General features: G+C 38.0%; 2 protein-coding genes across 4 annotated transcripts; both read right to left on the bottom strand.

Moving 5' to 3' along the window:
• Window positions 1–19,917: 19,917 nt before the first annotated feature.
• Window positions 19,918–21,134, bottom strand: LOC127535120 (proline-rich protein 2-like). The gene is made up of 2 exons (XM_051952176.1): window positions 20,830–21,134; window positions 19,918–20,371 (listed from the first exon to the last, which is right to left on the bottom strand). The coding sequence occupies exons 1-2, from the start codon at window positions 21,132–21,134 to the stop codon at window positions 19,918–19,920; spliced, it is 759 nt and encodes a 252-aa protein (XP_051808136.1).
• Window positions 21,135–26,397: 5,263 nt separating this feature from the next.
• kiaa0513 (KIAA0513 ortholog) lies at window positions 26,398–68,641 on the bottom strand. Of its 3 annotated transcripts, none has more exons than XM_022211440.2 (12): window positions 68,457–68,641; window positions 53,445–54,014; window positions 49,460–49,559; window positions 48,561–48,634; window positions 47,770–47,840; window positions 45,571–45,804; window positions 45,418–45,490; window positions 43,290–43,367; window positions 43,125–43,151; window positions 38,780–38,860; window positions 31,061–31,155; window positions 26,398–30,156 (listed from the first exon to the last, which is right to left on the bottom strand). In XM_022211440.2, exons 2-12 carry the CDS (start codon window positions 53,834–53,836, stop codon window positions 30,107–30,109), a joined length of 1,275 nt encoding a protein of 424 aa, XP_022067132.1. In that variant the 5' UTR covers window positions 53,837–54,014; window positions 68,457–68,641; the 3' UTR covers window positions 26,398–30,106. The 3 variants fall into 3 exon arrangements, with proteins under 3 accessions (XP_022067132.1, XP_022067131.1, XP_022067133.1); XM_022211439.2 differs by having other exon boundaries at window positions 43,125–43,154; window positions 68,457–68,616; XM_022211441.2 differs by lacking the exon at window positions 43,125–43,151.
• Between the last annotated feature and the right edge of the window lie 3,448 nt (window positions 68,642–72,089).

Raw genomic sequence — 72,089 nt, 5'->3', positions numbered from 1 at the left:
GGGAGAACCCGGAGAGAACCCGGGGAGAACCAAAGAGAACCAAAGAGAACCCAAAGAGAACCAAAGAGAACCCAAAGAGAACCAAAGAGAACCCAGAGAGAACCCAGAGAGAACCCAGAGAGAACCCAAAGAGAACCCAGAGAGAACCCAGAGAGAACCAAAGAGAACCCAAAGAGAACCAAAGAGAACCCAGAGAGAACCCAGAGAGAACCCAAAGAGAACCCAAAGAGAACCAAAGAGAACCCAGAGAGAACCAAAGAGAACCCGGAGAGAACCCAGGGAGAACCCAGGGAGAACCCGGAGAGAACCAAAGAGAACCCAAAGAGAACCAAAGAGAACCCGGAGAGAACCCAGAGAGAACCCAAAGAGAACCAAAGAGAACCCAAAGAGAACCAAAGAGAACCCGGAGAGAACCCAGGGAGAACCCAGGGAGAACCCGGAGAGAACCCGGAGAGAACCCAGGGAGAACCAAAGAGAACCAAAGAGAACCCAAAGAGAACCAAAGAGAACCCAGAGAGAACCCAGAGAGAACCCAGAGAGAACCCAAGAGAACCCAGAGAGAACCCAGAGAGAACCAAAGAGAACCCAAAGAGAACCAAAGAGAACCCAGAGAGAACCCAGAGAGAACCCAAAGAGAACCCAGAGAGAACCCAGAGAGAACCAAAGAGAACCCAAAGAGAACCAAAGAGAACCCAGAGAGAACCCAGAGAGAACCCAAAGAGAACCCAAAGAGAACCAAAGAGAACCCAGAGAGAACCAAAGAGAACCCGGAGAGAACCCAGGGAGAACCCAGGGAGAACCCGGAGAGAACCAAAGAGAACCCAAAGAGAACCAAAGAGAACCCGGAGAGAACCCAGAGAGAACCCAAAGAGAACCCAAAGAGAACCAAAGAGAACCCAAAGAGAACCAAAGAGAACCCGGAGAGAACCCAGGGAGAACCCAGGGAGAACCCGGAGAGAACCCGGAGAGAACCCAGGGAGAACCAAAGAGAACCAAAGAGAACCCAAAGAGAACCAAAGAGAACCCAGAGAGAACCCAGAGAGAACCCAAAGAGAACCCAGAGAGAACCCAGAGAGAACCAAAGAGAACCCAAAGAGAACCAAAGAGAACCCAGAGAGAACCCAGAGAGAACCCAAAGAGAACCCAGAGAGAACCCAGAGAGAACCAAAGAGAACCCAAAGAGAACCAAAGAGAACCCAGAGAGAACCCAGAGAGAACCCAAAGAGAACCCAAAGAGAACCAAAGAGAACCCAGAGAGAACCAAAGAGAACCCGGAGAGAACCCAGGGAGAACCCAGGGAGAACCCGGAGAGAACCAAAGAGAACCCAAAGAGAACCAAAGAGAACCCGGAGAGAACCCAGAGAGAACCCAAAGAGAACCAAGAGAACCCAAAGAGAACCAAAGAGAACCCGGAGAGAACCCAGGGAGAACCCAGGGAGAACCCGGAGAGAACCCGGAGAGAACCCAGGGAGAACCAAAGAGAACCAAAGAGAACCAAAGAGAACCCAGAGAGAACCCAGAGAGAACCCAGAGAGAACCCAAAGAGAACCCAGAGAGAACCCAGAGAGAACCAAAGAGAACCCAAAGAGAACCAAAGAGAACCCAGAGAGAACCCAGAGAGAACCCAAAGAGAACCCAAAGAGAACCAAAGAGAACCCAGAGAGAACCCAGAGAGAACCCAAAGAGAACCCAAAGAGAACCAAAGAGAACCCAGAGAGAACCCAAAGAGAACCCAGAGAGAACCCAGAGAGAACCCAGAGAGAACCAAAGAGAACCCAGAGAGAACCCAGAGAGAACCCAAAGAGAACCAAAGAGAACCCAGAGAGAACCAAAGAGAACCTAGGAAGAACTCAGAGACCTTCAACAACCACATTTACACAAACTGACTAAAATCTAAACGTCTTGCTGTGTTTGTTTTTGGATTTTAATTACATAAAACTTGTAGAAAATGCGTCCGAGTGAATGTTTTCCATTCAGAGGAAAATAAAATTTGGGCTGCACAGTGTGTAGTGGTTAGCACTTTCGCCTTGCAGCAAGAAGATCACCGGTTCAAATCCTGGTCTGGGATCTTTCTGCATGGAGTTTGCATGTTCTCCCTGTGCATGCGTGGGTTTTCTCCGGGTACTCCGGATTCCTCCCACAGTCCAAAAACATGCTGAGGTGAATTGATTACTCTAAATTGTCCGTAGGTGTAAATGTGAGTGTGATTGTGTGTCTGTATATGTAGCCCTGTGACAGACTGGTGACCTGTCCAGGGTGTCTCCTGCCTTCACCGAGTCAGCTGAGATAGACTCCAGCACCCCCCATGACCCTAGTGAGGATAAAGCGGTGTATGGAGAATGGATGGATGGATGGATAATAAAATCCCATTTATTGTAACAATGGATGATCCATGAGGTCTATATGTTTGATAACTGCTTCAATCCACAGCATAAAACGTGCTATTTTCATTTTAAAAGTTGCATTTTTTAAAACTTTTTGTCCCTTTGTGAATGTATTACATCATTTTTTTTGTCATTTAATGTCTTTGCAGCTGTTTTACACACGTGGACAAAATTGTTGGTACCCCTCAGTTAAAGAAGGAAAAACCCACAATTCTCACTGAAATCACTTGAAACTCACAAAAGTAACAATAAATAAAAATTTATTGAAAATTAAATAATCAAAATCAGCCATCACTTTTGAATTGTTGATTAACATAATTATTTAAAAAAACAAACTAATGAAATAGGGCTGGACAAAAATGATGGTACCCATAACTTAATATTTTGTTGCACAACCTTTTGAGGCAATCACTGCAATTAAACGATTTCTGTATTTGTCAATGAGCGTTCTGCAGCTGTCAACAGGTATTTTGGCCCACTCCTCATGAGCAAACAGCTCCAGTTGTCTCAGGTTTGATGGGTGTCTTCTCCAAATGGCATGTTTCAGCTCCTTCCACATATGTTCAATGGGATTCAGATCTGGGCTCATAGAAGGCCACTTTAGAATAGTCCAACGCTTTTCTCTCAGCCATTCTTGGGTGTTTTTGGCTGTGTGTTTTGGATCGTTGTCCTGTTGGAAGACCCATGACCTGCGACTGAGACCAAGCTTTCTGACACTAGGCAGCACATTTCTCTCCAGAATGCCTTGATAGTCTTCAGATTTCATGGTACCTTGCACACTTTCAAGACACCCTGTGCCAGATGCAGCAAAGCAGCCCCAAAACATTACTGAGCCTCCTCCATGTTTCACCGTAGGGACAGTGTTCTTTTCTTCGTATGCTTGGTTTTTGAGTCTATGAACATAGAGTTGATGTGCCTTACCAAAAAGCTCCAGTTTGGTCTCATCTGTCCAAAGGACATTCTCCCAGAAGCTTTGTGGCTTGTCAACATGCATTTTTGCAAATTCCAGTCTGGCTTTTTTATGAGTTTTTTTCAGCAGTGGTGTCCTCCTTGGTCGTCTCCCATGAAGTCCACTTTGGCTCAAACAACGACGAATGGTGCGATCTGACACTGATGTACCTTGGCCTTGCAGTTCACCTTTAATTTCTTTGGAGGTTGCTCTGGGCTCTTTGGATACAATTCCAACGATCCGTCTCTTCAATTTGTCATCAATTTTCCTCTTGCGGCCACGTCCAGGGAGGTTGGCTACTGTCCCGTGGGTCTTGAACTTCTGAATAATATGAGCCACTGTTGTCACAGGAACTTCAAGCTGTTTAGAGATGGTCTTAAAGCCTTTACCTTTAAGATGTTTGTCTATAACTTTTTTTCGGATGTCCTGGGACAATTCTCTCCTTCGCTTTCTGTTGTCCATGTTCAGTGTGGTACACCTTTTCACCAAACAGCAGGGTGACTACTTGTCTCCCTTTAAATAGGCAGACTGACTGATTATGAGTTTGGAAACACCTGTGATGTCAATTAAATGACACACCTGAGTTAATCATGTCACTCTGGTCAAATAGTTTTCAATCTTTTATAGAGGTACCATCATTTTTGTCCAGGCCTGTTTCATTAGTTTGTTTTTTTAAATAATTATGTTAATCAACAATTCAAAAGTAATGGCTGTTTTTGATTATTTAATTTTCAATAAATTTTTATTTATTGTTACTTTTGTGAGTTTCAAGTGATTTCAGTGAGAATTGTGGGTTTTTCCTTCTTTAACTGAGGGGTACCAACAATTTTGTCCACGTGTGTATATCGTATATCTCTTATTTGTTGTCTCTGTGTGTATTTCGTATTTCTGTTATTTTATATCTTTCTAGCTGTTTTGTCTTTTATTTTAATCATTTTATGTCTGTTTTTGACAGTTTTGTATCTTATTTTAGTTATTTTTTGTCTCTTTGTGGCTGTTTTTCTTTAAATGTGTCTTTTTTGCCTCTCTGTGGTTGTTTTGCGTCTGGTTTTAGTCAGCTTTGAGTCTTTGTGGTTGTTTTGGATCCAGTTTTTGGATTTTGTCCCTTTGTAGCTGTTTTCCGTTAAATTTCTATAATTTTCTGTCGCTTTGTGGGTGTTTTCCATCCAATTTAGATCTTTTTTTGTCTCTTTGGAGCTGCTTTGCAACTAATTTCAGTTATTTTTCTGTCTATTTTGGGGCTGTTTTGTGTCTTACTTTAATCCTTTCATGTGTCTGGGTGTTTTGCGTGCAGTTTAGGTCTTTTTTTTTGGTCTGTTTTTGTACGTTTTGTATTTTATATTAGTCATATTTGTCTCTTCGGCTGTTTTGCATCCAATTTAGGTCATTTTTTGTCTCTTTGTGGCTGTTTTGACCCTTTTTTTTTAGTCATTTTGCATCTCATTGAAGTGATTTTGTGTCTCTTTGCAGCCGTTTTACATCCAATTTCAGTTATTTTTGTCTGTTTTGGGGTATTTCTGCATCCTATTTTACTAATTTCACTCCTCTGTGGGTGCTTTGCATCCCTTTTCTTGTCTGTTTTTGTGCATTTCGTATCTTTTCTTAGTCATTTTTGTCTCTCTGGGATCACGTTTGTGTGTCTTTGGGTCATTTTAGTTTTACTTTGCTGTCATATTCCACCTATTTATGGCTGTTCTACCTGACAGTTTAGTCGTTTTGCACTTCTATCGGGCAAGTTTTTGTCATTCTGTGACTCTTCTTGTCTCATTACACACCTCTGTTTTATGGACTCTTATTCTGAAAATCCACATCTTTTATACTCTGGTTGATTTTTGTTTTTATTCCAGGTTTATTCCTTTATTTTCCAGCTTTATCTCATGTTTGCTAATAATTAAACTTTCCTAAAACACGACGGTGATAAATCCTGGTTTACTCAGCAGATTAAACATGAAGCTGAAGCGTTTTAATAACTTCCTTTACAGCTCGGTCCGTTTTATTGGGTTTTCTGTTGACATGCTGTTAGATAATCACGACTCCACGGCTCTTACATAAAGTCATATTTTCCTGCTGGTTGGATGATTAGCTCTGACCTTTATCTGACTTTAGAACCGCTGTTTGGTTTAAATGAGACATTCTGGTAAAAAAAAACAACCAGAGCTTTGAACTTAGAGCCTGAATGGATTTTAACACAGAACAGGATCTTTTCCTGAATCTAATGAAGCAGAAAGATTTTTTGTAGCTTAAGAAAAAGAAGACAGAGACTGAAAACAACACAACATGTAAAAATAATATAAACTAAATGAGTCATTTTGGTAATTTTGCATCACTTTGTAGTAGTTTTATGTCATTTTGTTGTTTTGTGTCATTTTCTTAATCTCTGTTGTAGTTTTTTATTGTTTTATTTCATCTTTTGTGACCATTTTGTGTTTATTTTTGGTCATTTTGTTGTTCTTTCTTGTCCATTTGTGATCATTTTGACTCATTCTGTTGTTGTTTTGCTCAATTTTTGGGTCATTGTGCTAATTCTCCATCGCTTTGTGGTTGTTTTGTGTAATTTTCTTAGTCTTTTTAACCTCTTTTGTAGTTTATTATTGTTTTGTTGTTGTCCTGCATCTTCTGTGATCATTTTGTGTTTATTTTTGGTCATTTTGTTGTTGTTTATTGTCTATTTGCGATCATTTTGACCCATTTTGTTGTTGTTTTGCTCTACTTTTTGGTCCTTTTAGTACTTTTGTGTGACTTTGCATTAGTTTTGTGTTATTTTGGTGCCATTTAACATCTCTTTGGGTTAGTTTTACATCATTTTGTCGTTGATTTATGTTGCTTTTTAGGTCATTTTTAGTCCCGTAGGAGTTTTGTGTCATTTGTGGTGGTATATTTCCCATTTTACATCTTTTTATGGTTATTATGTGGAGTTTTTTGATTTTTTTTCCCCTCACAATAGTTGTTCTGTGTTGTTTTGTTGTCATCTTACATCCTTTGTGGTCATTTTGTTGTAGTTTCTTGTCTATTTTTGATCATTTTTTTGTTCTTTCTTGTCTATTTGTGATCATTTTGTTGTCGTTTTGCTTTACCTTTTGGTCCTTGTGGTATTTTTGTGTGATTTTGCATTAGTCTGGTGTTATTTTGGTATCATTTTGCATGTCTTTGGAGCATTTTTGTGTCATTTTTTTCATTGTTTTACATCACTTTTTGGTAATTTCTAGTCTCTAATAGTTTTGTGTTGTGTTGCATGACTTTGTGGTAGTTTTATGCAACTTTGCACCACTTTTTGGTGTTTTTTAAGTCTCTGTAGAAGTTTAGCGTTACTTTGTGTAAGTTTATTTCCCACTTTGCATCTTTTTATGTTAGTTTTCTGTCATTTTATGTCACTTTGTGGTTATTTTTTTAGTCTCTGTAGTAGTTTTGCATCTTTTTGTAGTAGTTTTGTGTCACTTTTGGTCTCTGTTGTAGTTTTGTGTCGTTCTATGTGACTGTGTGGTAGTTTTGTGCCACTTTGCACCACTTTTTGGTCTTTTTTTGGTCTCTGTAGAAGTTTTGTGTTACGTTGTGTAAGTTTATTTCCTGTATTGCATCTTTTTAAGGAAGTTTTCTGTCTTTTTGTTATGGTTTTTTATTACTTTGTGACTGTATTGAGTCTGCAGTAAATTTTGCATCTTTTTATGGTAGTTTTGTGTCATTCTTTTGTTGCTTTGTGTCACTTTTTTTCTTTTTTGGTCTCTGTTGTAGTTTTGGTGGTGTGTTGCATCTTTTGTGGGTTTTTTTGGTCATTATATGTCAGAAAAACAGAAACCTTGCCCGCAATAACATGACGAGAACTTTCTCAGAACTCCTTCAGAACCAAACCCTTCTCTTTGGGTGTTCGGAGCGTGGAGCCTCTGTGTGGGCTTCTTCGGAGGATAAATGTGGATTAACTCTGAGCGTTTGGAGCCGACTTTAAATATTGTGACTCAGACGGCGCTGACAGTCCGTGGAGTCGCACACGGAGAAAGATGGCCGCCGCTCTTGGTCTCCGTTTCATGTGCAATCAGGTCGCTGCTCGGCGCTAAATCACGGCGTTGGGTTCAAAAGGCTCCTAATCCGAGTGTTTATTATATTTTTTCACTCTCTACATAAACCGGCTACACTTGTCCAAATACACACTCAGCACGGCGGCGAGGGCGGAGCCTGATGAAGATGGATGGGCTCGCTTCAGGACGCATTAGCTGCTAATCAAGTTAGGTTTCCTGGCACTGAGCGCCATACATCATTATGTCGAGGAGAAACACCCTGGCGCTGTTTACAGCATGTGGACGAATAAAAGGTACAGAAACGCTGAAGTTAAATACAGTAAGAGGACTGGAATAAATCTGAGCTGTTTGGTCAGACTAGAGAGACACAAAAGGACCACAAAGTCTCACAAAATGTCAACAAACAGAGACAAAACAAACACAAAAAGACCAAACAGAAAGAGAATTACTGTGAAGAAACGCAAAAGAACGAGAAAAAGGCACCGACTGACCACAAACAGACACAAAACAACCACAAAAAGACAAAAACAGAAACAAAATTACTGCAAAAATCCACAAGACAACTAGAAATAGACAGGGACAGACCACAAACAGACACAAAATGACAACAGAGACACAAAAGGCAAAGACCCACAAAAAGAAAACTGACACAAAACAACCACAAAAAGACAAAAAAAATCCATAAAAAGGCACAAAATCACAACAAAGATCCATAAATTCTCCAGAAATATACAGAAATAACCAGAGAGACACAAAATGAAATACAAAACGACAACACAGACCCACAAAATGGCAATAAACAGACACAAAACAACTACAAAAAGACAAAACAGTCCAAAAAGGCAACACAAAACGACCTAAAAGTGACCAACTAGAAGGAGACACAAAAAACACAACTAGACACAAAACATCAACAAACAGACACAAGATGACCAAAAAGAGACACAAATTGACAGTAAAAATACAAGTAGACAACTAGAAAGAGAGACAAAATGATGACAAAGATGCAAACTAACCCAAAACCAACACAAAATGATAACAGACACACAAAACAAGCACAAAGAGATGCAAAATGGGTAGTTACAGGCACAAAAGGACAACAAAAAACAGACACAAAACAACCACAAGAAGAAACAAAACAGCTACAAAGATATAAAAAAGACCAGAGACACAAATTAACACAAAATGACAAAAAAGATACGACCACAAGAAACACAAAACAAGCACAATGAAACAAATTGACTAGATCCCAAAAATGACAACAAAGAGATGCAAAATGATCAAAAAGAGTTAGAAAATGACAATAAAGGGACACACAATAGACACAAAATGACAAGAAACACTAGATGACAAAGGCGCACAAAACATCTAAAAAATAGAAACAAAACTACCACAAAGAGACATGAATTGATGACAAAAAGTGACAAAACAACCACAAAGAGATGCAAAAATGACCACAAAGAGACACAAAACTGTGACAAAAAGTTTCAAAACAGCCTCAAACAGGTACAAAAAATGACCGGCGAGACACAAAATGACAACAAACACATACAAAATGACCACACAAAGACACAAAATGATGATAAACAGACATAAAAGGACGAGTCGCAGAAACAACTACAAAGAGATACACAATGCAAAATGACAAAAAAAATAGACACAAAATGACAAATGTGCACAAAACAACTAAAACTAGAAACAAAATATCCACAAAGAGACACAAAACAACCACAATGAGAACAGAAGTGGCCACAAAGACATAAAATGACCAAAGAGGGACACATTTTGATGGCAAAAAGTGACTAAACAGCGAAAACAGATACAAAACAAGGACACCAGAGAGACACAAAATGACAACCAACACATACAAAATGTTGACACAAAAAACCCATAAACAGACACGAAATGACATCAAAGAGACACAAAACAACCACAAAGATGTAAAACCTCAACAAATGATTCACCAACACTCCCAATAAGGACGGTGATTTAATTCTCAGACCTCCAGCTCTGAAACTTCTAAAACCACCAACGTGTTTAAGATGTTTTATTTTTCTAACTCTCTGGTGGTTCTTCTCTCTCCTCCTGCTGGACGTCCTGCCCAAACACTGAGATTATTTCTGGGTTTATTTAGCGGCGCTGAACACACAGAAACAAATATTTATTTTATGTCCAACATGAGTGTGCTGCTGTCAGATCCTGGAGACCAAACGCTTCCCATCCGGCTCACGCTGGCGTCACCAGACTCCTCAACATCTCTGCAGCTTTGCTTTCAACGACTGTAAATAAACACCCACAGTGTGTGTGTGTGTGTGTGTGTGTGTGTGTGTGTGTGTGTGTGTGTGTGTGTGTGTGTGTGTGTGTGTGTGTGTGAACGCTGGCAGCAGGATTGTACACAGCAGCAGGATTACCACCCTCAGACTGGGACCACCCTGACTTCAACACTTAATCCTGAAGAAGGAAGTGGAGCTGCATTATCGTCACACACACACACACACACACACACACACACACACACACACACACACACACACACACACACACTACAGATATATATATATATACATATATATATATATATATTCAAACACATATCCAAGTATTTACACCAAAACACAGCAGCTCAGATTTATGCTGCACAGCTGCACTGCTGACTGTTTTTTTTCCAGGATGTCAGTGAATGCATCACAGTTGTGCATGCAGATGTGCAAAATATATGAGTGGACCCTCAGCTATGATTGGTTATTGATGATGGATGCATTAAAAATGACAACAAAGACACACAAAATGACTACAAAGAGACATAAAAAAAACTAGAAATACACAAAATAAACACAAGGAGACACAAAACATCTGGATAGAAGCATAAAATGAGTACAAATATACAAAATAAACACAAAGACACACAAAATGACGACAAAGAGACATAAAATGACTAGGAATACAAAAAATAAACACAAAGAGACACAAAACATCTGGATATAAACTTAAAATGTCGACAAATACACAAAATAAACACAGAGACACAAAACATCTGGATAGAAACAGAAAATGACTACAAATACACAAAATGAACACAAAGACACACAAAATAACTACATTGAAAAAGAAAACAAATACAAAGAGAGACAAAGTAACGATAAAGAAACACAAAATGACGACAAAGAGGCACAAAACATCTGGATAGAAACACAAAATAAACACAAAGCGACACAAAATGATGACAGTGAGAAAAAAGCAACAAATACAAAAAATGACTGTAGACACACAAAATGATAACAAACACATACAAAATGTTTACATAAAGAGACACAGAAAGACCACAAAGTCACAGAAACAACTAGAAAGAGATACACAATGTAATGACATAAAATAGACATAAAATGACCACAAATAGACACAAAATAACAAGGACACAACCAGACAAGTGGAAAGAGATAGAAACACAAAAGGACCACAAATACACAAAATAAACACAAAGAGACACAAAATGATGACAACAAGAAGGAAAATAAGCACAAAGAGAGACAAAACAACTACAAGCACACAAAACATCTGGATAGAAACATGAAATGACTACAAATACACAAAATAAACACAAAGAGACACAAAATGACATCATAAAATGACAAAACAGCCACAAACAAATAAAAAAATGACCAGACACACAAAATGACAACAAACACAAATTGTTTACATAAAGAGCAGCAACAGACACAAAAGCAACAAGAACAGACAACTAGAAAAATACACAAAACATCTGGATAGCAACACAAAATGATGACAAAGATGCAAAATAAACACAAAGAGACACAAAATGAATGGATAGACACACAAACTGACGACAAAAAACTAAACAATTACAAAGAGACACAAAATGGTCCTAAAAATACACAATGATCAAAACCAGACACACAACAACTTCAAAGAGACGCAAACTCTTCTGAAGAAAGTGAAGTTGCAGCATCAAGACACACACACACAGAGAGGGAAGGAATTGTGTTGTAATGTTGCCGTGTTTTCAAACAGATGTGTTTCTCTTGAGTTTTAACACCAGAACAGAGCAGCTCAGATTTATGCTAAGCAGCATGTTTGCTGAGTAGTGATATTTCCACAGTGTCAGTGAATGCATCACAGTCGTGTCCAAATACATGAGTGGTTACTATTGGTTACTGATGATGGATGCATTGGAAAACTACACCAAAGACACATGAAATGACAACAAACAGTGGGAGCACGAGGGGGCACTGGTCCCCCCATGATCTGATTGGTCACTCCGTGTGCCCTCCCCCACCCCACCCCATTTTCGTTGGAAATGTACATTACTGATACTCCGATTTCCGATGCTCCCAAACGCAACTTCATTGTCCAACTGTACCTGAACGCACCAATGACGTTAGTTTGATTTTTTGATTGTATTTGGTTTGGATTTGAAGAATCTTTGAAGACGTTTCCTGATGCTGGAGGAGAAGACGAGCAGCTTTGGACCTTTGAGGTAAGAAGACTGTGACCCTTTCTCGTTACGTAACTGTCCATACCTGGTTCTCACGTACTCGTGAAACTTAGATGTAGAAGATTTATTTTCAAAGCTACCTGTGACGGTAATAATCCGTGCCAGAGCAAACCTCATTAGCATTAGGTCGGTTAACTTCCGGTCAGTCCATGGATGCTGTTCTCGGTAATGTAGCCAGAATATGGATTAATTTTTCGTTTAGGCTTGACAAAGACGAGAACAAAAATATTCAGAGCAAGTGGAGCAGCTAGCTAACGCTTATTACAGTTTGTTTACATTTTCAAATCATGTAATTACATTTTTGAAATCATGTAATTTTTCCGTGAAACAAATCAGGCTTTTATTTTGTAGAGAAACCTGGAAATGTTGTTTATCCGTAATTCCGCTAACCTGACTGAACGTGGGCTACAGTTCCCGTTATTTAAATTTAAAGGTAGTGCCTACAGATACGGACCCCTACCCGTAGCCTGTGGCCTACGGATACGGCACTTTCCATTTGCCGACAGATACGGACCCGTATGCGAGTCTCGCGAGTCAAGAAGCTGCTAACCACTGCAAACTGTTGAAAGGTAAGCAAAGGTTAAGGTTCGGGTTAGTGTTAGGGTCAGGTTTAGGATCCATACCTGTAGTACCGAGAGTCACGTGACCAGATCTCACGTATCTGATTTGCAAATGGCAAGTGCCGTATCCGTAGTCCACAGGCTACGGGTCCAGGTCCGTACCTCTAGCAACAACCTTATTTAAATGTATAAATGCAGATGGACTTCATTTACACACGTGGACAAAATTGTTGGTACCCCTCAGTTAAAGAAGGAAAAACCCACAATTCTCACTGAAATCACTTGAAACTCACAAAAGTAACAATAAATAAAAAATTATTGAAAATTAAATAATCAAAAACAGCCATCACTTTTGAATTGTTGATTAACATAATTATTTAAAAAAACAAACTAATGAAACAGGCCTGGACAAAAATGATGGTACCTCTATAAAAGATTGAAAACTATTTGACCAGAGTGACATGATTAACTCAGGTGTGTCATTTAATTGACATCACAGGTGTTTCCAAACTCATAATCAGTCAGTCTGCCTATTTAAAGGGAGACAAGTAGTCACCCTGCTGTTTGGTGAAAAGGTGTGTACCACACTGAACATGGACAACAGAAAGCGAAGGAGAGAATTGTCCCAGGACATCCGAAAAAAAATGATAGACAAACATCTTAAAGGTAAAGGCTATAAGACCATCTCTAAACAGCTTGAAGTTCCTGTGACAACAGTGGCTCATATTATTCAGAAGTTCAAGACCCACGGGACAGTAGCCAACCTCCCTGGACGTGGCCGCAAGAGGAAAATTGATGACAAATTGAAGAGACGGATCGTTGGAATTGTATCCAAAGAGCCCAGAGCAACCTCCAAAGAAATTAAAGGTGAACTCCAAGGCCAAGGTACATCAGTGTCAGATCGCACCATTCGTCGTTGTTTGAGCCAAAGTGGACTTCATGGGAGACGACCAAGGAGGACACCACTGCTGAAAAAAACTCATAAAAAAGCCAGACTGGAATTTGCTAAAATGCATGTTGACAAGCCACAAAGCTTCTGGGAGAATGTCCTTTGGACAGATGAGACCAAACTGGAGCTTTTTGGTAAGGCACATCAACTCTATGTTCATAGACTCAAAAACCAAGCATACGAAGAAAAGAACACTGTCCCTACGGTGAAACATGGAGGAGGCTCAGTAATGTTTTGGGGCTGCTTTGCTGCATCTGGCACAGGGTGTCTTGAAAGTGTGCAAGGTACGATGAAATCTGAAGACTATCAAGGCATTCTGGAGAGAAATGTGCTGCCTAGTGTCAGAAAGCTTGGTCTCAGTCGCAGGTCATGGGTCTTCCAACAGGACAACGATCCAAAACACACAGCCAAAAACGCCCAAGAATGGCTGAGAGAAAAGCGTTGGACTATTCTAAAGTGGCCTTCTATGAGCCCAGATCTGAATCCCATTGAACATATGTGGAAGGAGCTGAAACATGCCATTTGGAGAAGACACCCATCAAACCTGAGACAACTGGAGCTGTTTGCTCATGAGGAGTGGGCCAAAATACCTGTTGACAGCTGCAGAACGCTCATTGACAAATACAGAAATCGTTTAATTGCAGTGATTGCCTCAAAAGGTTGTGCAACAAAATATTAAGTTGTGGGTACCATCATTTTTGTCCAGGCCTGTTTCATTAGTTGTTTTTTTTTAAAATAATTATGTTAATCAACAATTCAAAAGTGATGGCTGATTTTGATTATTTAATTTTCAATAAATTTTTATTTATTGTTACTTTTGTGAGTTTCAAGTGATTTCAGTGAGAATTGTGGGTTTTTCCTTCTTTAACTGAGGGGTACCAACAATTTTGTCCACGTGTGTATTTCACTATGCAGACATTTTTATTGATGTCCAGTATATTTTATAGACATAAACATATTTGATAGAAAAATTAGAAATGGATTTCTGTTTCCTCATAATAACTGAGTTAATGCCATTAAATGTTCATCAGTGATTCATCTTTAGTGTGAAACTTTTACTTTGCAGCTATATTTTTAAAATGTGGCTCATTTTAAGGTAAGACGTTAAAGGATGGTTTTCTCAGGTAAATTAATTTAGGGTTTAATTGACTGAAATATTTCAATCAATGTTGTGTTTCTTTTAATTTGAAATATCTGGATTTAATTAATACAGCTCAGTCAGTTACATTTTATATTATTAAGAATTTTTATTCAGTTTAACACCAGATGACGCATCAGTTCATTATTTCGAAGCCAGTATTTTCTTTTTAATTATCTGTATCTAAAGTGATATTAATAAAATATAATTGCAATGAAACAGCAGCAGCATAAGAAACGACCAAATATACAAAGGAAGTGCAGCTTTTTTGATATAAAAAAAGATCTATCAGTTAGAACATGGTGAAAGTGCAGCGAAAGTTAAGTTAGCGAAACTATGGATAAGCAACGTTTCCTTTTACTTCCAGAAAAATAAAAGCCTCATATTTGTTCTTTATTAAAAAATCACTAAAAGCAACACTTCCAGTTTGTTTTAGTTTGTTGGTGTTTATTGGTGGAGCAGCAGCACATTTTCCACAGACAGTTTTACTGTCCGTTGTCTTGTTTTTATCAGTTTTCAGTAATTCAGTCCTTCGGCTGATTGGACCAACAGACACTGAAGGACTAATAAAATAATAAATGATCATTTACTGATCGGTGCCGGTTTTAATGAACTTTATGTTCAGCTTCAGAGTCAGATATAATGTGAACAGTGAACCCCAGGAGTTGGTGGAGTTTATTTGTGTGTGTTGACCAGAAAAGAGAGTTAGCATCCAGTGAATATTAGCTTTAATGTGAATTAGCGATGCTAACCGAGCTAGCTGAGCAGTCCTGATTAGCAGCTAAATGTAGCATCAAGCTAACGATGTTTGTGTTGTTTCCTGTCAGCAGCTGAAGTGTGTTGTGTTCCTGTAATGTGGTTCATTAAGTTCATAAAACTGTGGCTGGTTGACGTTAATGTAACGTTCAGGAAACTTAAATGTGATTAAAACAGTAACGTTAATGTTCTAGTTGTCAGTAATCAGCTTTGATTTGACAGTAAAACAGACTCTGATAGTTTTAAATGACATCAGTTTCATTAGTTTGTTGAAAATGGTCTCATTTGTTGTTGTAATGTCGCTGCTGATTCATTAAAACCAGATGATCCGTGTTGAAGACACGTTTAGTTCTAGTATCAGAAGTACAAGAAGGAAAATGGAAGTTTAGTTCTGCTACGTCAAAGATTTCAGGAATAAAACAACTAAATGAGTCTTTATGCCTCCAACTTATTTTAAAAGAATGAAATAATCACAGATAATAAAAATATAAATAGCAGAGAAAACCTGAGAGAACAATTTCCTGAAAAGTCTGTGAAGGAAAAGCAGTTTTTTCTCCTGAAAGATCAGAATCAGCTCCAACATCTGCATCTGACAGCATCAAGTCAAGCAGAAAGAAAAGAAAAAAGAAAATGACTTCTTTCTGATCACATCTGTTCCTGTTTACAGCAAATGAATATCTCCTCCAAATGTCTCACTAATAATCATTATCAGCCTTAAAAACCCACAAACACCCCCCCTCTATACTGGACCACACTTAGTACAGTCCGGTTCCCCCTTCTACAAATCTGCTTGGAATCTTCCACTTCCTGTTTGTCAAAGTGGCCTTCTACCTGGACAGGTTTTGTTGGAGCTCATCAGCAAACATTTTGGGTAACTGCACTTTAATATGGATGGATGACACTGAATTAGAGTCTGTTTTAATGAGACTGAGTTCACATGTGTAGCTCTGTCATTAAATAGGAAATTATTTCTCAGAATTCACAGAGAAAAGTCTGAAATGTTTGCTAGGTTAGCGTCCCACATGTTCTTTGGATCAGCTAAAGCTAACTCTCTCCAACTTCTGGATCTCTGGAGTTGCTTGTTGTTCAAATATCTTGCTAGAGGTGCTGAAGCTCAGAAAGTCTGAGATGTTTGTTCAAAATCAGCTCATTCTTAAGTCTTCTCTGAACTGTCCTCTTTAGTTTGAACTTTCCCTAAACTTAGGAGTTAATGACAGAGCAGCACATCCAGACTCAGTCTCATTTATGTAGAGATTAAACTTCAGTGTCATTCATTGATGTTAAAGTGCAGTTTTTCACGTTTGTTGCTCATGCTCCTGACCAAACCAGTCCAGGTGGAAGACGATGTGAAGAGAAGCTCCAGAGGATGAACATCACACATTTACGTGGAAATAAATGTCTTTTAATTAGACATTGTCATGCAAAAGTTGGATTTTATTTAACATTTTCTGCAACTTGATGGCAACACCTTTGACCAATCGCACTTGAAGCACATTTTGCACTTACTGCAGGTTTTTCCTTATGTCTGAATTCTTGCTTGTGTTGTACGTCGCTTTGGACAAAAGCGTCGGCTAAATGAAATTGTAGAATTGTAGTTTCAGGAAGTATTCCACCTACAAGGTCCTCACACATCCACCTTAAAGGAACATTCCACCTTAAATCCCTGGACATGCACCTAAAATGTTGGTTTAACCGAGTATTCCATCCAAAATCCTCAAAGAGACCTGAGGGACTGGTTAAAAGGAATATTCCACCTAAAACCTCCACTAGGGCAGTATGTGTAGCAGCGACAGCAGAAAGAGGTCCTCTCTGGGTGGAAGAACGGCGTCTGAGTGGCAGCTCCCTTTCTGCTCTTACCTTACTAAACTCAAGGTCCATGGAGGACTCCAGTAGTTGATGTTTCCTGCTGCAACCTTCTCTTTTTCAGCTTTCTTCCACGTCCGATCGCTCCCGACCCGGTGTTTGTTGACATTTTTTCCAAACTTTGACCGATGCGAGAACATGAAGTACATCATCGGCATCAGCGGCGTAACCGATGGAGGGAAAACCAGCCTCACCAACCACCTGATCAAGAACCTGCCCAACTGCTGCATGGCCCATCAGGATGACTTCTTCAAGCCCCAAGATCAGACTGAAGTTGGTGAAGATGGCTTTAAGCAGTATGATGTCATCACTGCTCTGGACATGGACGCCATGATGAGTAGGATCTACGCGTGGATGGAGAACCCGGTGAAGTTTGAGAAGTCTCATGGCGTTAATAACACCCTGGACTCAGAGATGGTCCTGAAGGAGGAGGAGACTCACATCCTCACTGTGGAAAGCTTCCTGCTTCACACCTACAGGCCTTTGATGGACGTGCTAAACCAACGTTACTTTATTTCCATCCCATATGAAGAATGCAAAAAGAGGAGGTGCTCTAGGAAGTCCACGGTGCCAGACCCCCCCGGCCTGTTCAATGTTCACGTCTGGACCATGGACCTGCAACACAAGAACATCTGCTCACTGTGGAAGATTATTGAAAGCAGCTTTTTGTGATTTCTATGCAGAACACTATGATGTTTGCTGAGCTGTGCACTATTGAATGACTTAAGAATATGGAGTATTGTTACTGTTTATTATTGTTCTCAGGTTTACTGTTAAATGTACAGAGTGCTACTTACTGTATTTTATTGTATTTAAAAATTTACATTAATACACACAACATTTCAGATTATTTTACCACAGACAAATTGACTAAAAAGAGACACAAAACTACTTCCAGTGACTACAAAGAAACACAAAATGATCACAAAGAGCCTACAAAGAGACAAAAGTGACATAAAATGGCACAAAATTGCTCCAAAAAGAAACAGAGCAACTGCAGATACACACAACATAATCACAATGAGACACAAAACTACTTACAAGGGACACAAAGTGACTACAATGAGACACAATACAACCACAAGGAGACAAAAATGGCTACAAAGAGACACAGAACAACCATATTGATACACAATATAATCACAAAGTAACCAGTCACAGATAAGAAACAACCACAAAGAGAAACAAAATGACTAGAAAGAAAAACAAAGTGATCACAAATGGCCACAAAGAGACACAAAACAAACACAGACACAAAAAACTACTTCCAAGGGACACAAAATGATTACAAAACAACTACAAAGAGACACAAAACGACTACAAAGAGACACAAAATGACTACAAAGAGACACAAAATGACTGCAAAGAGACACAAAACGACTACAAAGAGACACAAAACGACGGCAAAGAGACACAAAATGACTGCAAAGTGACACAAAATGACCACAAAGAGACACAAAATTACCACAAAGAGACAAAAAATGACCACAAACAGACATAAAATGACTACGAAGAGACACAAAATGATTACAAAGAGACACAAAACAACCACAAAGAGACACAAAACAACAACTAAACAACAAAAAGCGACCACAAAGAGACGTGTAAGAGACAGAAACAACTGTCTGTTTTCCACTGCCGTACCTTTTCTTCTGTTTCAGGGCAGTAAAGGAGAGAATTCAGGGTAAACGTTTGTGACAGGCTCCATGTTGATGAGTTAAACTGTGACAACAAACTTTATTCTCCGCCGCTCCATTTAGCTGTTTGGGAGCAGAATGGAATCACACATCTCCACCACCTCTTCTCAGATAATACGTTCATGTCCTATACAAACTTGCTTCAAAAATACAAAATAAAAAACGGGAATTTTTTACATTATCTACAAGTTAAAAATATTATTAAGAAAAGAATCTCAACATTTCAAAGCACGCTCCGGCCGCCGGCATTAGCTGAAGCAATCATAAAGCTTTCTCCAACAACAACTAAAACCCTCTCTAAAATATATAAGTTACTCCTAAGCACTGATACAATACATTTACCTATTTCTAAATGGGAGTTAGATCTATCTATATCTCCGGAACCAGACTTCTGGACTCAAATTTGCGATAATGCATTTAAAATGACAAAACACACAAACTTACAACTCATCCAATACAAAATCCTCCATAGAACACATATTACTCAATATATGATGAACAAAATGGGATTCTCCAGTGCTCCCAGAACACTGCTGATACTTATTTTCATGCTCTATGGCTGTGCACCCCCGTAAAAAATTTCTGGACCAACGTCTCAGAAAAGCTTTCCGCAATCTTAAACTGCAGGATTCCTTTATCTCCAAGTCTGTCTTTACTCGGCGACTTAACAACAACGGACCTACCACGCAAACAATCTCAATCCTTACTTGTAGCCCTCGCCATCGCCAAAAAAACAATCCTTGTTAACTGGAAAAATAAGCAATCTCTGAACATTAATCTCTGGTTGAACCTCCTAATAAATCACATTTCAATGAAGAAAATCTCTGCTTCAAATAAAAATCAGTTGTTAAATTTTATACAAACATGGTCACCGTATGTTAACTCCCTTAACTTAAACCTGGTAACCTGACTCTGCCTGTTAGCGAGAACCACCACATCACCCCAATATATGTTGCTGCTTATGTATGTTGGCATTGTGTAACTAATGATTGTCTTCAGTTAGGAACCCAGTCGCTGTCAGCAGGATCGAGTGGGCTGTATCGACGACAACTTACAGTCAACAACTCCTCAGGATCCTCTGTCTATATGCATGAATGGCTAACTTGGTGTCACTGCATGCTTGGCTAATCCTCCAGGTGCTGTCCCCTGTTGCTCGACGTGGTTGGCCTTGTTCCCCGGGTCGCCACGTGGGCCGGGGGTCGTGGGGGGCTGGTGGCGTCCTGCGGGGTGGCTGCTTCCGTGGGGGGGCATGGTGGGCGGTTCGGCTCGGTCGGGCGCCTGGTTTGGGCGTCCGCTGGGTCGCCATCTGCGACTAAAAATGTCGTGGGTGGCGGCCCGGCAGTCGTCTGGGTCTGGCGCCCGGTCGGGCCGGGTCGCCTGTCGTGTTTTCTTCGTGGGGGTGGCCGCTTTGTGTGGTGTCGTTGGCCTCCTGTGGTTCCTGGCGCTCGCGGCGCCCTGGCGGCCGTCTGGATTGTTTGGGGGGGCGCTGGGCGCGCACGCACCTCCCTCCGCCTGGCTGGGTGGGGCCCCGTTGATCGCTCCTCTTAAATCACTTCACAAACTTTGCACAATACACCTTGTAAATATACACATAGGGCACACAACACATCCCTTGGGGGGGGGGGGGGGGGGGTACTATTCCTACTCCACAATTCCCCTCCAATTTTAATGCACCACACTACCTGGGGGGTGGGTGGTTATGGGGTGGGACGTCATTAGATGGGATAGGCCCCAGTGCAGTGTTGTGCTGTGGCCCCCCTGTCTATGCCCCCACCCCGACACTTCTTCCCCCAATTTTAACGCACCACATACACATTCACATTTTGGGCTTGCGGGGAGACTGAGGGGGGGGTTCGTTACCCTGTGCTCTGCCTCACCGACCCCCCAATCTTAAGGCACCACACATACTTGTATATACACTTGGGTGGGTCACATTCACGGTGCAGAGCTAGTGTTCACCAGTCGGGGAACCGGTGAACTCAGTAACCGGGTAAATCACAATAGGTTTACTGGCGTGATCTCCGGGGCTTCTCCCTGCCGGGCCCGAGGGCCTGGGTTGTTGCGCCTCCCCTGGTGTTCCTTCCTCTCCCTCCCTCAGGGTCGCGTCTCTCTGGGCGGCCGGAGGTGGGCTGGGCTCGTTTGCCCTTGCAGTGCTGTTGCCCGGTCCCTTGGTGCTGTTTTCCGGTGAGCGGGTGGCCTCCCGGATTTGGGTGTGGGAGGGGTGGCGTGGGTGGTGTGGCTGGGCGAGGGGTGGGGGGGTGGCCTGGTGGGGGGGCGTAGGGGGGGTGTTGGGGGTGGGTTGTGGGGGGCGGCATGGTGGGGGAGGGGGGTGGTGTGGGTCGGTGGCGGGGGCGGTGGGGGGGCGGGGGGGGCGGGTCGTGGGGGAAGTGGGGCTGTGGGCCGGTGGGGCGCCGTGGGGGTCCGCTACGGCCCATTCTGCTGCGCGGGCCTTGGGGCTCTGGCTGTGTCGGGGGGGGATCGCTCTGGGCTCCTGGGCTGGGTCTCCGCTTGGTGGCTCCTGCGGGGGGGCTGGGTGGACCTCCTTGGGCTGGAGGGGACAGCTCCCTCCTTTTCTTGGAGGTTTTCATGCATGCCAGACTCACCACACCGGCACCTACCAAAACTCAATAGAGTGTGTTCCTCCGGTTGCTGAGTCAGTGGAGGTTGCTGGGTTAGTGTCTGTGGATCTCACTCTGCTTTATCTATCCTTCTTGTGGTCTCCTGACATCTTCATGATTGATCCAGTTGGGATTTTGTCGTATTTGGTGTTTGTGAAGGGTTTTAGATTTGTAACTGGTTTTAAGGTGTGAATTAAAGAGTACAAACAAATAAAACGCACCTTTTCTCTTAGAACACTGTCTATGCCTCACCTTTCTGTCTGTCCTGTGTTTGTTTTATGTTCCACTTGGGTGTGCACAGCCCTCAATGGCATAATGCAGGACACAGCTTGAAATAAACATGATAGGTTAATTTGCCATGAGGACAGGTGATGGTCACAGTCACAAAGAAGAAAAAAATTTGCATGAAGCTTAAGCAATGACACCATGGGTGGTTGGTGTCATTTTTGAGCGGACTTGCAGACAAAAAAAAAAAACTTTATTCTTCCTTTCCAACAACTTTAAATTCTCCACATAAACACAACAAACCTGCATCGTCCTGTTTCCTTCACTTCATCCAGGAGCTACTGTTGTTCTTTAAACTGTGGAACTTCTACAACCAGCTGTGGAGGTTTTTCCTCCTTAAGTTCCCTTAAAGTTTGTTTCTGGTTTTATAGAAGGTCCTGCAGTGGAAAAACTGATTCAGTTCACTTCTGAGCACCTGTACATCTGTGCAGAAAACAGGAAAACCAGGAATCCATCTGTAAGCTCCTCTAAACTAGCAGCATGTTTGTTGATTTATTTACTCACCACAGATTTTAATCTTCAGTTCAGAGACCAGAAATGATGAAATGCTGTTCAAATCAATGTAAGGCGTCAAACCCTGTGTCTCAACATCACTCTTCTCTCATTTCTACTCTGGAATCCTCCTGTTCAGCACCTGATCTACTTCCTGTCTGACCGGCAGGTGATGTAGTTTCCATTGAGGCCTCCAGGGGGCGCTGCTCTCTGCTAAATACAGCAGCCGAGACCCAGACTGCACACACCTGATAAATCGGATTTAATGAACACATCAGATTAAAATATAACATTTTGGTGTTTAAACTGTTTTTCATCATTATGTGTCTCTTCTTATGATCTTATTACTCTGTTGTGTCTTTCTGGTATGTTTTTGTGTGTTTATAGTCGTTTCTGGACGTTTTTATTTTATTTTTAGTCATTTTGTTTCTCTTTTGTTGGACATTTTGTCTCTTTGTGGGGTTTTTTTGTCTATTTTAGTAACTTTTTGTCTCTTTCTACTTGTGTCATGTCTTTTTTTAGCCATTTTTGCATCTTTGTTGTCATTTTATTTCATCTTTGCACTCATTTTATGCCCTGTTGTTGTTTATTTGTAATTATTTTTGTCCTTTTGTAGTCACTTTTGTCACTTTTCAGTAACTTTCTATCTGCCTCTACTTGTGTTGCATTTCTTTTAAGCCATTTGTGTGTCTTTGTTGCCATTTTTTTTTGGTTTTTCTGATCATTTTGCAATTATTTTCTCTCTTTGTAGTCTTTTTTGTTTATTTTAAGTATTTATTCGGTCTCTTTCACGTCATTTTTTTCTCTTTATGATCTTTTTGTATTTCTGTGAAGGATATGTTATCTCTTTCTACATGTTTCGTGTCCCTTTTTGGTCTTTTGTGATCATTTTGTGTCCCATGTTTTGTTTCTTTGCAGTTATTTTGTCTCTGTAGTCTTCATATTGTCTATTCTAAGTATTTTATGGGGTCATTTTGTGTCTCATTGTGGATTTTTTGTGTTTCTCTGAAGTCATTCCTTGTACTTTAGTTGTTGCTTGCTATCTCTCTTCGGGTGTTTTCTGTCTTTGTAAGTGTTTTGTGTCTCTTTTAAATGTTTTCTGTGCCTCCTTCATGTCTTCCTTTTTTGCTTTATGTTTATTTTTGTGTTTCTGTGACGGATAGTTTGTCTATTTCTACATATTTAGTGTCTCTTTGTAGTCTTTTTGTGTCCATTTTTAGTCATGTTTTTCTGTCTGAGGTCATTTTTTGTCTCATTTTGAATATTTCATATTTCTTTGTCATCATTTTTCTCCATTAGTTGTTGTCTTTATCTCTTTTTGACTGTTTTGTGTTTTTTTTATCCTCGTTGCAGTCGTTTTGTGTCTCTTATAGATGTTTTGTCTCTCTGTACTTGTGTTGTTTCTCTTTTTAGCCATTTTTACGTGTCTTTGTTGTCATTTTTTCTCTTTGCACTCAATTTGTGTTCCATGTTTTGCAATTATTTTGTCTTTTTATAGTCAGTTTTGTCTATTTTTAGTCTCTGTGATCACTTTGTGTTTGTTTTTAGTCATTTTGAGTTTCTGTGCAGGTGTTTTTGTAGCTCTTCTTAGAAACCTTTTGTCTCTTTCTACTTTAGTTGTGTCTCATTTTGTTGTTTTGGGTCACTTTTTTCTCTTTGTACTCATTTTGTGTTCCACGTTTTGTTTCTTTGCCATTATTTTGTCTTTTTGTAGTCGGTTTTGTCTATTTTTAGTCTCTTTGTGATCATTTTGTGTTTGTTTTTAGTCATTTTGAGTTTCTGTGCAGGTGTTTTTGTAGCTCTTTTTCGTCGCTTTTTGTCTCGTTGTAGTTACAAATGTTACTGAAGCTCAGCAGCTCCACACTTGTTGTGAGGATTTATTCTGTCTCATTGTGTCTCCAGGAGCCCCAGACTGACTCCATGCTGCACAGATGAGGACTGTTCATGGATCAGACTATCTCCTGGTTCCTCTCCCTGTGACTCTGACTGCAGCAGGATGAATCCGTGTGATCGGACCTGAACCCTCCTGGCTGCTGCCTGGTCTGTCGGTCTGGTTTTAATTAGAGAGCAGGGTGTTGCTGGTGTGACGCTGCTGACTGGCCTTTCACAGCTCGTTACACGGTGACGGCTGTTTGTTTATGTTTAAAAGGCAGAATGTGGGCAAAACTCAGACCCTGGAACAGTCCGACACTTTGTCCTGCTGCACACGGTCCGTCAGCACTCGTGTAGAGTCCACAGTAACACTCAGACACACACTAGAAACATGTAGAGTCCACATTATCATCATCACATTACATTTATCCTCATGTTTTTAGAGGCACAAACATGAAACAACACTTTCTAAATACCAGAAATACCACCTTAAGCTGTTTGTCTCCAAAAAAACAGCCAAGCTGCGGTTTTATCCACGTGTTCCAATCAGGTTATGTCTGTTTTTTGATGAGTTTTTACACTTTTTGTGTCTCTTTGTAGACAGTTTTTTTGTGTCATTGTGGTCATTTTGGATCTTTTTGGATGTTTTCTGTCTGTTGTTGGCAGTTTATGTCTTTTTGTGGTTGATTTGTGAGTCTTTGTAGTCAGTTTTTGTGTAGTTGTAGTCACTCATTTTGTGTCTTGCTATAGGCAGATTTTGTCTTTTGGTTGATGTTTTGTGGTAATTTTGTGCACCTTTGTAGGCATTTGTGTTGCAGTCAGTTTTCGTCTCATTGTGGTAATTTTGTGTCTTGTTGTACACAGTTTCTTTTGTCCATTTGTGGTAATTTTTGTGACTTTTTAGATATTTTGTGTCTGTCATTTTGTGTCTTGTCGTCAGTTTTTGTCTTTTTGTAGATGTTTTGTAGTAATTTTGTGTCTCTTTGTTGTCATTTTGTGTCTCTGTAGACATTCTGTCACCGTGTGGTCATTTTGTCTGTCTAGATGTTTTGTGTGTTTTTGTGATCATTTCTGAGCTTGTTGGAGACAGTTTTGTGTCACTGTGATCCTTTTGTGTCTCTTTTTGGATAGTTGTTGTCATTTTTTATCTCGTCGTCAGTCATTGTCTTTTTGTGGATGTTTTGTGTTTTTGTCATTATTTTGTGTGTCTTGGTAGTTATTTGTGTCTTGTTTTATTCATTTTTTTAATCCTATTATGGTAATTTTGGGTCTTTTTTAACATGTTTTGTGTCTCTTTGTGGTCAGATTTTGTCTTTTGCTTATGTCTTGATCCATTGCATTTATTCTTTTTTTTAGTAGTTTTGTCTCTTCGTAGAATTTCGTGTGTATTTTTAGATGTTTTGTATCTTTGTGTATCCATTGTCTGTCCCTTTGTAGTAGTTTGGTGTGTCTTGTAGTCAAATCGTGTATGTTTGTGGTAATTTTGTGTCTTTTTGTCTCCACATTTTCATCACAAAAACCTTGAAGTTTTCCTTTAATCCTAAATTTTAGTTCATATAAACTAAATCTGGTTCAAGTAGCAGACAAACCACCCTTTAATCACAGATAAACTGGATGTAATGTCAACGCCTTTTAAAAACCTGTCATTTTTTTTGTATGCATGTTTTCTTACATCATTTTACTTTTCATTTTTTTCCACCTTCAGATTCAGATTCAGAAAAAATTGTCACTAGTGGGCAAATTAAAAGGCATGCAGAGCAGGCAGTGCAACAATGATGTAATAAACAAATAGGGATAAATATATATATATAATTCATGCCATCCTGTTTTATTTTGTCATTATTTTTTACTTCTTGTCATTTTGTAATAATTTTAATGTGTATTTCAAGTCACCTTTGATATCAAGGTGTCAGTTTTTTAAGTTTCATGTCATTTTCTAAGTAAATTTGTCATTTTTCACTTAATTAGGTCATTTTCCAACTGATATCGTCACATTTTATTTCACACTTCATTCATTCTTTTCATGTTGCTTTTATTACATCTATTTATTTCCATTTATTTATTTATTTTCATGGCACCTGACAGCAAAAGTTTGACAATAATAATAATTTAAAAAATAACATTATTGAATACCATTTCATGACAATCGCTTTCTTTGGTTTTCATTTTTTCCACACCCATTTATTTCCATTTCTTGTTATTCTTGATTTCATGTCTAATTTTGAACGTTTCGAGGCCCAGATTCATGTGAAGACGAAGGTGTTGGGACTGAATGTGGTGCAAAATGAGCCACAAGAACAACATTCAGATCTACAGTTTGAGTCAGAGGAGTGTTTAAAGATCGTCGGGAAAAACACAGAATAATTGTGCACAGATTCAGAACATGTTTCAGAGGCGTGAAGTGGAACCAGAGCTCATGCAAACAGATCAATTAAAACACTGCATGTAGCTCCAGACAGCAGAAGGAATGATTTACATTTACACAAACACGGCACACAGGTGACGAAACTACAGTCAGACATTTAGGTCACGATGCACCGACACATCTACTGGTTCTACGTTTACAATAAAAGACCCACAATTAACATACAGCAGCACGTTATCGATTCTCACAACACACACAGAAAATGTACAGTATTTACACAATAACTTCAGTCTGATTCAACCTGCCAAGTTTGATAAAGTCTCACTGAGAAAGGCTTGGATTGGAAACACAACGCTGCCCCACAGTGGCAGCATTAAATAACACAACGACTACACAAGTCAGTCACTCACTTTTACAGGAGTTTGATGCTGTTTGCACATGCGAGATAAGAGACACATGCAGCAGGATTCATGCTTGGCTACGCTGTTAGCATCAAGAACGACTAAACCCGTCACTAAAACCACAAACAGCCACACGGCGAAGCTAACCAGCAGGGGGCAGAGTTACAGAGTGCAGTAGTGTTTGTTCGGGCATCGGAGACGAGGAGGTTCACTTCCATGGAAGGCACTTTGGATGGAGAAGGAGTCGCTAATGTTCCCCAGGATCACAATAAAGTTTCTAATTTAAAAAAACTTAAAATCAGAATCAGTAAATTGCAAAAATGTGGCAGAAATATGTGAAGCAACAGCCAGAAGATACTTAGCTTAGCATAAATGAATTTGTACATAAGTCCCTTGTCACTTTCAGATTTTGCTTTTTGTATAAATAAAAAAAAGGGCTAAGCTAGTCATTTAGTCTCTGTGCTAGGCTATGCTGAGCTAACCATCCCCTTACTGTTGCTTAATCGTAGAATAAGTAAACTGTAAATATGTGGCTGGCTTAAAGTGGCAAAATTGTAATAGAAATAGCTTGCTAAGAACTGATGTTTCATATAAATCCACAGCCAGAGGATAGTTACCTTAGCACAACATAAATTTACTTCCACTGAAATTACTTTTCAGCTACATAAATTGCTTTTAGTACAAATTTTGTGTCAATCACTGAGTTTCTGGTAGGTGGATTTTTCACCTGTGAAAAAGCTAGGCTAGTTATGTACCCCTGTTTTAGTCTTTGTACTATGCTAAGCTAACCATCCAGTCACTGTGGTGTCATATTTACTTTACAGACATGAGAATTATCCAAAGGTGTTTTTCTCTCATAAAACAAAACAAAATTTGTAAATTTTAAATTCCTGAAAGGTTAAAAGTGGTGAAAATGGGATGGGAATATGTGAAGCTACAGCTAGCATAGCTTAGCATAAACTCTTTTGTACAAAAGTGCCTTGTCACCTTCATATTTTGCTTTCTGCATAAAATAATAAACTGGAATTGTGTCAATCAGTGAAGTGGTTTATCACCTGCGACAGAGCTAAGCTAGTCATTTACCCCTGTCTTAGTCTCTGTGTTATGCTAAGCTAACCATCATTTTGATGTTCCTTCTTTATAAAATGAATAAATTGTAAATATATGGCTGGTGTAAACTTGAAAAATATAATGGACATAGGTAGCTAACAACTGATGTTTCATATAAAGCTACAGCCAGAGGATGGTTAGCTTAGCTAGCATAAATTTACTTTCACTTGGCACTTAGATAAATTGCTATTAGTCTAAATTTTGTGTCAACCAGCGAGCTACTGATAGGTTGAGTTATCACCCGTGGACAAAGCTAGGCTATTAATTTAGCCGTTTCGGTCTCTGTGCTATGCTAAGCTAACCATCCAGTAGCTTCATGTTCAGTTTACAGACATACGAATGATTCAAAAAATATATTTTCCTCCCAAGAAACAACATAAAATCAGTAAATTTGAAATGTGAGCCAGGTTTAAAATATCAAAAATGGGACAAAACAATTTAGCTATAAACTTAAATAACTGACAGTTAGCTTAGCTTAGCATAAAGTCACTTCTTATTTTGATATTTATATGCATGTATAATATGTGTTAATTAGTTTGGTGCTGGTCGCAAGGCATTGTAACACATTTGGGGAAAAAGCTAGGATGGATTTGTTGTCCTTTTTTAGACTTTATGCTAAATTAAGCTAACTATCACTTAGCTTTCATTTCATATTCATTTTACAGCCATGGTTCAAAGAATCATTATTCCCACATAACATCAACTCACTAAAACATAAACATGTCGCAAAACAAGAGAGATTGACTGTCTCTCTGCCTCATATGAAGCTAAAGTCTGAGGATACTTAGCTTAGCATAGTAAGCATAGCAAGTCAACTGCATTGAAGTCATTTGTCAGTTTTATATTCTGCTTTTTGGATGGTTTAAACAAGCAACATTTGTGTTGGTAAAGGACCTGTAGAAGTGTTTGTAGATGAATTTTGTCAATTGTGTACAAAGCTAGGCTGGCTGTTAACCCCGTTTCCAATTCTATGCCAGCTAAGCTAACCATGCTGTTACTGTAAACTCCAAATGTGAGAGGCCAAAATGGTGAAATGAGATTCAAACATGTAAACAATGAACAGCTTGATATCACCTTGTTTGATATGAAACTACAGCCAGAAGATAGCTAGCTTAGCTTAGCATAAAGTTCCTTACACCCTGAAGTCTTAATATGTTTTGTCACTACCTTGCTTACCCTCTGTTTCCATCTTTATGCTAAGCTAACTGCCCACTTCCTGTCACTTTATATTTGGTTTATAGGCATAAAGATGGTTCATACAAGAATTTCTACTCCAAACAATTTTGTGTGTCAAGTTTAAAACAGCAAAAATGGGATAGAAATCATAAAACTACAGCTAGAAGAGAGTTTAGCCTAGTTTAGCATAAAGTAACTAAAGACTCTAAGGAAATATAACACATTATAACTTGTATGTTTGATCCCTGAAAATTCCAGTGATTATTATAATTAGCTTGTTAGTTGTTTACCCTGTTTCTGTTGTTGCTAAGCTAACTGTCCCCTTGTTTTTGATTCATATTTATTGACAGGAGAACGGTATAAATCTTTTAAAGAGAAAGCATGCATGGATGTCGTTTCTGACATTTTAGGTGCTGAAGCAAGCACCTAAAGTTAATAAAGTTCTATGTTAGATTATGTCAGAACTGTGTGTTTTTGTATTTAATATGAAGCTACAGCGACAGAAAAACAAGCATAAGGGAATTTTTAGGCGTTAAAACTGACCTGACACCACCTGAACAGCAAGTAAAAGCACAATAAATTCTTATTGCCATGTGGCATAATCACACCACACGTGTAATAAATATGTTCACCAAGGAAACACGGCTTAAACAGCATATAGGACGTGTAACATCATGGGTATAATGTGTAAATCCACACTGAAGCTGCTCGGGGTGTATTTAAACTTCACTTTAAGCTGCTAGTTACTGTGGTGGTAAAGCAGGTCGACACAGATGCTGGACTGATGGTGGTTTTGTGTTACTATTATTATTGCTGATGTTTGCTACAGCTGTGGCACAGTTCAGTCCAGCAGGTTGGTTTTCAGCGGTGAACCACACAAACGCAGCAGTCGGAGGGTTGATGTTGATCCGGAGGGAAACCGCTGATGTGTTGTCAGATTGTCATGTGTTGAAACGCAGCCTGTCAAGTCACTCTGCCGCCATTTTGTCTATGTGGTCGGTCAGCAGCTTGTACTGTTCTGGAAATGGATGAAACACACATATTCAATATAAAGCCACGTTGCTATGTAACAAGAACCATAATCACATAATTAACATAATCTGGAACATGAGCTAACAGCAGATATTGAGCCAACCAGAGTAAAATAGCGCTAACAGAAGCTAACGAGAGCAAACTGACACTAACAAAAGTAAATAGCAGCAAATAGGAGCTAACATGAAGGGAACAGATGATAATAGACGCTAACAGAGAAAACGATGTGCCAGCTGGAGCCAAAAGGCAGTAACAGGCTCGAATAAGAGAGCTCAATGGAGCAAACAAAAGCTAATATGTGCTTAACAGGAGCTAACTAGAGCCAACTAGAGCTAACTGGGTCTAAAATAAGCCAACACAAGCTAACAGGAGATATCTGGAGCTATGAGGAGCTATATGTACTGCACAACGCTAAGAGAAAGTAACTTAGGAGCTAACAGGAGGTACCTGGAGGGAACAGATGCTAACAGAGGAAAAAGATGAGCCAATTGCAGCTTAAAGGCTCTAACAAGAACTAAACAGAGTAAAAGTTAACAGGAGAAACCTGGAACTAACAGAAACAGTTAGGAACTAATATGAGATGTTTGGAGCTTAAAGGCAAAAAGAAATGTATTGAAACAAAGCTTTGGATTAAATATGAACAAGGGAAGTAGAAATTAAGGCCAGTTTTTCTTCCTACCTAAGTCCACATGTGTTGTTTCATAGTTTTAAATGGTATAAACAATGAATGTATGTCCAAACTTTTGACTTGTCTTTGTCCTGTAAAGAACCTGCAGCCTGTAAAACCTGAGTCAGTCTGTTTGTTAGCTTGTCTGTTGTTTTAAAATTGAACTCCATTAGGCAATTTACCTCTAAAATATAGACTTAATAAATGAACAGAGCAGTGTTACCTTCATTCAGGTTCCCAATAACCGCCTGCTTCTTCAGGAAGTCATTGCAGAGTTTCTTACTGAGGCCAAACGCCAACATGTTGTGAGTGAACGTCCTGAAAACACAACGGAAAATATATCAAACGCACTATAAATATTCAGCTTTTACCACCTTGAGTCCTCACTAAACACAGACATATGCTTTGGGTTCCATTCAGTTTTTCTCCTAATTCAACTCACCCATTTAATCTATTTGTTCATAGTGTCACTGAAGTGTGGACACATCGGCAAAAACACATTTTTAAGAAAATCTGTTTTTAACAACATTTTATTATATATATCATTTTTGTCAGGTATTGAATTTAATATATATATATATATATATTTGATAATCAAATATATATTTAATATGATAGCCACATTTAATTTGTGGAGAATGTCACGGTTCGATTCTGCAGTAAGTAGTGATGGTTCAGACGACCATGCTTCAGTGTCTTTTAGTTTATTCAGCACCCATTGTTCCAATACAGCAGTGAAAAAGCCGACGAGGGAAAAAAAAACAAATAAATCACTGCAGCAAAAATGTACGCAAACAAAGTATTTACATTTGGAAAGGTGAGGGGAAAAAGAAAAAAAAAATCCACAATTTTTCCAGCTAATCACCCACAATGTGACTAGCTGATCCAAGCCCATCCACACACAATGAACCACAGCTCCTTTTATACCCCTTGCCCCTCCCCTGGGCAACCACCAATATGCCAACAGAGGGTTCCATGCAAAAACAATACCTCACATAAAGAATTTCACATCATTTCTACACAATCCATTTCAGATATACACATAAGTAAACAAATAAATGATTATTGGCTTCCCCAAACAGCATTTCCAACCAGCTAAACAAACATTCAAAAATCTACTCCCCAATAATGGAAGGTTCCATGTCACCTGATTCAAAAATGCGCGCCACCCAGCATTTTTAAGACGTGCCATGCAAGCAGTTCGGCTTAGGAAAGTGGAAGGTGTGTGAGACCGGATCGTCTCTGAAGACAGCAGCAGCGCTGGTTATTCTTGAGACGCGCGGGTGGAAGATAGGAGATTTTGGAAAATCGGTAGTTGGCATAATCTGGTTTGTGACTGGGGCGGGATGGCGTCCCAAGTGGACGGTGACAGTGACATGGATGAATTGAGTGACTTTGTTGACTTTTCAGGATCAGGGCTGAGGGGATCTGGGTTTAGGGGTCCGAGTCAGAGTAGCAAGCGTGGTTTGGAAAGTGTGAATTCAGAGGAAGGGAGTTCAGGAAATCGGAAAAGAGTAGTCAGAGAGCAGGTTAATCCTAAAGTGATCCTTAAGTTTAAAGATGAGAGCAATGTGGCAAGTTGTGGAATATTGACTTTATCGAGGGAATTAAAAAAGAAACTAGGTGAGGTTGTTTTTGCAAAAGTACTGAGGGATGGATGTCTTATTATAGTGTGCAAGTCTGAAGAACAGAAAAATGCAGCGATGCAGCTTGGAAGCATTGGAAAGTTGGTTGTGAGTGAGCGTAAAGTTGTTGGTGAGAAGAAAGGGTCCCGTGGAGTTATTACAGGTATTCCATTCGATGAGGACCTTGAGAAACTTAAAAGCAGTTTTGGGCCAGGAGTTGTATCTGTTAAAAGGTTGATGAGAACTGTTGATGGCCAGAGAGTGCAGAGTAGGTCGATTTTGATTCAGTTTCAAGATAATGTGATTCCTGAGAGAGTGAAAGTTGGCTGTTTGAGTTTCCCGGTTAGGGAATATGTACCACCTCCGCTTCGATGTTATAAGTGTCAGGTTTATGGCCACATAGCAGCGGTGTGCAGGGGCAAGCAGAAGTGTTCCAAATGTGGAGGAGATCACAGGATTGAGGACTGTATTGAAAATGCTCCAGTGAAGTGTTGCAATTGTGGAGGGCAACACACTGTGACGTTTGGTGGGTGTGAGGTAAGAAAGAAGGCTGTTGAGGTTGAAAAGGTTAAAGTGGCAAATAACATTTCGTACGCAGAAGCTGTGAAGAAGGTTCACACGCAAAGAAATGTTGGTATGGATGAGTCCAGAATTGGTTCCAATAGGGGTGAGAGAGGTATTGTTTTGTCTGTAAAGGATGTAGTGATGTTTTTGTCCTACGTGATTAATTGTAATGAGCAGGCAAAGCATAAAGTGGATAAGACCAAGATGGTGGTAAAGGGTGCAGAGATGTATCTGGGTGCTAGAGGGGTGTCATGGGAGCAGGTGTACAGGAGGCTGGAAGAGGACAGTAAGATGAGTGGAGCAATTAGTGAAAAGACCTGAATATTCTTCAATGGAATGCCAGGAGCCTTGTTGCGAACGGACAGGAATTTAAAGGATATGTGCAATATAGTGAGGTGAAGCCAGATTTAATTTGTATTCAGGAAACTCGACTCAAACCCTCATTAGATTTCGTTATTAGAGGATACCAGTGTGTACGAAGGGATAGGGAAGGAGGAAATGGTGGAGGATGTGCTATTTTTATTAAAGATGGTGTTCAGTATAGGGTGTTAAATAAAGGGAAAGATTTGGAGTTTATTGTTATCGAAGTGTGGGGTAAGGAGGGTAGGGTTGTTGTGGTCAATTTTTATAATCCATGTAAAAAGTTATCACTGGAAGGAATGGAAGTTATTATGAATTATCTTGAGGGTAAATGTATTTGTTGTGGTGACTTTAATGCTCACAGCACGCTGTGGGGGGGTCGTAATGATGAGAATGGTGAAGTGGTTGAGGAGATGATAGATTTAAAGAGTCTTGTTTGCCTGAATGATGGAAGTGGAACAAGGTGTGATTTTAAAAGAGGAACAGAGTCAGCTATTGACTTGACTTTAGTGTCTGAAAATATTGCTGGGATTTGTAGTTGGAAAGTGGATAGAGAGACAACTATAGGGAGTGACCATCGCCCAATTAGTATAGAGGTGGGTGTAAATATTGAGAATGTGGATATAGGGGGAGTGAGGAGGTGGTGCTATAAAGACATAGATTGGAATAGGTTTAGAATTTTGTGTGACAAGGAAATGGAATGTATTGATGTGCAATCTAATGTTAATGATTATAATTTGTCCTTTTGCAGGGCAATTGTAAGAGCAGCAGAAAAGACGATTAAAAGGAAGGAAGGAAGGCGCAAGGGGAAGATTGTGCCTTGGTGGTCTGAAGATTGTAGTACTGTTATTCGAGAAAGGAATAAAGCTTATAAGAGTCTTAAAAGAAATCTGTCTTATCAAAATTATATTGAATTCAAAAGGAAGGAAGCAGAGGCAAGGAAAGTAATTAAAGGGACTAAAAGAGCTTATTGGAGAGAGTATTGTGGGAAGTTGGGTAGGCAGACACCTATAAGCCAAGTATGGGGAACAATTAAAAGAATGTCAGGAATTTATAAAAGTTATAACTACCCAGTAATGAAAAATGGTGAGCAGACGGTTGTTAGAAATTCAGATAAAGCAGAGCTGTTAGCTAAACATTTTGTAAAAGTTCATAGCAGTAGTAATCTAAGTTTAGAGGAGAAGAGAGCAAGAGAGGAGACTGTGGGGAGTCATATTAATATGTTTGAGAATGTAGGGGGCGCTGATAGTGTGATTAATACAGAATTCACAATGAAGGAGCTAAATGACGCGTTAAGCAAGTGTGGTAAAACAACTCCTGGGAAAGATGAAGTTAGCTATAGTATGCTAAAGAATCTTAGTGGTAAATGTAAAAATTTTTTGCTTGTTCTGTATAATAAAGTGTGGGCAGAGGGCTATTTGCCTGAACAATGGAAGGAAGCTGTAATTATACCAATCTGTAAGCCAGGTAAGGATCCTTGTTTAGCTGAGAGTTATAGGCCTATTGCACTGACCTCCCATGTGGGTAAATTGATGGAGAAAATGGTCAATGACAGGCTTTGTTACTTTTTAGAAAAGTATGAGTTACTTAAAAACCATCAGTATGGGTTTAGGAAGGGGAGGAGTACTTTGGATCCTGTGGTTATTTTGGAATATGAAATTAGGAAGGCCCAAGTGAATAAGGAGAGTGTGATTGCTGTTTTCTTTGATGTGGAGAAAGCGTATGATATGATGTGGAGGGAGGGGCTAATCATAAGGTTACATCAGATGGGAATCCGTGGGAAGATGTTGGGATGGGTGAAAAGTTTTTTAAGTGAAAGAAAAATTCTAGTGCGAGTGGGGAAAGATTTTAGTGCTAAGTATGATGTAGAAAACGGCACACCTCAAGGTAGTGTAGTAAGCCCTGTGTTATTTAGTGTTATGATAAATGAAATATTTTGTGATGTTGAAGGTTTTGTAGGATGTTCTCTTTTTGCAGATGATGGAGTAATGTGGAAAAGGGGTAAAAATATTAATTTTATTGTGAGTAAAATGCAACAAGCTATACACAAAGTGGAGGAATGGACTATAAGGTGGGGTTTTAGATTTTCTGTCAGTAAGACAAAAACAATGTTTTTTACACGAAAAAAGGTTGATCAAGTAAATGTTAAACTGTATGGGGTGAATTTAGAAAAAGTAAGTGAGTTTAAGTATTTGGGTATATGGTTTGATCCAAGGCTAACATGGGTGTTGCACATTAGTAAGGTGGTGGAAAAATGTAAGAAGGTGATAAATATTATGAGATGTTTGAGGGGTCGGGACTGGGGAGCTAGCCGGAATTGTCTTAAAGCAATTTATATTGCTATGGTCAGATCAGTGATAGATTATGGTTGTGTAGTTTACAGTTCAGCTGCCAAGACCAACCTGAAAAAATTGGAAGTTGTTCAGAGTCTTGCATTGAGGTTATGCTGTGGAGCAATGAAAACAACCCCAGTAGATGCCATTCAAGTGGAGATGGGAGAGATGCCATTAGAGTTTAGAAGGATGCAATTAGCTCTGACTTATTGGGCTAACTTGCAGGGACATAGACAAAGTCATCCGGTGTTGAACGTGTTGCAGCCAAGTCAGGAAAAAGGAAAGATGCAGATTAATAGCTTTGGATGGGTAATAGAAAGCATGACACAAGAGTCCGGAATAGATCAACTTGAAATAAGTCCAACGGTTTCAATTTCTCTTACTCCTCCATGGTTACTGACAGAGATAAAGGTGGATCTAAGCTTATTGGAAAAGAAGTGTAGTAGTGGTTCTGTTAATGGGTATATTTCTTATGTTTATTCAAATGATTTGGTTATTTATACTGATGCGTCAAGGTCACTTTCAGGTCAGGTTGGAGTGTCCTTTGTTATTCCTGATTTAGGCATTGCTATTAATAAAAGAACAAGCGATAAGTTATCAGTGTACACTGGGGAATTGGCAGCAATATTGCTGGCTTTAAACTGGACAGAGGACAATGGAAAAGAGAGAACTGTGATTGCAACTGACTCCAGCAGTGCAGCAATAAGTGTTAAAAATTTGAAATCTGAGGCTAGACAAGATATTATATGTGAAATTGGTCAAGTTAGTTATAGGCTAGGGAGACAAGGCAAGCAAGTTATTATTTTGTGGGTTCCGGCACACATAGGAGTGGATGGAAATGAGTTTGCAGACAAATATGCAAAAAGAGGGGCTGCTAAAAGTGTAATTGACTTTCCCATGAAATATAGTAGATCTGAAGTTAAAACAATAGTTAAAGAACAAATGAAGAAGAAGTGGCAAAGACAATGGGATACCTGCTTGAAAGGTCGCTTTTATTACTCCATTCAAAGAAGTGTAGAGAGGAATTTAGTAGAACAGGGCTGTTTAGGCCGGAAAGAGGAGGATGTCTTGTCACGATTAAGACTCGGGCACACAGGGCTGAATAGTACTCTGAGAATTATTGGTAAGCATAATACAGGGGAATGTGAATGCTGTAGAGTGGAGGAGAATGTTGAACATGTATTGATTTATTGCCCCAAGTTTCAGCAGCAGAGAAGAGCATTCAAGAGGAAAGTCTGTGATAGTAAAATTAAATTCGAGGTCAGGGAAATTTTGAGTAATTTATCTTTGAAACATGTTGCTAGAGCATTGCTTTTATTTATGGAAAGAACAGGTTTAAGAGAGAGGGTTTAAGGGCTGCTGGGGCCTTCCTGCCCCACACTCCATTCCAGAAGGTGGCGGTAATGCACCTAAAGTTGCGTGCCAACTGCCATTAAACAAAAAGAAGAAGAAGAAGAAGTTCGGCTTAGTCTCTGGAGGAGTGAACAGGATGGAGCAACAGCAGGTGTGTGTGTGTGTGTGTGTGTGTGTGTGTGTGTGTGCCGCATCGGCGCCGAGTGTGCACCCTCGGACGCCGACCGCAGCCAGCACAAAAGTCCGGTGGAGGCGAATAGTGCATTAAAATGATAATGTATGTTTTGCACGGTGAAATGGCGGCGCACTCTCTGCCCCGGCGCTCACCGGCACGGAGCGAGAGAGAGACACGCGTTGCCAGGGAATGACGGGCGTTCACCGGCGCTCCGTCACAGAGACAAAAAAAAAGATAGTGAATAATATTTCCTGTGTTCAGACTTTAGAGACACCCTGTACATATAATATTAGATTCTGAATCAACGATATGATGAGAACGATGAGCAGTGAAAATTTTTCATTTTTAGCTTTAATAGTTTTTGTAATATTGTTGTTCAAACAGTCTCAGAAAGTCCCAGAAAGTACTCGATATATAAATATAAAATTTCACGTAAAAAATAAAGTTAATAAATGGTAAACGTGTGGCAGCATAAAGCTAAAGACTGACTATCTCTCTGCTTCATGTGAAGCTAAAGCCAAAGGATACTTAGCATAGCTTAGCATAAAGTCAACTGCATTGAAATAATTTGTCACTTTTATATTTTGCTTTTTGTATGATTTAAACAAGCTAAATTTCTGTTGGTGAAGGATTTTTAGAAGTGTTTATATATGAATTTTGTCAAATGTGGACAAAGTTAGCCTAGCTAATTCTACAATTATATGTAAGCTAAGCTAACCATTGTGTTACCTTTATTGCTGTTCTTTTCACAAAACATAAAACTGTAAATGTGATCGGCCAAAATGGCAAAATGGGATGCAAACATGTAAACAATAAACACTAAAGATTGATATGAAGCTTCAGCCAGAAGACAGTTAGCTTAGCACAAAGTTCCTTACTCTGAAGTCTTAATATGTTTTGTCACTAGCTTGTTTACTCACTGTTTCTATCTTTATGCTAAGCTAACTGCCCACTTCCTCTTACTTTATATTTGGCTTACTGGCATGAAGACGGCTCATACAAGAATTTTTACTCCTAAAAAAATGTGTGTGATAACTTTAAAATGGCAAAAATGGGATAGAAATAATAAAATTACAGCTAGAAGACAGTTTAGCTCAGCTTAGCATAAAGTCTCTAAGGAAATCCTTAGATAAGATTTAAATGCCCATAGTTTATGAAAAAGAAAATCCAACATAGTGGTTTTGGTGTAATGAGGATGCTTCTCTTAGTGCACAATAAGACACAAAAAATAAAATATGTGTTAGTGTGGAGTTAGTTTTAGCCACTAGATGTTTGTTTGCTAGTTTCAGTGGAGTCACCTGGTAATAAGAAGAGTAAAACTAAAAATGACATTAATGAGACTATCAGATATCAGAGGTAGCAGTAACAGATGGACTCACAGCATGAGTAGATGATGCATTAATCATAAATGAATCCATTAATTACAATTTATAAAGGATGCCCTATGAGTGTTTTACCACTAGGAGGCCTCCTACAACCTGTTCATCCTCTACAGGCCTCGTTTCTCTGTATAACAGACATCTTTTTCCTACCCCAGTTGGCCGAAGGCAATGTTCTCATCGATTTTGGAGCTGTCGTCTCTCTCCTCCTGGGTCATATGACACCACTTCTCCCTGCAGCACAGAGACAGCCAGAGTCAGCCTTTAATTCCTCCTGACCTTCAGCTCCTCCACACAAACACACCAGGGCTGGATGTCAACAAATATCAGTCGTCAGCGCCGCTGGGCCGACTGCAGGCAGCACCACGGCGGCACAAAGAGCCGGAGAACGCTGCAGCGTTTCAACCGATCGGTGAGGCTGGAAAACAGCTCGATAATTTATTTATTTTTTTTTTAAATCAGTGACATCCGTCCCCGAGGCTGTTTGTGTGACAGAGAGAGATTCCATCACACATAAAACACGAGATGATATAACAGCACATTAACCAGCCATCAGCAACCAAATATAACAAATGATTCGTTCACAAGGAATCATCCCATTTAACAAGCGCATGGAAAGCACCAACTTACTGGAAAACAACCTGGAAATGCTTTCATGCCATCAACAACATGAAGACATTATTATTAGTAATAGTAGTAATACTATTAGTATTGAAATGTTGGCTGTTGTGGATCATTTCCTGTCTGATTTAAAAACAGGCTGATTAAATTAACTTTCTATCAGTTTGTGAAGGCTAATAGGATTTTTGTTATTAATGGAGCACCACAGGGCTCCATATTGGGTCCTCTGTTATTCTCTCTTTAAATAAAAATAATAATAAAGATGTTTATACTTGTTGATGATATCACTGTATAGCTTTTATCACAGAGAGACTTCATAAACTACACTTTAATATTTTAGAATCTCAAGCAAAACTTGTTTTGAATGCAAACAAAAATTAATCCTATAAACTCCAATTACATCTATAATTTGACTCATTGAAAAAGCAGGCCACGCCTCAAAGGTTTAATTACTATAATTATCATTACAACTATTATTATCATTATTAATGATAATGATGAAAATAATAGATTCAAAATAATAATGATTATGATGATTAATGATGATAATAATGATAATAGATTTTCCTTTCAACTCAATGTTTGTGTACAAAATTGTCAAAATATTTTGTGAAGAATTTTTTATATATACAAAACTTCAAGTCATTTTCATTCAACGTTATTTCAAGATAGCATTTTATGTTTAAAATTATATTTAAACAAACATGTTGAAATAAAAATGTCACAGTAAAATAAAAACATTATAAAAGTAAAACAACTTCAACAAACTAAATAAGAAATAAAAAAGCCAATAAGAAATAAGACCAATCTGTATTATTAAAATTATGACATTATCAAATGTCAAACATGTCAACTGTTGAAAAATAATGCAATGAATTAAAAGCCAACTTTTAAAAAATGCATTATGATATAAATAATAATAAAAATGTGAAATTAAACTGAAATAACATTTGCATTTTAAAATTTCTTGAAAAAGAATTAATGTGTTTATTTATCTCATAATTATGTAGTCATCTTTTTAATAATGATATTTTTTTTACTTTTTACTGCTGCTTATATTTTGTTCTTTTTGGTTTGTAATAATAGTTTTTGTGTCATCAATGCATATTTAGCGTTTTATCTATTTAAGCAGCTCAGGACTGCATGTATAGATGTAAATGTGCAAACTTAAATTTTCTTTGTTTAATTTGGATTTAAATATTTACCAAAAAAGCAAATTATTGCAGAAAATGTGTGGATGATAAAATGTTGAATTAAGTATTTTACATATGTAATGTTTTACTTAAACAACTAATATAAAAATGTAACAAAAAAATAAACTGAGGTGAATTTTGGTATTTTGTCTGCTGTAATTGAGAGTAAACTCTTTTCTAACATTATATCAGTTTGAATAGTGATGTATGGTTTAAATATACACCTTTAATTTATGATATAAAACGGTATTTGTCAGGGCAGAAAAGAAAAAGCGAAGCAGCTCATGAGTTCGGTTGTTAATGTCTCAGCATCCAGTCTGCAGCTGAAACACAGTGAAGACGGTAAAGCATGCAGATGGATTAAAAACATGCTGTGAACGTGCAGTGAGCTGTGAAGAGTCACCTCCAGACAGAAACAAAACCTCTGCACGTTACACAAACCATGGCTGCAAAAGAACCACGAGAATCACACGACGACATGCCGACAGAAGCCAAACACAGAAAGCAGCGAGTGTAAAACTCAATCCGATTACAACTACAAGCAACGCCACATCCGGCTCCCTCTCCTGCTGCGATTGAGCAGATTCTGTCTTTTAATTTATACACAACAGCAGCAGCAGCAGCAGCTTCATGACTACAGCTTCCTCCTCTCGGTGTTCACCGGAGCAGATCTGATGAATCAGACCTCGACCCTCCACCTCAGGGCCGAACACCAAGCTGCTGCCTCTTTAACCCTCATCAGCAGCCTTTCTCTGCCTCCTCTGAGCTTTATTTCTTCTCTACACTCCTCAGATTCTCCTCCAGTCTGTGATTCGGCCCTGTTATACCAGAATAATCAGCCTGAACCAAAACACTGATCCATGTTCCAAACCTACAAACAGATTAAATCTGATTATTTGTTTATGTGACGGGATAAATTTGAAACATGTGACGGACGAAACATCAAAAGCGTGACACAAGGAGGAGCCGGAGTTTGTAAAACCACTGACATATTCAGTGGTAAATCAAGTAAATCCAACAGAAAACTTCACTGAAATGTCTGTTTATTTATGTTTTAATGGACTTTTTTCAGACACACAGAATTTTAGAAGGAAAAACACATCTGAGTTGAATTCTGAGTCATTTTTGCATAAATTTCAGTAACTTTTATGCCATTTCGACAACTTTTGAAATCAATTTTGGACATTTTTGAAAGATTTCTGTGTTTCTGGACAAATTATGGACTGATTTTCATTTAATTTGGACGACTTTCAGGTCATTTTGAATTTTTTTCAACAATTTTCAAGTCTTTTTTGTGTGAATTTTGAAGTCGCTTTTGTAAGATTTTTGTCATTCTGGACTGATTTTGAGAAATTATGGGCCGATTTTCATTTAATTTGGATGACAGCCATGCAGTTTTGATGGATAAAATATACATTTGAGTTCTCGTAAAAGCTGCAGGTGAATTAATTTTACATCCAATCTAGATGTCACATCTAGATTTCAAGTCGTTGTTTTAACAGAACTGAGTAATTTTTCACAACTTTCATGTCATTTTTAACCACTTTTTTGAGTCATTTGCAACTTTTTAAACTATTTTCAAGTTGTTTTGGATAAAATTTCAGGCTCTTTTGAACTTTTCTTTTGAATAATTTTGTGAAATATGGAGTCATTTTGGAAGGTTTCTGTCATTTTTGTCCAATTAATTTTGGACATCTTCGGATCGTTTGATGTGTTTTCTGCTTCAGTTTGGTCAAAATTACTCCAAATTTACTCCAGTTTCTCTAAAATTGGTCAAAGAAAACTAAAAAATTGTCCAAAGTACCTTAAAATGCCTCGAAACCTTTTCAAAATAACAAAAAAGTTGCCTAAAATCAAATGCTGTAAAGCCTGTGCAAAATGATTTTTGAAAAAAATTCTCCAAAACAATTCAAAATTTGACCAAACTGATACAAAATCATCCAGATTTCTTTTAAAATCTGTCCTGAATGAGATAAAAGTGACTCTAAACTCTTGCAATAAGTTCTTTAATCAGCTCTGATCATTGATATTATGGGATGTGTCATAGTTTTAACAGCAAACGTAACGAAATTGCAACCAATGCAACTAAGAAACTGCAATGGCTTCGATTTCAGTCTGTTTTTTTTTTGCAAGTAGTGAACATATAAGGAATCTGACGTGGTGATTTGGTGTCATTTTAAAATTAGGATACAAAAATGTAGCAGAAATCAAGAGTTAGGAGTCAAATCCAAGGAATTTTAAGTATTTCAAGTGACAAAAAAAGCAAAAAAAATAATCAAAATGTGCAAATTTATGTTGTAGACGGTGTAAAGAAGTTGAGTTGTGCAAAGAAATTTAGGATAAGCGTTGATGAATCACGTCTGACTCAGGGTGTAAACTGTCATGTCAGTAGTTTTACTAAATCCTGTCTTCCTCCTTGTGTAAAATCACACGTAGTAACGCTCCATCACATGTTTTATAAAGTGAAAAATGGACAGATGGCAACATCTGTCAGGAAAATCTACTATATTCAACATTTTACAACCAGGTAAAGGCTCTTTTTCTACATAAATCCAGATATTCTGATGCTCTCTGCCTCCTTCAGAGTGAGTCATTCTGTCTGAAAACAGCTGTTAAACATCTGTCCTCCACCTCCACCTCCGTCCATCTTTACTTTTCTCTTTCGGGGACACAGAGCGACAGACCTCTCGTCTTTCTCTTCGTCCTGCGTCCTTCTGCCCGGCAGCGAGGCACAAGGAGGAGACAAAGGGTTAACATGCAGAAAGAGGAGAACAGCAACAAGAGAAGAAGAAGAAGAACCGGCAGGACATCACTGCAGCCTTTATTCAGGTTTCTCTGCCGCTCATCACCTGGTGGTCGGAGATCTCTTCTTCCTCTCGCAGTGGACGGCGTCGAAGAACGCAGCGTTCCAGAACCTCAGCGTGTGCCTGCAGAGAAACGACACGTCAGAGAACCTGAGACTGCTGCAGGCCAAACCACACCGAGGCTGTGACGCATGGTTAATGTGGACGGTCAGCTCCAACATCTGAGGCTCCAAAAAAAAAAAAAAGGGAAAGTGGAGCAACGACACGAACTAAACTGAACCGATGGAAAGATTTTAGGTCTCCAACTAGTCTGTACTTTAGAAAACAACCGAGTTTACGGCTTTTTATCCGACATGTGCACCCAAAACACAGAAAAACACTTCTCTTTAGGCAGAAAAGAATGAAATTTACCGTATAAAAGCACAAAAAAATGCATTTAACGCTCTAAAACAGCTAGCTTTCACACTTTATTTACATTAATATTCATCTGCAAATCTAGACCAGCTGTGTTTCTATAAAATGTGAAAAATTAACCGGAATTCACCAAAAAATTTACTGTTACTGTACAGGTTTTCCTGTTTTCTTAAAAATCTGTAAAATCAAAAGTAAAAATTCACATGCTGACTAACTATTTTACAGATATTTGTTATTAGTATAAAGAAAAAATATGTATATTCAAGCTCAATAACAAATATTTTTGGACTATTAGTTCACTTATTTCAGATTTTATATCAAGTAAAATGACAGAAAAAAAAAGAGTTAATTTACTTATGGTAAAAACTGCACTTTAAAAACCAAACAAAACCCAAATGTTAACTGTTTTTCTAAACAATGTAGTTATTTTACAGATGTTTCCTTCCTGTTTTATTAAATTACACACATAAATAACCTGTTAATTATCAATTTTAGTTAAAACATGTAAAATAAAGGGTAAAAAGTAATAATTCACAAGTTGATTGTAAAAAGAAAACAAAACCACCCATAATATCCAAACTCTATTTTTATGAATGTCCGACCATTTCACATGATTTTACTTTTTTTAAATCATCAAATCACCTCATTATTTTACAGATATTTGTTATTAGTATAAAGAAAATTAAGTATATTCATGTTGGATCAAGCATAAATTATTTTTTGGTCTATTATCTCACTGTTTATCAAGTTACGGCACGTCAAACATGGATCCATGGCATGATACCGTCACCACCATGCTCTGCAAAAACAACTTCTAACTCTAAAACCAGCGTCGCCTGTGAGTCCAGATTTAACATGTTTTACTTAAGCTAGTGGTCTACCTATAACTAAGAGTTAAAACTTGAAACTTTTGAAACATTTTTTTTTCCTTTTTTTGACTTTGCTACATTATTGTACTTTTACTATTGCTTTTTTTTTTGTCAGCATATAAAGGAATGTCTTCAAAAAACAAGTTTTTGTCGGAGTATGCCATTTAATTTGGCATAGCAACCACCATAGCAACCAAAATGAACAGCTGATCTGTAAACCAAATTTTATTTGCGACAATCTCTTTGAATCTTGTTATTTTGGCATTTTTTAAAACAATGTTTTATTAAAAACTGGTGAGAGAAGACAGTAGAAAGAGGAGATCGATTAGGAATTTTTCAAAGTGCGAGATTGTGGAAAGCCTAGAGAGAAGGGAATTTGATGTATTGCCTTTATTTTTGGACTGCTTATATGTTTCATAGTGCTTTATGTTTTGACAATTTTTCCTATTTTTTGTATATTTGAATGATAACCATGAAGAGTCCTTTTTTTGTATTTGAGCAGAAATATTAGGTGAAGTAAAAATCAGTCAAACATGCATAATAACATAAGAAATCAGCAGCACACCAAATTTGGTGTGCATAGCTATTTTCCTTCTGAAGATATTTGCTCCACAAGATTCTTTGTATCTCGCCAAATCTGTTGTCACCATGGAAACTATGAAATATGGCAGACTTCAGCTCAATGTAAAATGCTTCTACTAAATCCATCTTTGTTTGTGCCAAGTTTTGTGTCGATTGGTTGGATTGTTTAGAAAAAATTATAACAAGTTGTTTAATAAATGAGGGTAGACTACCACCTTAATCATGCATGTAGGCACAGAAAAAAAAGACAAACATGAGTGAGCTTTCTTTCTTTTAAGGTTTGGTGAATGGAGGTAATGAGCTCTGACCAGATGGGCTGCTGCTTCAGGTGAGTGTACAGGTAAACCTTCTCTCCTTTCTTTTCCTCTGGAGCCTCCGACACTAGAGAAAAACAGGAAACACGGCGGGGTGAACTCACTTCTACTTTGCATTTATTTACTCTTAAGAAGCAGAAGTAATACCAGGAGATTTGGGCTTGGTCTCCACTGGACCTTCTCCAGCCATCGAGCTCCTCAGTTTGCTCTCCAGCCCTCCGAAGAATCCTTTGACGTCGGTCTTGGATGTGTTTTTGAGGAGGCGTTCGGCGGCGTCCTTCTTCCCCGTCAGCCAGGAGTTGGCCTTGTTCAGGTACGAGTCCAGAGCGGGTGGAGGGGCGCCGCGGTCCAGCAGCTCTGAGGGCGACGGCGGGGATTTACCTGAAGATCAGAGCTCAGAATGAAGACGCTTTACGGGTTTAGAAGGTCCACCAGCAGCTACCTGTAGCCGGTGAAGCTCACAGGTGAGTCATCATGTGGTGTTGAGGAAAAATAAACTCATCCAGCTGCAGCTCAGTCAGCTGGAAGTGAAAACAGTAATTAGTCCGTCAGCCTCCGGTGTTCAGAACCAAGAGAAACGTGCAGGTGGTTTTATTGTTAGCGTGGTTTTTCTGCAGTTTGCAAGTCGATAACGTCACAAGGCTTCAGTCCCGCTTCTGTCCTGTTCATTTTAGGAGAAATTTTAAGATTTTTCTGATGATTTTTTAAGATTTAGAGAAATGTTGTTCCCATATGAGCCACTCAGCAACCTTAGATATTTAAATATGAAGCTTCTAGATGGTCCAAAACTGGGGCTTAAATCTAAAAAGTTGATTTTTTTTTTAATCAAGTCTCACAGATCCATCGATTTCTTTAAAAATCACCTTTAAAACCCATTTTCACAGACTGGTTTGACCTTAATATTGTCTTTTTGTTACATATTGAGGTTTTTATTTGTAATTATTTATATTGGCATGATGCATTTTTGTGTTTTTTGTCTTCTTGCTTGAACTTAATCCAAACTGTTTCAACTCCAAGCAGCTTCTTGGCGTTTTTTTTCCACATTTTTTTCTCACTGTGGGGTCATTTTTCACAACAATATAAAGTCTGGTACATCTATGGAAACAGAACAGAGAATGAAGAAATAACGTTTTCTGTGCAGTAGGGCTGGAGCCGAATATCCGGCCATGACGGTGGTGTCCCAATATTCATTCTGAGATCCGAATATTCATAACGTACACCAGTTAGTGCACATTTGAACGAAACTTCAGTGCATTAGCTTGTCATCAGACTGGTAAAAAAGAATAAAAACAAATGTATAAAGTGTCACAATATATACAATATAAAAATGTAAAAGTAAAATGCTATGTACATAATGTGTGTAAGACATGAAAATCCCATGATTTAATTGTAATTTTGACTATTTTTTTGAAGATTGTGCCTCTTTAAACCCGTCACTTGCACGAAATGCAGAATTTTGTTGATTTTTTTCAGGAATTTGACTGAAAATGATTGATTTCCAGCTAATTTTTAAACGAACGATGAAGAATGAAGCGATTTTCGTAAAATTCAAACACAAAACGCCCACGAAAAGACTCAAAACAACCATAAAAAGACACAACGTATCTACAAAGAGACGAGAAACAGCAACAGAGACACAAAGAGGCAAAAAATTCAAATGAAAACATAAGAACAGACCACAAAGACACATATTTAAAATTAGATTTGATTCATTTTCCTGATGGAACTACGGGTCACGAGATACGTTCAAGGCCTCCCTGAAAGTTCAGAGTTTGACAGATTTCCTGTTTTTACAGTTTGTAGCTCTGATAAATGATGTCATTTTGGCATTTGTAATTTACTTGTAATTTACTTATTCACATATAACACACAATTAAAACCAACCAATGTGTTGTTGTTGTTGAGAGGATTAATTTAATCTTAATTTTAACGGATTCATGCTCTGTGTGGCTGCCTGTTCTTCTGAACATCCTGTTGTTGTTTCTTCTGTTACAGCACGTTCCTGCTGCTAAAGCTGCTTTATTAATTAATTACTACATTATTAGAGCAGAGCTGCTTTCAGAGCAGGTTAACTTTGAGGGTAAATGACTTATCAGTGTTCTCAGAGGTGCCTGCAGACGGATGTTGACGCATTGAACGTCTCGCAGCGGTGCAATAATCACTCAGCACTTCCTGCCTGCATCAGCACAAACTTACATTTGTGGTGCAAGAAAAAAAAAAAACCACGAAGCCAAACCGACGGCGGCTGAATCAGCACCGAGCCTTCTGCAGCTAGCAGTCGCTTTCTCCTTTAATCAGAGCAGCAGAAGGTCATGAAGTCACTCTGCTCACTGGATCAGACCTTACCGATGTAGTAGTAGGTGAAGCACATGGTCATGAGGTTTTTGGCCGGGCTGTAGTCGTCCATCTGGTAACACCTGTGAACACAACGTCTCTTTAAAAGCTGAAATCACTGCTTCTAGCTGTCAACAAACATCAAGAAACCACAAGGAGACCATCGTAAAAACAGTATTTATGAGCAGCCAGAGCTGGAAATGATCGTTTTCCTGCAAAATAAATATTAGAAACAGATCAGAGAGCTCCGCTGTCACACTGCAGAGCTCCAACATTAAACAAAATAACGACTTAAATATGCAGATGAGGCGTTATATAACAAATACAACTAATCAGACATTTTTATACATTCAGAAAATATATTAAAATCTCAAAAAAAGGGCTTTTTGGCTGCATTTTTATGAGATTTTTTATTTAATTTTTCAAAATAAATTATTTTTTTAAAGTTTTTAAAAGTTTTAAAAAGCTGTTTTTAATAAATCAACGTAGAAAAGACACACATGTAAAATGTTTTGCAAAATAATTGGATTTCTGAGGGATTTAATTCCCAGTAAATGGTATGTGTGCTGCCTTCTATTATTTTTTTAATAAACATATAAATAATTATTTAATTCAGTAAATTACAAAAAAATATTGATTTCGATATTTCCTGCAATGTCGCTTAATTTTTTTTTTCAAAAGACACATCAAAGAGCTGCAATGTCACTCTACAGAGCTCCAAAATTTTAAAAAAACAACGAGGAAAAAAAGCATTAAATGCATTATATGAGAGCATTTATTCAGTAAAACCTAAACATACTCACTCAAACAGAACAACTGCGAAGGACTGAACCAGTCTGTAGAAAGTAGCTTCACTCACACACTTGGAGTGGCAGCGCTGCGACAAAAACACAACAAAAAACAACAAAAACACAACAAAAACCATCAGATTACATCTTTATCTATATGCGTCTGGTTTGATATTTAGACATTTAAAGTGTAATAACTTCTCACATAGACACCATAGAGCAAAAAAATGCTTAAAAAGGGTAAAATAATTACATTTAAAAGGCATTAATTACTGCATTTAATTATCTCCGGCTAAGTAAAATCTATACATCTATGTTATAAATGTTACTGGTTCTTTATGCAACACTTGACCGCATTTTACTGTATTTAAATAAAAAAATGTTATCTTTACTGATATTTGCTCTTATTTGAAAGAAAAACATGAATATTAAATAATTTTCTTACCATTTTGTTGATAGTAAAAAGCAAAATTACATTAAAAAGTATTGATTCACACATTATCCATAAAAAACTGTACAAAACTGTAAATAATAATAATAATATCCACATGTAAAATCTATTTTCTAAACGGTACTGGTTCTTTTTACAACATCTGACTGGAAAATTATAGTATTTTACTGTGTTAAAAGAAAAAAATGCTGCTCTTTGACAGATATTTGGTGATATTTGAGAGAGAAATGTGAATATTAAATAATTTTCTTGTTTCACGTGTAAAGAAGCTGAATATTTTCACAGATTGGAAGGAAATATTTCGTTTTTTTTAATGAGTGTGAGACTAATTTGATGTGTTTTTCTGTATTAATGCTGTCAGTTAGAACTTTAACTTGTAAATCCAGACGTCCAGATGTTTGAGGACTCGTCTCTTTCATAATATTTCCCTCTTTAAGGTGACGTCGGGCCGCTTTAGACTCACCTGAGCGCTGACGTATTTGGCGAACCACTCCCTGCCTTTCCCGTTCTCTCCGCTGCACAGTTCTCCAAAGCGAGCCTTTTCCTCCTGGTCAAAGTCCTCCCTGAGGAAACAGAATGTGTGAAAACTCAGCCTGTCCACAGCTGGAGCACTTCTGGAGGTGAACTCCAACCAGCTAGTCAGCCAAAAAGCTCTAATTTCCATCAATGAGTCGTTCAGGGAGTTTGGAATGACAGAAAATGGTCAAAAAGGTTCAACAAATCTAAAATTTGGTTGAATTTTATTGATATTTTCTATAAATAAAGCAGTAGCAGATTTATAATGTGTTAATATTTCACAGTTTTGTAGAGTATTCAGTCAGCATATCCACACTGTGAAAAATAAATATTATCATAACAGTATTTTACTGGAATTTGTTTAATAATTTACTGTTATTTTACAGAATTTCTGTGTTTTGTTTAATCGCAGTAAAAAGCACTAATCTGCATGTTTGCTATAAAATATCCATATTTTTTTTTAAAAAGAAATAGGTTCCACGTAAATTTGTTTAATTTTTATAAATAGTAATTATTCTTTAAAAAAAAAAGTCAAATTACACCATTTTCTGCTCTTTAAATCAGCAAAACAATAATTATTTTACATTTATTGTTATTAGAAAGAAAGATTATGCAAATTAAAAGAAAAAAATGGTAAATCAATTAGTTTTTATCTAATACATTAGAGTTGCCTAGCTTTGATAAATTACAGATATCCAGTAAAATCACAGAAAAATAATTTACATGTTAACCATAAAATATCTGACTGTAAAATTACTGTATTATTTATAAAAATTAGACTAAAAATTATAATTATATTATAAATATAAGTTACATAATAATTTATATTAAAATTACTGTATTTATTATTTACATTTATAAAAATTATACTATAAATGAGAACTGCATATTATTGCATTTTAAATACAATAATTTATATTAAAATTACTGTATGTATTGTTTATATTTATAATAAGTTATAAATGATAATGTACATTATTATATATAAATGATATAAATATAAATTATATAATCATTTATATTTATTATTATTTATTGTATTTATACCAGCAAAAAATATTGCCATCAATTGAAAGCAGTACGGTATATTTTTTAATTTTCCAAACTGTTTTATTGATTTATTACTGATTTATTTTACAGATTTTACTGGTTTTGTTTAAGTACAGTAAAACCACTAAAATTACAGAAAAAAAAATTAATTTAGTTCTTTAAAACAAATAATGCCGATGCCTTTCCAAACTGCACTTGGTTTAGTTTTACCGTTTCTAAATTCACTGCCAATCTAATTATTTTACAGATATTTGCCTTTATTTCCACAGTTTTTGAACATTACACTATTCCACAGTGTTTAACATATTTTTTCCTACCAACTGCCACAGTTTAGCTTTTCTTTGTAACTTATTTATTTTTACAATGCAGCATCTGTTTTATTTTCACTGCAACACCAAAAGACAATCAGACATCAGCTGACGGGATCGTGAAGCTCGTGAAAGACGACGGTTAGAGGAAATAAACTCAGTGTTCAGGTCACAGAGTCAGAGCCTGGCAGAGAAACGATCAGAGCTGCAGATAAAAAACCAGAAACGTCTGACGTTAAACACAAGAGAAATGTGATATTTAAAGGTTTCAGCCCAGCAGAGTTCAGATCAGCTGATGAGGAGTCATCGGACCAGAACAGACTAAAACTGGAAATAACGATCAAAAAGTCTGTTCTATTAGAGCATCACTGAAAAACTGTATTTAAATCAGCAAAAAAACATCATTTTACAAATAAATAAATGACATCTCGCCCACACTAAATATCTGCTGTTGTTTTTTGGTTGTGTTGTTTTTTGTTTGTTTGTTTTTTTTACATTTTTTTCCTATAGATGATGAACAGAACAGAGATTGCAAAAATGCAAAAATAAAGACATATATAGCACGTAGACACTCCATTTTTCCAGCGTTGGTAAAACCTGTAGACACTTTCAAGTTTCTCAAAATGAAAAAGGAAAATATTCAACTTCTTCTTTCTGTTCCCACAGCGGGGCAGAACTTGAAAAACGAAGCCTGGAGTTCAGGGGTTTAACTGAAGATACTGTAGATGTGCTGAACTGACGGGAACTATGTGGAAGTAGAACTGTGACTAGTCAGAAACAAACTGCAGATATCTGAAGTGAAATAACTGATCACTGATGTTTATTAGTGATTAGATAAGTGGAAAGCAGAAACAAATCTCTGCTCCACCAAAAACAACAAATAAAACGGATAAAAGCCGAGATAATGAGGCCTACTGAGGTGTGGCTGATGAAATAATCACACTTGTTTGTCCTGGGACGCCTTAATTAAAGGATAATGATGATGAATTGTGCCACCATCAGCTCCACCTTCACCAACATCTACCACGTTTCAGACGAAGGGCACCTCCAGCCTCCGTCTAAACAGGATGGCTGCCGTCCAGCATCAGCGAGGAAACGCTCTCTGTTCTGCACTGGGTGTTCTTGCAATTCTCCAGGACAGCTTCAATGACATCAGGCTGCTTTTACAGATAATAAACCTGATCTAAAGCACACGTGTCCATCTGCAACGTCCAACACAGCGTCTAATTCTGCACATTTACACGTCTGTCAGAACAGATTTTCACCCTTTAAAACTCATTTTATTCAGCTTAATCTGATCTCATCTGAACCATGCAGTATTTCACTTTATGAGCAAAACGACAAAAGTTAGACAAATAACAACAACAAAAAAAGACAAAAACAAGACAAAATATTAGAAAAAATGAGATGCAAAATGACAAAAAATAAGGCACATGACACGAAACACAGCAAAAGAGACAAAGTTAGAAAGCGAGAAACAAAACGCCAAAAAATAGACAAACAACACAAGCGAGAAACACAAAACAATAATAAAAAGGATACACAAAACAACACATAAAGCAAAACATAAAATGACAGAAATACGACAAGCGAGACAAAAGGAAACATAAAACGAGAAACAAAACAACAAAAACATGACACAAACAACACAAAACAAAATAACAAAAAGAGACAAAAAAGTTAGAAAGCGGCAAAAAATGGACAAACGACAAAAATTAGGCAATAAATGTCAAAAGCGAGAAAATAAAAACAAAAAAAACAGAACAACACTACAAGCGAGACAAAAAACCCCGCAAAATGCAAAAAAATGACACAAATGACATGAAACAACAACAACAACAAAAGAGAGAAAATTAGACAAAAAGTTACAAAGGGACAAAAAAATGACCAAACGCCAAAATTAGACAAAAAAATGACAAAAGCGAGAAAAAAAATACAAAAAAGTTGATCAACACCAGAAGTGAGACAAAAAAACCCAATGACAAAAAAAAACAACTAAAAGGAGAAAAAAATTACAAAAATGAGACGCTGACAAAAGAAGAATGAACAATCTATTATTTTACTTTATGATCAAAACAACTTTTCATGGTCTAGAAATTATTTTGTTATTTTTAATTTCATTTTGAATTATTTTCTTTTTATGGAGTTGATTAATTAAGACACTCTTCAGTTCAGGGTGGATTATTTTATATGTTGATTACACTTGTTACGACAAGCAGATGGAGTTTCATTCCAAAAAAATACTTTTAACAATTTATTTATTTATCTATTTTACTTTAAAATGGGTCAATCTGAGACACAACATAACAGGAGGCTTAATTATTGAGTAGCTGCAAAGATGATCCAGACTGTAAATCAAATTCTTCAGATTATGGTGACATGCAAAAAAAAAATAGTTCTGATTTTTATGTTAGCTTTAGTGGAAAATTAAAAAAAAAAAAAAAAGCATAATTTGTGCTAAAATTTCTCCAAACCGACGAACATCTGAGAGTCGATCCAACACCAGCAAGGACCTAGTGAGGAGAAAACCACCTGGATAAATAAACCAGTTAGAATCAAAGTGATGCTCCTTACTTTCCGTGGAACACCTTCTCCACGTACGCCTTCATGAACTGCCTCCTCTCCAGCGTCTCGGCGTCGGCCTCCTCCCCGCTGTGGGCGGACGAGGACGACGACCTCCTCAGCTCCCAGGAGTGAGACGGAGGGTCCATGTCGTTCTCGCTGTCTGCCGACTCGGTGGCGTCGCTGTCTCCCTCGTCTCCATGGTGATGGTGGTGGTGGTGGTGGGACTTGGTGGGCGCCATCGGTTCCGGCAGTAGCGGCTGCTGGTGGACTCCGGCGCACGACGGCGGCTCCGGGGAGAAGACGTCGGCGTGGCCTTGGTGCTGGGATCCGTCAACGGCGAGAGTCGAGGCCTCAGACGGCAGGTCGAAGTCGATCAGGTTGTCCACAGAGACGCCCTCCATGCCGGGTCTGATCCTGGAAACGCTGCTGGGACGCTGTGAAGACGGTCACTAGGAGCTGAGCAGCAACATGAGGCTGCTGCTCACAGATGTGGAGAACAGCTGGAGGCCACCGTCCGTCTGCAGAACATCACAGCCCTCCAGGCTGCCGACCTCCAGTGACCTCACAGACCCAGAGCATCTGTGGACACAAGATTAGATTAGCGTTCAGCGGACGATTCAGCAGAGCCAGAGGAAAACAGGAGTCACTGCTGAGAGCTAGCATTAGCATGTTTAGCAGCTGTAACATTCAGCATTTTACTATAGCGTGCTACTATGCTAATGTCTGCTAATTAGTAATGTTTATCAGAATCACATGACGTGGGGGGAAAATTTAATGTTTATTATGGACATTTTTTCAGGAATTTACTTATATTCTACAGTTTTTCCTAGTTCTAATTACAGATAAATAAAATCACAGGAAAACTCTTTACGTGTTACCCAGGTAGGAAAACAGGAGTCACTGCTTCAAGCTAACGCTAACATTAGCATGTTTACCAGCTATAATGTTCAACATGTTTACCATGCTAATACCTGCTAATACACTGTAAAACATATTTTAAGGGGGTTGTTACTGTCATTTTGTAATCAATTTGCTGTTATTTTACAGTTTTTCCTAGTTTTAATTACAGACAATAACACTAAAATCACAGAAAAAGATCTCAATTTACATGTTAACATCGAAAAAATTACACATTTTTTATACTGTATATCAGTAAAAAATATTAGTATTTTACAGATGATTGTTGTTCTTTAAAAGAAAATTTGTGTAGACTGAGGCTTGAAAAATGGTAAATAATTTTGCAGATTCACTCTGTTTTGTCAAATTATAGATGATAACACTAACATCAAAAAAGTGTTCATTTACCCATAAAAAAAAAACAGGAAAAACTGTAAAATATCCACATCGATAATCTGTACGATAGAAATAGTGACTTTTACATTTTTGACCATAAAAATCACACAATTTTTACTGCATTTAAATCAGCAAAAATCTTCATTTCTACCGTTTTTCAACATTAAAGTATTTTTCTGGCACCATTTTGAGCAGATCTTCATCCTTTCTGACAGGATGTTTTTTACAGTGTGTGTTTAAATTCTGCATATTGAGACCTAAAAAATAATTATTTCACAGCAATTTTACTGATTCTCAGTTTTATGAAATTACAGGTAGCTATTAAAATATGTAATTATGGTGATATTTCAAAGATAAAATGTCTTTTAAACCCTGAAGCAAGATTTAGGGTAAGAAGCTCAAATGAAAAAAGCTCCAGAGTGTGATTCAGACTCATAACTTGGTTGCTTTTCTGCAGAAACATCGTTTTTCTGCAGCTTAAAGCCTCAAAACTGCAATTATGAAATCTGGAAGGACGACTCCTCCGAGTTCCTCGTATTCGGTCAGCACTTAAATAAAAGGGAAGTCCTGATCATTGATTAAGCCACAAAAAGCCAGATCTTAATGGTCGTATCTGATCCGCTTTCTGTAACTCAGAGCTCTAAAATAAGTCTTTTGTTTTACAGATTTCACCGTTTTGTTAAATTAGATAACATCAGGTAAAAATCACAGAAAATTTTACACGTTAACAGTAAAAAATGGCGGCAAAAAGGGCGACATTAATAATCTGTATTATAAATAAAACAAGCGGTAATTTAGATTTTTACAAATTTTGACCAGAAAAAGACTTTTTTTTAAACTATATTTAAAATCAGCAAAAGTTCTCATTATTTTGGAGACATTTGTAGTTATTTGGAGGAACAATTATCTATATGAAGGATTGACAAATAAATGGTAATTTAGTTTTGAGCTGTTATTTTACAGATTTTCCCCGTTTACAGATAATAAAACTAAAACCACAAAAAATAAAATTAAACAGTGAATATATTTAAGAAGAAAAAGTATATTAAGAGTGGAAAAATGGTAATAATAAATAAACATAAAGCAAAAAAACTTGCATTACAAATTACCATTACAAATGCTAGCTAAAGTGTTAAATTAAATATACACCCCCTGTCCAAAGTTTTAGGACACTGTCTCATTCAAATAAAGTAGAACCTGTCCTACAACTTTTGACAGGGGGTGTATTTCATCATATGGATGTGATCAGGGCAGGACTCTGATCATACATGTAAAGTTTCAGGCAGATTGGAGCATGTTCAGGACATTTACACAGCATTTGAAATTTCATGGCGAAGGATCAAAATTCCAGAGGCCGCCACGGACACACCCTTTGACTGTGGAAAAAGATTTTAATAACTTTGGATCATTAAGGCCTCCTGTATGTAACGGCCCAATTTGAGGTGAATTGGAGTTTCCCCCTAGGAGGAGTTCGCTCTAGAAAAAAATGAAAAATGGGCAAAATCTGACATTCAACGCTAAATAGCTCACTTCCTGTTGGGTTTGGAATGTGGCTGTCACTGACTTTTTTGTTCAGCCTGATGTGCTGCATATGTGTAACAAATTTGGTAGATACACCCCCTGTCAAAAGTTGTAGGACAGGTTCTACTTTATTTGAATGAGAAAGTGTCCTAAAACTTTTGACAGGGGGTAGCTTTTTGTTTTTTTACTATTTTTTTTGTTCCTTTACAATATTTGGATGGAAAATGACACTATTTTAGCAAAATATATAGATTTCTATAGATATAAATAAAACCTATGCATACTAAGGATTAAAATGCTTAAAAGAAATTAAAAATATCAACAAATACTTCATTTCATAATTTTTTTGCTTGACGTGTTAAATTACAGATAATGTCATGTACTGTATAAATATGTGTTCCTTTACAACATTTGAATAAACTATTTTCAGCAAATAGTGCTGATTTTTACAGAGATAGGATGAAAATAGTACAGAGGAGGAAAGAAACCAGAAAATATGCACATTTAAGAAGCTATTTATATCAAAAGAATCTCTCAAGCCTTCAAATAAAACATGAAAACAGCTGGTAAATAACCTATTATTGACACATACTGGTGGAAGAAACCACGCTGCTTAAACCTCAGTCGTTGTTGTGTAACTGAGCTCTAAATATCTCCTCAGACTCCCACTCTGAGCTTCCAGGACTCCTCACCTCCAGCCTCCTGGTCTCCTGACTGGACTCACAGATCCAGCACTGTTCAGACGAGTCGCTGAAGGGGCTGCAGCTCTGGAGACGTTACGTAACGCAGCGTTTAGTGACTCAGACGACACACAAAATCAGCAGAAGTGAAAAAAGGCAAACATGATGTAAGCGGCTTATCTCATCACCTCCTTCAGGTCTGAGGCTACGAGACGAACAAACATCAAAGAGCTCCAGAGGGTTCCTTTTCCCTGCAGGTCTACAAACTGAAAACCTTGTTTTTATTCTCTTATCATGTGAAATTCACCCAGACTTTGATATCTAACAGTCAGATTTTTGCCAAAATCAACTGATATAACGCAGAAACTGCAGTAAAAGTGAAAGAAAATATCTGTCGTAATGAATAGTACAAAAAAAAAAAAACACGCGTGGACACAATTCTGGGTGATAAAACAGTAATTTATATGTTTGGATACAGAAAGCAGCAGTTTCACTTATTTGTAATTTCAGGTTTGGTTGCTGAACAAACTTCAAGCCTCATGAATGAAAACAACAACAGAAATATTAAAGGAAAAAATACGTTAAAAACAGCGTAATAACGTAATGTTACACAAAATTGTAAAAAATGGTAAACATAATGGCAAATATTTGTAAACAATTTATATTTTTTTAGCTGATTTAAATATTTTCAATAGTGTAATTTGATTTTTTAATGTATTTTAATTTTTTTTTACAATTTTAATCTAATTTATATATTTTTAGTTTTTTAAAATAATACATATCTTCATTTATATTTATAGAAATAGGTTTTTGAAATTAGTGTGTTTATTTATTTTTACAGTTATTGCCTTTTGCTTTTTTAAATAAACTTTTAAACAAGATATTACCATTTAACAAAACATGCTGTTAAAAAAATACACCATAATTTTTCATTACTGAACATACTTTTCTTTTTTTTCCCCAAATAGCTGCAAAAAAATTATACTAAGAAATTTAAAATGCTATTTTTAAGATTTTTTGTTTCACATATTTTCACTGTTTTTGACAAATTACATAAAATATTCGATAAAATCACTGAAACAATGATTAATTTTTATATCATTCTTTGATATTTTTTATTCAGTTTATATTATATTTTTACATTACTTAACTTTAACTGGCTGCAAAAAAAAGGACATTTTTTCTACATAAAAATTAAAAAAACGGTAATTTGCTCATTTTATAATATCTGACTGACAAACTACACAGATTTTACTGTATTTAAATCAGCTACAAATATAGTTTTGTTAAATTCTTATTTAGTATATAAAGTTTTCACCTTACAGAATATTTTATTTTTCCGGTGCCCTTGCTGCCAAATTTTCATTTTATTTCTTATTTATACCAATAGAATAGAATAGAATAAAATTCATCTAATGCAAAAACTTTATTTTTGGTGAAATTTTAAACGGGTAACAAAAGATTTTTTTAGTCTTCAACATACATACACAGTAATATAGTGTAATTTTATAGTCTGCAAAAAAAACTGTAAATAAAGAAATTAAAAACTCTATTTTTAAGAATTTTTTAAAAACTTATTTTACAAAGTTTGACTGTTTTGTTAAATTAAAGAAAATATTTAGTAACAATATATATTTTTATATATTATATTCTTATAAAACCTAAACTCCTTTAGCTGAAAATGTAAATTAGATCCACATAAAAATAAAAAACTGTATTTTTTACAAATGTTTTTTATTATACCTGACTGCCAAATTCCACCATTTTAATTGTACTTAAATCAGCTACAAATATTTCTTTTTTATATTTAATATATAAAGTTTTCACATTACAGAATTCCAAATATTACAGTTTTGCTGCTGCCCATTTAGGCAGATTTTCCCTTTTTTATTTAGAATAATATAATAAAACTAGCATATAACAAGTATAATGTAATATAATAAGCATAATATAATACACACAGGTTGTCACTGTCAGTGTGATTGGAGATTTCCTCTACAGTTTACACGTCAGAGCCTGCTGTATTTCTAACCGTTTATTGACCATTTCTGGGTTTAAATCATGTCTCTGAAGCTGCTCTCTGATATATTTTAATTTCATTTCCTCTCCTGCAGCAGATCCATTGATCTCAGTGGATCTCTGAGGATAATAAAAACAATCTGCTGAGCATATGGGCCGCGATGCTGGAGGCTGCAAATGTCGCAGAGGAGCCTCTCGGTCGCCGTTAGAGGACGTCTGGCGGCGGTTCAATCACCTGCTGCCGTTATCTGTCCTGAACGAGGCCCAACGAAAGCAGCAGCGCTCCGTAAATCAGCTGTTTCTGCTCCGTGAACGGAAAACGACCGGCTGCTTCTCTGAGGTGACAGAGGGATGTTTCTGCTGGTTTTCATCCTCCTCTTCCTCGCTGCTGCCGCTTCACACATGGAGATGTTACACAACGCTGCCCTCCAGCATCTCCCACCCCCAAGAAAAAAGAAAGAAAAAAAACCCACCCTAGTCTGCAGAAAACCCATCAGCCGAGCCACATCATCCGTCTTTATGGACCTTCATGCGGCAAAACGCAAGATGATAAATCAGCTTTTTACTCTCTTTATGGGACGATGCGTTCACAGAGCGCCGGACTTTTCCTCGTTCCTGAAGCGGGAACCAGAACCCGGCCTGGGAATTCCCCGACCCACAATCCTTTGGTGTCCTTGTGCAACCTGAGAGCTCCCACTGTGTCCACGGGGACGTCTCAGTCACCAGAACCAAAGAATCCACCGCTTTCTGTCCCTCCTCTTCCCTGTAATCGGCTTTGGTCTGGTTCTAATAAATATCCCATCGGCTTGTCGTCTGTGGAAACACCTAAAAGGTTTCTAAGTAAAGGTTTGTGGTTTTAAAAGGCCTGAATTATTAAATAACCGAACATGAGCCGGCCTGCGAATGAATTAAAGTCGTTCCTTCACTTACTGGAGGTTTGTTTGTTTTAGGCGTGTGTTTTTTCACGGTCCAAACTGTTAATTATTAATAATCAAGGACATTGGTGACTGATATTAGCAGTGAAAATAGAATTCTTGGTGTTAAAGTTTAGAAACAGTTTTGGTTTGTTTATGTTTAATTCAAAGAGAACTGAGTCATTTCCTGTAAAAATCAATCAAATCTGCTCAATTTTTGACAATTTTCAAGTGATTTTGGACAAGATTTCAGCTGCTTTAGAACTTTTTTTATATATTTTGGGGAAATACCAAGTCTTTTTGGAATGGTTTTGTCATTTTTTTGGACACATTCTAATCTTGAACCATTTTTGAGACATTTTTGACAAATATGGAAAAATCTGGGATGATTTTTGTGTGATTTTGGCCAACTTTCATGTAATTTGCTAAAAATAGACACCAGATCAGTTTTACATCCATCCAGGTGTCACAGTCTGAAGACTAAATCAGTTTTTTGTTAATTTTGTCAATCTTTCCAGCCAAAATTATTTTAAAAAGAAATTCCAAAATTAGTCAAAAAATTCCAAAATTATCTTCAATTTGTCCAAATTGTCTCAAAACTTTTCCCAAATGAAAAAAAGTGCCTAAAATTACTTGTAATTTGTCCAGGATTACTCAAAAATAGTCCAAAATTTCTCAAAATATGTCCAAAATAATCACAATACAAAAAATAACTAACAAAATGCCTCTAATTTACCCAAGTTGCTTCCATATCTTTTACAATCTACTCATAGTTTGCCCAAACACAAAACTATCCAAATGTATTCAAAACATGTCCTGATTGAGCTAAACATGAACCAGAAATACTCAAATTTCTGCGACAAATTTTATAACCAACGTTGAGCATCACTATTATGGGATGTATCATAGTTTCAACAGCAAAACCTACAGTTTAATGTCCACGACAAAGAGTCAAAACTACTCAAAAAGTGTCCAAAATGTCTCATAATTTATCCAAAATTACTTTAAAAAATTGTTCAAAATGAGCCAAAAAATGTCTAAAATACCTCAAATTTACCTAAAGTTCTAATTCTTTCCACAAAAAACTCAATTTGCCCAAAATGGCATAAACTAATCCATATTTATTCAAAACCTGTCCTGAATGAGTTGGAAATGAATCAGAAAGACTTGACGTGCCATTCACCACTAGTATTAGTTGTTTTGTTGACTTTGGAACCTTTAGGTGTTTGCACGAGTCTTTTGTTTTGTTTCTCATTTCCTGTGGCTTCAGGTTTCCACTGCAGGAACTTCAGAACCATTTTAGGATGGAAAAAAAGTCCAGTAGTGGTCTTCTCTCTAACACCAACGACGCAAAATTCACCAAACAGACGAACATAGCAAGCCTCCATTTTAGACTGCAGTCATTAACCACCACAGAAGTCTTTGTCATGGTGCCCCTTTACCAGCTAAACCCCCACAATGCTCTCTGCTTGACAACATCAACTGGTTGGAGGTTATTAACACTAAAGAAGTCTATATCATGGTGCCCGTTGCTAGCTAAACCAACAGCAGTTCGATTGAGCACCTCCTCCAGTAGCTACAGTATTAAATAAGAGGCTCCACCTGCTGGAATATCCAGGTACTACAGATAATCTACAATACAGCTTCTGACAGCCATGTTCTTTGTTTTCTGCCTTATTTGTTAATATACCTTTAATCAGTTGAACTATTAACAGCTAACATTAACTATTAACATTCCTACTCCATTGTTCCATTTCTAACGTGCTCAGAGAGTCATTAACTACAATTTGTTGTTATTTTTGGTCCATTCAGCATTAAGGTTGCTTGATTCTAAACCACAATGAAAACAGAAAGACAGAGAAGGTCGACTAGGAAGGAGGTCATTCCTGTAAACTACACTGTAAATTCAATGAGCTTCTGCAGAGGAAAGCTGCTTATTATTATAAATTTTAGACTGCTACCCAATAAGGACATCAAGACGGCAGAAAGAAAAAGTAGTTGTTTTGGTTGTTGTCCCCTCTGAGTTGAACCAAACAGGATTGAGACTTTCCTAGAGGTTTTTCAAGGCCTCTCAGAAGTATGAACCAAGGAGTTGGTACAATTTTCTCCCCTAGAATGTACCATGAAAAAGGTTCTACTGCTGCAATTCCTGCAGTGGGAACACACAAAAAGTTTCAGACCACTGTGAACCAATGTACAAGTTCCTGAAGTGGAAAACACAACTTGTTAAAGCTAGCTAGCACCAAGCACAAGCAATCAATGGGGGAATATAGCTGATATGTAGCTACACACGTGGACAAAATTGTTGGTACCCCTCAGTTAAAGAAGGAAAAACCCACAATTCTCACTGAAATCACTTGAAACTCACAAAAGTAACAATAAATAAAAATTTATTGAAAATTAAATAATCAAAAACAGCCATCACTTTTGAATTGTTGATTAACATAATTATTTAAAAAAACAAACTAATGAAACAGGCCTGGACAAAAATGATGGTACCTCTATAAAAGATTGAAAACTATTTGACCAGAGTGACATGATTAACTCAGGTGTGTCATTTAATTGACATCACAGGTGTTTCCAAACTCATAATCAGTCAGTCTGCCTATTTAAAGGGAGACAAGTAGTCACCCTGCTGTTTGGTGAAAAGGTGTGTACCACACTGAACATGGACAACAGAAAGCGAAGGAGAGAATTGTTCCAGGACATCCGAAAAAAAATGATAGACAAACATCTTAAAGGTAAAGGCTATAAGACCATCTCGAAACAGCTTGAAGTTCCTGTGACAACAGTGGCTCATATTATTCAGAAGTTCAAGACCCACGGGACAGTAGCCAACCTCCCTGGACGTGGCCGCAAGAGGAAAATTGATGACAAATTGAAGAGACGGATCGTTGGAATTGTATCCAAAGAGCCCAGAGCAACCTCCAAAGAAATTAAAGGTGAACTCCAAGGCCAAGGTACATCAGTGTCAGATCGCACCATTCGTCGTTGTTTGAGCCAAAGTGGACTTCATGGGAGACGACCAAGGAGGACACCACTGCTGAAAAAAACTCATAAAAAAGCCAGAGTGGAATTTGCAAAAATGCATGTTGACAAGCCACAAAGCTTCTGGGAGAATGTCCTTTGGACAGATGAGACCAAACTGGAGCTTTTTGGTAAGGCACATCAACTCTATGTTCATAGACTCAAAAACCAAGCATACGAAGAAAAGAACACTGTCCCTACGGTGAAACATGGAGGAGGCTCAGTAATGTTTTGGGGCTGCTTTGCTGCATCTGGCACAGGGTGTCTTGAAAGTGTGCAAGGTACGATGAAATCTGAAGACTATCAAGGCATTCTGGAGAGAAATGTGCTGCCTAGTGTCAGAAAGCTTGGTCTCAGTCGCAGGTCATGGGTCTTCCAACAGGACAACGATCCAAAACACACAGCCAAAAACACCCAAGAATGGCTGAGAGAAAAGCGTTGGACTATTCTAAAGTGGCCTTCTATGAGCCCAGATCTGAATCCCATTGAACATACGTGGAAGGAGCTGAAACATGCCATTTGGAGAAGACACCCATCAAACCTGAGACAACTGGAGCTGTTTGCTCATGAGGAGTGGGCCAAAATACCTGTTGACAGCTGCAGAACGCTCATTGACAAATACAGAAATCGTTTAATTGCAGTGATTGCCTCAAAAGGTTGTGCAACAAAATATTAAGTTATGGGTACCATCATTTTTGTCCAGCCCTATTTCATTAGTTTGTTTTTTTAAATAATTATGTTAATCAACAATTCAAAAGTGATGGCTGATTTTGATTATTTAATTTTCAATAAATTTTTATTTATTGTTACTTTTGTGAGTTTCAAGTGATTTCAGTGAGAATTGTGGGTTTTTCCTTCTTTAACTGAGGGGTACCAACAATTTTGTCCACGTGTGTAGCTAGCTAAACAGCTAGCACGTACTAATTATTAAGTGTCTAAAGAATGTTCAAAATGTCATCAAATGGCACCAAAATGGAACCAAATAATAATGATACATTTTATTTGTAAGCGCTTTTCTTGACACTCAAAGTCGCTTTACAGGAAAAACAAGTACAAATGGCACCTAATGGCATCGAATGGTACCCAATTAATCCAAAGGGAACCAAATGGAACCAAATAGAATTAAATGGTATCAAATGGCAGTGGCTACATGGAAGAAGTGGCGTTTCGTTGCTTTTTTTGTGTGTTTTAGCAGTTGTACATTCAGTAACGTTGAGTCCTGGATGAACTGTGTAGACCTTAACCTCCTCTACAGCAGCCAAACAAGAGTTCACGCTATCAGACGGAGGTGTTTGTGAGATCAGAGGCTCCAACAGCGACAGCAATAACTTTTATCACCAACAAGAGGGAAGCACAGCCTCAGGTGATCGACAGCAACCATAAAACCACATGAAATCCTGCCACTTTCCCAAATAATCTCTGATATACTGCCTCTTATGGTGTAATCTGCTGTATATGATGCAACGTAAATAAAAATCAGCTTGGGTGCAAAGCAGAACCACATAATCAGAGAGCGACGGCTGAACTGTGCAGCCTCGTATCGCCGCTGATAAGCAGAAGTGGCTGCTGGATGATGAGTTCTGGGTTCTGGACGTACTGATACAACCTGTTCCCATCAGAACTGAACTAATTCTGCTCTCGGAGGACCAGCCGGGCTCAAAACTCATCTCCTACAAGCACCGTGAAATCATAAAAATCGGCTTTTAATAGCAAAAGATGCAAATTCAGTGCCGAGTTCTCTGGGGGGATCTGGTCCGTGCTAACGACATTAACCTCCTCTGACTGAGCATGTCGCCTCTGCTGCTTCATTTCCCCTCCATGCCCTCCCTCTCCTAGCTTCCCATCATGGCCTCACATGGAAAACGGCAGACAGAATGCTTGTCTGTGCAGAAACGCTCTCAATCTTTCGAGAAGCAGGGTGGAAAACAGACGAAGCAACAAAAGACAAGCCCGTCATCATCGATGGCCTCAAAAAAACACAACAAGGGAGCCAAACAAAGACAAGAAATGATCTGTGGAGGCAGAGAAAGCTGACAGGAAGTTCTCCTCCATGTGTTTCCAGATAAAACCAGGGCTGCAGCTTCGTAATCTGTCAGCTTTCTTTACCTGGTAATTAACGCAACACGATGACTAATGCTGATTCATAAGCGCAATAGAGGGATTTGTGGAGCAAAAGGGGCTTTAAAAGTGTCTCCAGTGTGCAGTGCTGCCCGTCTAGAGCTGCAGCTAATGATTATTTTCAGTGTTAATTAATCTGTCGTCCGTTTATTATCGATAGAAAGGTCAGAAAATGGTGAAAATGTCATTTTTTGTCCACAACAACGCAAAGATATTCAGTTCACTGTCACAAAGGAGGAAAAAAAGGGAAAAATATTCACATTTAAGAAGCTGAAACCAGAGAAATTACACTTATTTGTTCTTTAAAAAAATGACTCAAGCAGATAAATCAATTAACATAATTGTTTTAGCAGCTGACAGCTAATCAATGAATCAATTATTTGCTGCAGTGTTGTCTAGAAAATGCAGAAAAATGCCTTTTATAATGTAATACATCAAAGGTTTTGCTTCTCTAACAGCCCAAAACCAAAATATATTCCATTTATTGCCAAATATGACCATAAAATCTCCACCTTTAAAAAGCCAAAATGAATTAAATAAATGATTTAGTCTAAACTAGGACTGCACCCAAGGATTACTGTCAATGACAATCAATCTGATGATTATTTTCTGGATTAAGTGATTCATTTTTTTAACCATAAAGTGTCAGAAAACGGTAAAAAGAAAAAAAAAGTGAGCAGTGTTTCCAAAATGTCTTGTTTTGCCCACAACAAGCCAAAAATATTCAGTTTACTGTCATACAGGAGGAAAAAAAACAGAAATTATTCACATTTCTGCAGCTCCTGTCTACAAAATACAACAAAAAGTCCTTTATAGTGTAATATATCAAAGACGGACACCTTTAAATGTGTTACTTTGCTTGAGAAATAGCATAAAAACCAAAATACATGCCAGTTACTGCCAAATATGGCCACACAAAAGCAGAAATCCTTCATTTTTTAGAAGCCAGAATCCACTGTAGGACTGCAGCTAACGATTATTTTCAGGATTGATCATTCTGTTGTTTACTTTCTGGATGAAAATACTTGTTTTTGGTGTATAAAATATCAGAAAATAGCAAAAAAATGTCTATCGGTGTTTCAAAAATGTCTTGTTTTCTCTACAAGACCCCAAAAATATTCAGTTTACTATCCCAGAAGAGGAAAGAAACCAGAAGATATTCATGTTTAAGAAGCTTTTTAAGACTTTTAGTGCAAAAAATACTCAAACCCACTAATAAAATATGAAAATAGGTGGCAAATAACTTATTGACAAGAACTTAAATACCTATGCAGAAAAACATTACTTAAATCTCATTTAGACTTCTGCATTCCTAAACTGTCCATTCTCACAACCATTTTCTGGATTAAAATGTTTGTTTTTTGGTTTATAAAGTGTCAGAAAATGGTGAAAAAATGATGACTAGTGTTTCCCAAATGTCCTATTTTGTCCACAACCCAAAAATATCCAGTTTACCATCCCAGAGGAGGGAAGAAATCAGAAAATATTCACATTTAAGACGCTGGAATCAGAAAATTGTGACTTTTTGGCCTTAAAAATGACTGTATTGGACAAATCAATTATCAAAACATGGAGATTAATTCTCAAGATGCCAACTAATCAATTAAACAAATAATTACTGCAGCTCTCATTGAGAAAATACAAAAAAAATTATTGCATCAAAAGCTGACACCTTCAGATGTGTTGTTTCGCTTGAGAAAAACCCCAAAGCCAATAAAATTCCTTCTAAAGATTACAAAATAAAAGCTTAAAATCTCCCTATTTCAAGAGCCAGAAACAGCAAATGAATATAAATAAATATGATTCTACTCTTAAGACGTATAATTTGCTGCGTCTCCTTGTGTTCCTGAGAGGAAGAGGACGTCATTCCAGACTCCATTAACCAATCCGGTGATTTTATAAGCGAGCTGAGCAGATAAGCTACGATTTAAAAGCAGCTGCAGATCAACTGGAGATGTTTTCCAATTCTGTGTGCCTGGTAGCTGCACTTTATAGATTTATAGAGTAAAATCTGTCTTTTTGTTTGGAAAATGGTGTAAAAACTTCCTTTTTTAATTTATTACAGCAGAAGTGGACACCTTCCAATGCTGTGATTTGTCTGAAAACAGCCTAAAAACCAACATATATTATATTTAACTATCAACTGTATCAAAACAAGTGGAAATGAAAATGCTCCTGAAGATCAACATGTCTGATAAGAGGAGATTTAACCTCTAGCCTGACCCCAGCAACCACAAAGACACACAAAACAACCACAATGAGTCGCAAAAGAAGCACAAAAATATTCTAAATGACTACAAAGAGTCACAAAGTGAACGCAAAAACGACCAAAAATTACAACAATCGCTCACCAAAAACTACAAAAAACACTCAAACTGACACACGTCAACCCCAAAGGATGCAAATAATCCACAAAGACACAAATGATGCAAAACAACAACAAAGACACTTAAAATGACATTAATGAGACGCAAAACATCAACAAAGAGATACAAAAACCACTAATTTGCGATGCAAAACAACTATAAAATCACTCAAGCAACAAAAATGAGATGCAAAACAATGGCAGAGACAAAATGACAAAATTATTAAAATCAAAGACACAAAATGACTCAAAATCCCAGAAAAAGACTGAAATTGACTATTAAGAGAGACACGAAACAAACGAAAAAGATGCATAATGGCTGAAATGTGATTTAAAACAACCACAAAAAGACACAAAATAACTGCAAGAGACAAACAAATGACTAAAATGAGACGTAAAACAACTACAAAATTACAGAATTAAGATGTAAAACAAAAATGAAAAGACACAAAATTAATCAAAACACCACAGAAAGCCTCAAACTGACTATTAAGAGATACAAAACAACCACAAAATATACAAAACAACCAAAAAAAGAGCCAAAATGACCTCTAGTACGCATTTTATTTTTAGGGGTCAGATCTCATTAAAACGTCTCTTTATGTTAAATTTCTCTGTTTCTGTATGAGGTTTGGTTTGAAGCTAAAGAATCTGGACGTGTAGTGAATAACGGATGTAAAATGTGAAAAGTTAGGACAGAAAACAGAACCAGCTGATTGTTATTATTAATATTAAAATTATTATTATTAATCTGATTCCAGGCTGACAGCTGAGAGGAAGCAGCGCTGAATAAACACCAACGTTTCCTGTACGGCTGCTGGGGTTTGATTAGACCGACGCTCTGGAGCCATTTTAGGCTCACGCAGACACGACACCTCTGTCACGGGGGTCCGGCTAGAAGCGAAGACGAAACCGGTCCGAGTCAGAACCCCCGAAACATCCCGACCGGAGCCGATGTAACCCTCCGCCGTGACCCCGAGCAGCAGAAAGAGCAACACAAACAGGGAAAATGGCCCTCAGAAGTAGAAGAAGCCCCGGAAGCGGACAGCTTAAGACACGTTTAAAGAGACGACGGCGTTATTACCGGGTGAAGGTGCGTGAATCGTCCGGTGGCGGCGGTGGGAAACGGCGAACGGATCCCGATCGGCTGCTGCTGCTGCGACGAAGCTGCTGCTCCGGACTGACTGTTTACATGAGTGCGCATGCGTGGAGGGAGGCGGACACGACGAGGGGGAACCCAATGACGTCGGCGAGCAGCGCAGCAAATCAGCGCAGCGGCGGGAAAGCACGAAGATTACCGAGTCTTCCCTTAACAATAAAAGCATGATGTTTACATTCGAACCGCGGATAAACGGTTTGAAGAAAAATAGGCACCCAAAAAGGATTAAGTCAATATGGGTATTTGTCATGAAGTTATTTCATGTTAAAACAGACTTCTTAATATTCTCTTCACGTATATAAATGCAACGTTTTATGTAATTTTGTGGATGTTTTGTTTGTGTTTATTTCAGATCTTATTGTAATTGTTTTGCATCTCATTTCAGTCAGTATTTGTCAGTTGTTAGTCGTGTCTCGTAGTCAGTTTGCTACCTCCAGCTCTGCCTCCTGTCTTTTCCTCAGGGACACTGTCTCCAGACCAAACAACATGGCTGGTCTCACCACAGTTTTGTAAACCTTTCATTTTAGCTGAAACTCTTCTATCACACATCACACCTGACACTTTTCTCCAGCCGTTCCAGCCTGCCTGTACACGCTTCTTCACCTCTTTTCCACACTCTCCATTGCTCTGGACTGTTGACCCTAAGTATACTGACAGTCAATCGAAACTTTGAGATAGAAATGTACACAGAATTCTACTTGTAGGGGGGTTGTAATTATTCATTGTGGATTTACTGATGATCTGGTGCCCTGGTAGTTGAGATAATGATGAGTTGTCATTTTGTCATGATTCATTGCACATGGGTTGGTCACTTTGCAAAAGTGAACCAAATACACACCAAGCAATACTCAGTGAGTATCTGCACAATGTGAGAATGGGTTTTGAAGGCCTATATAAAGGCCCAAAAAAGGCCACCATTGTTAGTCCAGTGAACAGCATCATGCCGCGTCTATCACATGAACAACGTCTCTGGGCACTGGGTATGGTGGAGGCCGGTTTGAGCTACAGTGATGTAGCCAGGCGTATGGGCTGTTCCCAACCCACAATCAGAAGCCTGGTCCAAAGCGTGCGCCGACGGATTGCTGCCTGCATTGAAGCAAATGGAGGCCATACTCGGTATTGACTGTTGTGACTTTGTGTTTGGCAGGTGCCGTTTTCTTTTGTGAAATTCTTTATTTTGAAATCATTCTTGAAACTTTAGATTTTTGTTTCTGTATGTCAATATGCTAAACAAATGATTCATATGAAGAAAATCCAGTTTGGGGCTTCAAAATAAAAATTATGTTGAAAAATATGGTCTCAAAGTTTCTAATGACTGTCAGTGTACTAAAATCCTTCACCTTCTTGATCTCTTCTCCCTGTAACCTCACTCTTCCACTTGGCTCCCTCTCATTCACACACAGATACTCCGTCTTGCTGCGGCTAACCTTCATTCCTCTCCTTTCCAGGGCAAACCTCCACGCCTCTAGCTTCTCCTCCACCTGTTCCCTGCTCTCACTACAGATCACAATGTCATCTGTGTAGGAATCCCAAAGGCCTGTGACAAACTCAGACAAACAACAGGACTCTCCCCTCCCCAGCACTGAACTCTCTCCCCCCAGTAGTTCCTGGAGACATGGGGATACGCATGTATTGCTTTGTGTGCTTTCATTCACAGGAAAAAGGACATTCAGACCTTCTGTTGAGGGTCCCAGCACCTGGAAGAACCTTTTTTGAAAGACAATGACTTTCACTTTCATGTTATGAATGTTTTGTGTGATGAACTTTCATGCTAACACCCCCTCCTCTCTCAGGAATGCTCCCTCTCAAGAGACATCTCTGCCTGCCTCCGGGGGCATAAATTTTACGGCCCTGCTGAAGGAGAAGAGTACAGAGAGAGACACTTTCTTTAAGGAACAAAGAACATCTTCAAAATTCATATTTCTGAGCTGTATCTTGTGTTTTCAGGTTTACCAAAGTTAATGAAAGTGCTTCATCTCTAGCATATCCAAAAATGACACTCCTATCTATTACAGAAGTAGATTTATTGATTTTGTGATGTTTAGTCTAATTTCGTCTTTTTATTCTTTCTATTCAGGTTGAGGATGAATTCTTGTGTTATCTGTTGTCATATGTATGACACGTTATCATATCTTCACAGTGACATATATATATATATCTTCAGGATTTAGAACACATAATACATATTTCTTTAGTGAATGAAATAATTCAGTATACTTGTTAACCTACATAATACATATCCTTCTCTACTTTCAAATCTCTGCTCAAAACTCATCTTTTCAATAATCATTTTGCTTCCTACTCCTTGTAGTTTTGTTTTTGTTTTGTTGTTCTCTTTGTTTATGTAAAGCGACCTCGGGTCTGTGAAAGGTGCTATATAAATTGAACATATCATTATTATTATTATTATTATTATTATTATTATCCCACATGTGTTCCCCTCTCACACAGCTGGATTATAGTGAGGAGTAGACAGATCACGTTTTGTTCATTTAATATCATATTTTTAATCCATGTTGGACCATCTCTGCTCCTCTTCTCTGTGAAACAAAGGAAGACTCAAATTTCAGTGGAGATTCGCGCCCAAGCATCCTCGGTCCTCCCATGGCCCCCTGGCCTGATATAAGCCGGACAACGGCCGGCCCCCGCTCTCTTCTTCGTCCTCTGTCTCTCTGGGATGCACAGCAAAAGCATCTCCCTATTCTTATCTAAAGGCGCCTCTTTCCCTCTTCTGAAGTTCCTTTCTTCCAAAGTTTGCCAACTATTTATCTTTTAATTTTTGTAACATTAATTTAGACATTTTTGCTCATTTTTGAGCCAAACTTTTTCTTTTTATTCGTGAATTTTGATAAAGAACTGATTAAGAAGCGATTTACATTTTTCTAGTTTTTGGGCTCCACAGTATCCGCTCTTTTACTCGGCAAACGCCTGCTAAAATACCATGAGAGACATCATCATTTTAATCAAGTGAATGTTATCACGGAACACCGGCTCCTTCAGCTGTGACGCCCGCAGACCTGTGGGACCAGGTCCATTTGCTTCGAACTGATCGCCTATGCAGGACGGCCACTGCTGACGGACAACAGCGCTTGGGGAAACGGAGACGTCCCGTTACGCTGTGAGACCATCCCCGGCAACCTCTGCGTCCCAGCATATGACGGTTCGACTTCAGTAAATCCAGCTGAGATTGCTCTGCCTGATCTGGGTTGATGTACTAACCACTTGATTAATTAATTCATTTTATCCGTTTATTCTTTTACAAATCGCTCTTAGTCCAAATTACCGTTTGTCCAGTCCGGTAGTCAGCTATCTGGCTTCCCTCACCATATTCCTGTCTTAATATGCTAATTTGAACACACCAATCTCTCATACACACACACATAGGATCTCACCGCACACACACCCACATTCCACAGACACACACACACACACACACACACACACACACACCCATAGTCATGCACACACACACACACACACCCGTAGTCACGCATGCATGCACACACACACACACATACACACACACACACACACACCCATAGTCACGCATGCACGCAC

The sequence above is a fragment of the Acanthochromis polyacanthus genome, chromosome 8 (assembly GCF_021347895.1).
Source record: "Acanthochromis polyacanthus isolate Apoly-LR-REF ecotype Palm Island chromosome 8, KAUST_Apoly_ChrSc, whole genome shotgun sequence".
Lineage (NCBI taxonomy): Eukaryota > Metazoa > Chordata > Actinopteri > Pomacentridae > Acanthochromis > Acanthochromis polyacanthus.
The sequence above is the reverse complement of the archived record's forward strand: the minus strand, read 5'-3'. Positions and strand labels throughout refer to the sequence as shown.

Bases quoted from the DNA above. Each gene is read 5' to 3' on its own strand.
- LOC127535120 (XM_051952176.1), bottom strand. From the start codon at position 21,134: ATGCCGCCCCCCACAACCCACCCCCAACACCCCCCCTACGCCCCCCCA. The intron at 20,372-20,829 runs GTAAACCTATTG...AAGTTTGTGAAG, and splicing joins AAGCCCCGGAGATCACGCCA to TGATTTAAGAGGAGCGATCA.
- kiaa0513 (XM_022211439.2), bottom strand. From the start codon at position 53,836: ATGGAGGGCGTCTCTGTGGACAACCTGATCGACTTCGACCTGCCGTCT. The intron at 38,861-43,124 runs GTCTGTCGCTCT...TCTGTGCTGCAG, and splicing joins GACGAAGAGAAAGACGAGAG to GGAGAAGTGGTGTCATATGA. The intron at 30,157-31,060 runs GTAACACTGCTC...ATCCATTTCCAG, and splicing joins TATTGGGAACCTGAATGAAG to AACAGTACAAGCTGCTGACC.